The sequence below is a fragment of the Thermobia domestica genome, chromosome 10 (genome assembly GCF_964235325.1).
Source record: "Thermobia domestica chromosome 10, izTheDome1.hap1.1, whole genome shotgun sequence".
Classification (NCBI taxonomy): Eukaryota; Metazoa; Arthropoda; class Insecta; order Zygentoma; family Lepismatidae; genus Thermobia; species Thermobia domestica.
Genome location: NC_137463.1, coordinates 60,674,965 through 60,747,053, shown reverse-complemented (window position 1 = coordinate 60,747,053; position 72,089 = coordinate 60,674,965). Strand labels below are relative to the sequence as shown.

The 72,089-nt window shown below is 36.1% G+C and overlaps 1 long non-coding RNA gene across 1 annotated transcript; it reads left to right on the top strand.

The window, feature by feature from the left end:
* The first annotated feature begins 22,548 nt into the window (after positions 1–22,548).
* Positions 22,549–48,241, top strand: LOC145661993 (uncharacterized). The gene is made up of 2 exons (XR_014126929.1): positions 22,549–22,650; positions 47,949–48,241. It is a non-coding gene; the product is annotated as an uncharacterized LOC145661993 (long non-coding RNA).
* The last annotated feature ends 23,848 nt before the right edge of the window (positions 48,242–72,089 follow it).

The following is a 72,089-nucleotide window of genomic DNA, read 5'->3' as shown; positions in this document are numbered from 1 at the left end:
TGTAATGAACACGCAAGTAACTTTTTATTTTTATTTTTTGTAATACCTTATGTGAGTGAAGAAAGACAACAAATGAATTTGTCAGTAAGTTTTTTTTTTTTTTTTTTGAGAAAAGAGAAATAATGGTTATAAAGATGTTACCTACCAAACATTCCTTGAGAACCATCAATGTCTATAAATACTTTCCTGAACCAATCACGAATTCAGATAAGACAGGGATTAATTTGCTTTTAAAGTTGAAGGAAAAGTCCATTAAAAAGTTACTACATTTTTATGACTTACTTTAAAATCTTTTTTTTTTCAACTTTTTCCAAATAACTGTAATTTATCTTTTATCTTTTCTTTTTATCTTTCTTTTTTTTATACACGTAATATCCTAGTCAACACAAAAATACTCAGAATTGTTAAATTTTCCTAAAATTAAATAGAAATCACTTTATGAGGATATAATAACTAAAAAAGATGAAATCTTTTAGCAAGAACTTATAATTAGTAGAAAATAACGGAGAGTAAATAAGTTGCTTCTACTCTGACAATAAGATGTGGAATTAAAACATGTAAATGAAGTGTTTCAAAAACAATACTACCATACTGGAAGTATGTCCATTTGGGAGTACTGCCAAATTTCATAATACTAGATTTTTCTTCCTTTCAAAGATTGAATGAAGTTTGATCCACATCGGTTGAGTTCCGTTTCTTTTTCCAAAAATGTGACTCAAAATTTACTCGCCAATAGCTTGGGAACCGAAAGTCTAAATAACATTTCATACACTTAAGTCAAGTTCCACCACCATGCCAAGTTTGATTCCGATCGGATAAGTTTCCTGTAGTAGAGAAGGTGGGCATTTTTTTTTTTTTTTTTTTAATAAATGACAAAGTGACCAAACGTGCGGTAATTGAATACCTGCTGAAAAACAGATACCTATAAGGACATAATGGAAACATTAGAGAAAGATACTCCATTTTATATTGGATGACGGGATTCAAAAGGGGAACACCTGTGTACAAGATATACTTTGCAGTGGAAAGCCATCAGTAGCCACTACGGAGGAAAACATCACAACAATCCAGGATTTCGTCATGGCAGACAGACAAATGACAAAACATTTCATCGCTGAAATGGTAGAGATGTTCCAGGAACGAACTAGAAACATTCTATCAGTTGTCCTGACCATCAACAGGGTGTCAGGTAAGTGGGTCCCGAAAATGTTAAAAGACACAGCCATGTTATGCATGCTCCAAACTTGACCCTCACTGAAACATATCCTGTGGCATTTCTAGAATGTTTTGTGACCATGAATGATGTATGAGTCCACCAGTTTCATCCAGAGTCCAACATGCAATCAAGATGGTAGAAACACCCCCCTCCCTCATTCCCACCCAACCAAAATTTAAAGTTAGTCCCATCAGGTGGAGAACTGATATTCTCTGCTTTTTAGGATGCGAGGTGTGTCATACCGACTGATTACATTAGAAAGCACGAAACAGTAAAAGGTTCGTATTAAGCCACCCAATTTAAGCGTTTGAGGTAGATCATCAAGGCAAAATGTCGTTGAATGTTGCAGAAGTATGTCCCTCGCACAGATCTGCCATGGCAATGTCTGTCGCTCAGTTCTATGGCTTCGAACTAATTTCCCACCTTCCATATTCGCCAAATTCGGCTCCCTCAGGTTTTAATGTTTCCAATGCTCAAGAAATGCTACGCTGGAATCTCTTTCCATCAGTTAATAGTCTTATGTCACCACCATTATGATCTTTAGGTTAATGGAGATGGGAAAATGATTTGTAGAATAAGTGGAGGTAAAGGGACAATCCCGAGAAAACCCACGCACACGATGTTGTCCCTCCACAAACCCACGTACGAAGTGACCGAATCAGGAACCACCACCATCCCAAGTTTGATCCACATCGGTTGAGTTCCGTTTCTTTTTCCAAAAATGTGACTCAAAATTTACTCGCCAATAGCTTGGGAACCGAAAGTCTAAATAACATTTCATACACTTAAGTCAAGTTCCACCACCATGCCAAGTTTGATTCCGATCGGATAAGTTTCCTGTGTGACTTTTGTGTATTTATTTATTTATTTTGTGTGTTCGTTTCAGGGTGGATTGATTTAAATCAGTCTGATTTAAATCAAGATTTAAATCACTTGATTTTTTAAATAAAAATCGTTGATTTAAATCAAATTCCGAAATAAATTAATTTAAAGTGAAAATAAGTAAAATCCCGTTTCTGTTCTGTTATTTCGATTATGGAAGTTAATAATCATAATACAATGAGACTCAAATGTACAGTATAGTATGAAAACAAGTGTCATGCAGAGGATGATTAGGGAAAATCCCGTTTTGAACAGGTAAGGGAGCAATCCTGCTTTCTTCTTTTCGTAACATTGGGTTTGGGTTTTAAAATCGTTAACTATTTCAACGGGGAAATCACCATCGACATTTAAGACGAAATTTTTTTTTCTGCGTGTCTGTGTTTTTTTGTTCCCAGATAATAGGGCGTATTTAGAGGGGTCCTATCCCCTCCCTCCCCCCAAAAAAATTTTGTTAATTTTATAATTTTAGGCGAAATTTATGTATTTCATGCCGCAAGCTAGTTCTGAGTTTTTAAAAATAGGCACCTGCCAAATATCAGTAACTTTTGTGAAAAAAGTGTCATTTTGATAAACGTTGTTGTCCTTTTTCCTTAATTCTTAGCCTTTTAAATGATATCACCTATTTTTAGGTGATAAGGTAGAATCTTCATTATTCGATTAAAAAAGTACCAATAAGGCTTTTTACTTCGTTTTCTTCAAGACTAGAGGCATTTTAGAACACGTTACATATGCTTTCACGCCTTTCTGCGTTGAGGCATAGTGATGACGTCATAAGTTTCAAGATATTTTTTGTTAAGCATATTATTATTATTTTTTGGCAGGTTACATTTTGCATTCAGAAGACTGAAATTTTGCACACTCGTTCAGTGCATCCCTTAATAATTTTCAGATCTCTGCGTGGAAACAGCGGGGTCCAGAGGGGCAAACATGTTTTTAAAAAGGATATTTTTAACAAAAATAGCTTTTTTCGTGATTTTCCCGCCTTAGATGGAGGCATATGAATGGTACCGTTTGAAAGGCTGTTCTATTCTGAAGAAAATGATGTACGTACTATGCTCCTAGGATAAATAGGGATGTCTCTGGAAACTGTTACCTGAGATCCTGTTTTATACGGAAATCTGGGGTATTTAGGGAATATTATTTTTCGTAGGCTTAGAATACTTTTGCACCTACAAGACTGAAATTTTGCACATTTACTCAGTGCACCCCTCAGTATTTTTCAGATTTGTTTCAGATCTCTGCCTTAAAACAGGCGAAGGGGTCCACAGAGTTAAAAAAAATAAAATAAAATAAAATAAAATAAAATAAAATAAAATAAAATAAAATAAAATAAAAAAATATAAAAAATTGAAAAATATATTTTTAACAGAAAATTCCTTTTTTCGTGGCTTACCCGCCCCAGATACTAGATGGAAACTTTTGAAGGGTACCGTTTGAAAATTTGTTTTATTCTGAAGAGAATAATGTACAAATCATGATCCTAGGATAAATAGGGATGTCTGAGGAAATTTTTATATTACATCCGGGTCATCTGGGGCATTATGGGAATGTTCTTAGCTCACTGTTAAATAATTTCCTCACCCTTACCCCTCAAGATAGAAGCTTGATATTTTGTACACACATTTAGTACACCCTTAGTATTTCCCAGTTGATTTTGAGATCTGTGCGTTGATACAGGGGAATCCAGAGGGGATCAAAATTTTTTTTAAAAAAAAAGTAAAAAGAAATGCCGATTACTCGCAAAATTTCCCGCTTCAGGGACATGATAGAGAAATGTGAATGTTACCGCTTCAAAAGCTGTTTTATTCTAAAGAGAGTGATGTATGTACCATGATCCTAGGATAAATAGGGATGATGCTGTAGCTGCTTGACTGAAAGTCTATAATTTACCTTTAAAAAGAGCCATAATTTAAAAGGGTTAAGAAACATTGCTTGGGATTGATATAGGTTAACGACTGGAGATAATTCAAAATTCAACCCCAATACTTTCACTTAAATGGCATAATTAGCATTTAATACTAATTCCTAATGCTTTTTCTTCAGTTCGCGACTTGTATTATACGAGGAGAAAGATTTGATTTAAATAAAAAAAAACTCGATTTAAATCAAAAAAATCAACAAAAATGTTTTTTTTTTTTTAAATCATGATTTTTTTCTACCCTGGTTCGTTTTGATTTTGAAAGTATGATTCAATATTTAACCGGCCATAACTCGAAAACCGAAAAGATGCCCAACATAATATTTCTTGCGCTTATATAGTAGGTCAAACCCTACCACCATGCGTGGTTTAACCCAGTTGGATTCGCCAGTTGAACTAGTGCTGTAGTAGTGCTATTCAGCCGGTTTGCTAGAACCGGTTGATAAAATATTTCCAGTTCGCAGAACCGTTTGTTATACCCAGTCACAGATTAACAGTAAATTTTACCCAGTTACATCCAGGAACAGTAAATTTTAGTTTAACTATCCTTGTTTTTAGAAATTCATACAGCTTTAGGATTAAACATGTGATCCCTCAGAACAAGGTACAAACGTTTCTTCTTTAATGTCAAATGCTCAGATATCAAGAATGGGTGCACATGGGCAGGCCCGCAACTAGGGTTTCTGTCACCCGGGGCAAACACACAATTCGCCCCCCCCCCCAGGTTTGGTCGAAAAGTATCACTTACTTATGGATTGCAACTGTAAATAACATTCTTAACGAAACCAGTTATATCGATTTTTAGGTACTTTAATCAAACTTACTTTAACCACAAAAATATATTACATTCGTTATGTGCTAACAAGTTTTAAGAATAATTTTGTACATACATTTTGTTTTAATGTTGTATGAAGAAATCAAAACAAAATGAACTAGAAAATATCTGCCACATTATACAGTTATTAATTGAAATAACACATTTAGTTTTAATAACCCGAAGAATAATTATGAACATACGCTTTCATATTAAAATAAGAAACTAATACAAAATAAACTTGAAAATATCTGGTATATTATAAATAGAGCAACCCAAAAGCATAAAAAGCATAATAGCAATTTAGACATATGGTGGGTACCTTGAACATGGGTGTGGTTGTCTAAGGGTCCAGAAGAAACTAATTTTAAAGAATAATAAAGCATAATTTTAGAAAATAAAGCATAATTTAAAGTATATAGCATAATTCTTGGAAATTCTATTTAACTGCAAGTTTAACATATACTATATTAATATTTTTTAAAAAATATTTACAGTGCAAAATCATTGAGAACATAACAATGCAACAATGAAAAGCTTATTTTTATTTCTGTAAATTTTTCAGTGTAATCCTTTGATGTGGAGAAAAGAAGAAAAGAAAAGAAGAAAACTTTCCATCAACAATTAAGCACACAAGAACTCCACACTATATTGTTATGTGTACCTCTCGAACTTGAGCACTTTCTGTACATTTTGTGCACCTTTCTGTATACTTTCTCTTTCTGTATATATGCACCTCTAAGGTGCACACAAGTGATAGAAAAAACTGATTCGAGCAAAGCATATCTCTTTACAGTGCATTAACTAGAAAGTTCATTAAATATGAAAGAAATTGCTTCATAAAATATTAATAAATAGATCAAGATATTTAGATTATTTAATGTATAGTAAATATTATACATTATACACGATTAATGTAAAACAATGATTGAAATTAACAATAAAACATAATAAAGCATAAGTTGGACTGATAGATAACAATTCAAAATGCCTCGAAAAGCTCTCAAGCAAAACTAATAGATAAAACTTCATACAGCCTTCACTCCCAAAATCCCTTGGTAGGCGTACAAGAAACAATTAAATACACCGAGGCGTGTAAATTATCTTTTCCGCCACAAAACTGCCCTCTAGTTTAAAAACATTACAGCAATTGCGTAACATTACAGGGGGCGCGTCTGAGCTAAACTCTTCAACCACCAGCAAGCAACAAAAATCGGTAACTTTTCGCCCCCGCCCCTATTGATAACAGCGTTTTAAACTTCAGAGCTGTTCTCAATGGAATTATAGAGCTTCTTCGTGGCTAAGCGGTTAGCGTACGCGCCTTTGGCGTGGGAGACTCGGGTTCGATTCCTGGCGGGAGCTCATGTGGTTCGGATTCCACGTTAATCAGTAGGTTCACGTCTCATATAGCCTTGCTGCTGAAAGGGACGTTAAACTCAAAATCAACTCAACTCAATGGAATTATACAGACAAACAGCTCCTTGTGGTAGGAAAAGGAAAGGGGGGCGGATTCTCTGTGGTCGCCCAAGGGAACAAATGCATGCAATATTAGGTTTTTAATGTATGACATTACACCTATTTAGATGAGACTCTCTCTCTCTCTCTCTAAAAGAGGTCCCATGGAAAAGGCCAAGTAAACTTTTGATTTCTTTTAACCTCTAGAATAAGTTCCTCAAGGGAAAGGGTGCGATTTTTAAAACAATTGATACACTATCTTCTTTCTGGCGCCCCCTCCAACCAAACGCCCGGGGCACGTGCCCCCTCTGCCCCCCCTAGTTGCGGCCCTGCACATGGGATCACACGAGTGTACTGGTGAGGGTTATTTGTATTTGACCATAGCAATACTTGTTGACCCATTACAGGATAAAGGTCTTTTTAATACTTTTTGAGAACCATCAAAGTTGGATAAGTCGTTTCCAAGATATTCGTAGTGCTACTTAATTTCATCACATCACCTTGTATTAGAATGCTGCTTACGTCACCACTTGTCACTTGTGGTATCCAGTAAAAATTTTGCTTTTGTCTACCTTGTATGGTTTGCTTCCTAACAGAGTTATATCTATCCATTTACTCCCCCCCCTCACTCAATATATGTATGTATTACACAGAACCGATTGTTAAAAAAATTAGACTAACACCACTGCGTTTACCAAACACTGTTAGAGTCATCAGATCTAGGAGGCTTAGGTGATCAGGTCATGCAGCCAGAATGGAAGAAAGTAGGAATGATTTCAAAGTCTTAACTGGAAGTTCAACAGAAAAACGACCATTAGGAAGACCTAGGTGCAGATAGGAGGACAATATTAAGATGAATCTCACAAAAATTGGAATACAAAGTAGAAACTGGATCCAATTGGCTAAGGATAGAAGTTAGTGGAGAACTTTTGTGAACGCGGCATTGAACCTCTGGGTTTCATTGGCCATAAAGTGTGATTACTGTTTGCTAGTGATATGAACCTAAGTTCTTTATATTTTCAATTTACAAAGAAAAGGGAATCAGGTTTTCAAACCGAAAGATTTTGGGATTTTTAAAAATTCATAGCCATTTTTTTCTTGTATTAGCTTACCTTTTTTCATTCCTCCATCTTACAGATTTTTTAAAACACGTTTATCTATTCTTGTTGCCTAATAATTGAATTACCTGTACACACGAAGAGAGGCATGAAATTTAACTTCACGTCTTTGTAGTTTCTTTAGAATCAATTTCCTTTTATGTTTGGAAGCAACAACATCTTTACTTTCAAGCTTTTACTAGCAAATTCAGTTCGTAAACTAGCTGTGTTACCTCTTTCCGTGTTGTTTTTAATGTTTTCTTTCTCACACACCCCCATAGCTTGTCCTCCTAACTTACTCTTAACTCTCTAAATTGCATCCGGAATAGAGAAAGGGGTGAAAATTGCCCCTTTCCTCTATCCTTGGCTGTTGTTACTCATTTAGCAGAATGGGGTGAGAAAGATATAGGGTTAGAGGGGTTGAGTTGACTTGCAATCTTCGTTGCACCCGTTCGAGGGTAATAAGCTGTATATTGCTTTTGGAAGCCGGTGGTGGTAGGGAATATAGAATGAATAAATGTTACATGCTTCTGCTACTAACCTGCACAAGCTTGAAATTACAACTCTATAACTTAGTTGCGTACTTTCTCTCCCTTAGCTGCCCCAATCTACTCTACGTGATTCCGTTTATTTTGTTTCTAGTTAGGAAGTGAGAATAGAATGTAGTTATTACGTAAACAATGCGTTGCCTCAGGGGTGTGGCCACGAAGGTTTCGTTAGGTGGGTGCACACGTATTTAACACGTATCAAACAAGAGAGCAAAATTCTGTCATACTGATTTCTAAAGTAACCTTACACCAAGGGAGGGCACCAATACTAGAAGCTATTACGTCTGTGTACAGTAGTATTAAACGGGTATTACTCTATACCCGAAAATACGATAAGTAATTGTAAAATAATTCCACGTACGTATATTTTCAGAAAAAAAAAAAAATGACAAAACTAGATTGTTTTTATAAGAGAAAGAGTACTGATGAAGTGTAAAATGAAAATGTTCATGCTACATCAGGGCTAGATTAACACATCTGGAGGCCCGGGCTGTATTAGGCTGACTTCACCTAATACATTTGTGTGAAAGTACAGCAGGAAAGTTAAAGGGAAAATGTTTCATATTTTGGGTAATATTTTATTTGATGATGGTGATGATTGTATCTTCATGATTCTTTCTAAATAGCCAGTTGAGATTTTGAATCAGAAAATGAAATTTTTGAGTTTTACGTCCCATGGTTATGCCGGTTAGGCTAAAGGAAACGGTGATGATGAGTAATGAATGAAATGGTGGAATGAAGAAAGTGGGAGGAAACGGGAGAACCCCGAGAAAACCCACACACACGGTGTTTGTCCACCACAAAGTTCACTTGGAGGGATCTGGGATTGAACCCAGAACCCCAGGCACCAGAGGTGAACGCTCTACCACTGAGCCAACGCAGCCTCAGATTTTGATCAGAGTGGAGGCCTTTATCTACATGGAGGCCGGGGTTATAGCCCCCCTAAGCCCCTCCCTTATTCCGGCCCTGTGCTACGTCAATCATTTGACCTGCTAAACAAGTATAGTTTTATTAAGGAAGTGTACAAATGTATGTTGAGTTGGGGTTTTTTGGGGGTAAGGGTGGGGATCCGAACCCGGTGAACTCCAGTGGATGCTCCCTAGTCCAAAGTAAGAGGATTTCGTGTCGAAACTGGATGTAGCAAATAATGGGTTCCGGTTGCAATAGAAAAATCCGGGACATTTTTGTTAATGCCAATATGTTATATATATATATATATATATATATATATATATATATATATATATATATATATATATATATATATACAGTGTTGATTAATTCGTGTGTCAATTTCATTTGTCCACTGTGCAAAAGTGGTATGAGGTAAAGCCGTGGAATTTGGTGTAACTTTAGACGAAGGACATAAGTTTTGTTTCGCCATAGAAGCTTGTCACTTGTAGTGAAGGTTGAAGAGATATAGGGTCAAAGATCAAATTTTGATTTTTTCCTTATGGGATTTCAATGTTAAATTCTGAAAGAGCCTGAAAATACGTAAATCGATGTGACAACAAAGAAAAAGCTGTATGGCATGATTCTATGTCGCAAGCCAACTAAATATGCGTCAATTAAGTGCCAAGGTCAGAGGTCACTGTCAGATCAAGGTCACAGGTCACCTTGAGAACCCATTTGACATGATGAGGTACGGACATTGCGTTGTTTTCAGAGTATTCAAATGGGTTCTCAAGATGACCTGTGACCTTGATCTGACAGTGACCTCTGACCTTGGCACTTAATTGACGCATATTTAGTTGGCTTGCGACATAGATCATGCCATACAGCTTTTTCTTTGTTATCACATCGATTTACGTATTTTCAGGCTCTTTCAGAATTTAACATTGAAATCTCATAAGGAAAAAATCAAAATTTGATCTTTGACCTATATCTCTTCAACCTTCAGTACAAGTGACAAGCTTCTATGGCGAAACAAAATTTATGTCCTTCGTCTAAAGTTACACCAAATTCCACGGCTTTACCTCATACCACTTTTGCACAGTGGACAAATGAAATTGACACACGAATTAATCAACACTCTGTATATATATATATATATATATATATATATACAGGGGCGGATCCAGGATATGATCAAGGGAGGGGCTGAACCATATTTTGCCGTTTCAATCTAAAGCAGGATTGAAGCCCATTTTATCCAGTGTATATCTGAGCGTCAAGGGGGGGGGGGCTATAGCCCCTATAGCCCTCCCCTTGGATCCACCACTGTATATATATATATATATATATATATATATATATATATATATATATATATATATATATATATAGATAGATAGATAGATAGATAGATAGATAGATATAGATATAGATATACATAAAATTCTCGTGATAAATTATCAATTGAACCACACATAATGAAAATTCATAGTGCACGTTTTTCCAAATTCTAATATAAGATTTATTATCACCCGCCACTTAAATTCAAACAAATTTACACTGCATAAATAACAGTATGCATAAAATGAATATTTTGATTTGTAGTAGGTACCAAATAATAATAATAATAATAATAATAATAATAATAATAATAATAATAATAATAATAATAATAATAATAATAATAATAATACTGCAGAAATCGGTTTGAGAATTTTAATCTCAAAATTTGTTATTACGCAGTCAAATGTGGTGGTCTAATTTCTCAAGTAGTTCAATTTTCTCTCAAAAATTGTTTCTGCTGAAATTTGTAGACTCTACATTAAAAAAAAAAAAGAATTATAGAAAGACAAAATTTAACTAGCTGTGAAACAGTGAAATTTAACTGCAAGTCATTGCAAAATTCGTTTTGCAGAGAGCATTGCATTCTTCTGTATGGTAAAAGCGCTAGAAGTTGTTAAATAACTTTGCGACTAGAAAATAAATTTCTCCGTCTGACCGGGACAAACACGAAACCTGCCGGGACAGTAGCAGGACCCCTCAAAACCGGGACTGTCCCGTTCAAACCGGGACGTATGGCAAGCCTAGAAAGAAGGTCCGCGGTGGAACCTGTTTTCGAGGCTCTGAATCCGTAAAAATAATCTCCCTACATGTTTACCGTTTCCACTCAAAGATAACTAAAATGAAACTGAAATGGTATACATTTGCTCAGTTTCCGATTTCTTCATAGAACTTATTCTTGCAATGCTGAATCCTTTATATATACAGTTTCTCGCGTGCCCACATATTCATAGATGGTCGCATTGTATTAATGTGGGATCATAGCAGAGGACAACCTTGTAGTAGTGTGAGTAGAGTGTATGCGTGTACACCATCCTTTTCATTACAGAGTATGATTCTTCTCCATGTTCGATGTGAAATTCTCCTTAAGATTGCTGGTATGATGGTAGTAAATGTACGTCGAACAGCATCCTTAAAATCTTCCACTGTCTCGTAATGTCCGGCAGCAACCTTTTGTGTTATGAGCTCCATCATGCATTGTAGCAAGGTGACGGATCAGGACTGTGGAATGGCCACTCCAAAGGTGCGGCAAAGAGACACAACCGCGTCGAATCAAATCATCACGAAATACCTCACTGAGATATTCTATAACGGCAATAGCATAATGGGCTGGCGCTTCATCCTGCTGAAAACATACACGACCGAGCAGTCCCGGATCTTGCGTATATAGTACAACGACTCACCAAAGGTAGTCGTCAACCTGGTTCGGCTAATGATATAAGTAAATCTTGAGTGGTAGTAATTGTTTACACATAAAAATATCTTCAATAATTATATACACTATTATTCTCACCTTTTCTATCGAAATTACAAGTCGATGATCGGTATTAAATGGTTTATTAGTTGATACTCTTTTAACGTATTTTCACTCAAACTGTCTTGCAAACATACATGTTGATTAGGTATCAATAAACAACTACATAGCAACCAATTATACAATAATGCATATTTCTTTACATATATTAAAAACATTCTTCTTTTGTTATTTTAAATTAACATTATATCAAGTATATTGTTTGAGTATGAGCACTTTCTGCCCAAGGTACAGGTAATTATTAAACGATACAAAGTATCTCGTTGTAATAGAATAAACCAATCACGTAACATGGTGAGAGATACGCAATGTGATTCACAGCACCGTCAAAGAAATATGAACCGACGAAGTGGGTTGCAGACATTTCAGCCCAGATCGTGGCATGTGATGGGTTAAGTTCAAGTTCTTCATAAAAAATGTGGGTTTTCTTTACTCTACAAATGAACGTTCCTGGTTTTAGCTCAACGATATATTGCACACCCATCCACAAGTCTGCCAACGTTTCTGCATATCATTACAAACGAAAGTTTAAATCAATTCAGCTACAAATCCTTCTTCAAATGCTTTTGTAATGTCTCGTATGGAAAACCCAATTCCTGTGATCATTTACGAATGGGCTGTTTTCTTTTGCCGAATGTTCGACAGATTTTCACCGTTTTTAAGAATGTTACTCTTCCTAACACCAAAAACAAAAGCTTTATTTGAGAAATTAATAATAGTAACAAAATATTTTCTTAATTATAATTTGCAATTAAATATTATGAAGGTAACCAAGAAAGTTCTGTCGCTTTTGTAGAGGTTTGTGTTCAATTGGCCCTCACACCATTTGTTGAATGCGAATAGAGATAGGGCGAAGATCTGTTTTTGGTATGGGTATATCCAACATACTACCTGGTTGTGGCAGTTCAGTTACACCATGAACTTGCGTAAGAATAGAGTGAACATGGGACACCCCAAAGCGTCGTAAGGACGTGTATGCTGAACGAATTCAAACTGGGCTCTAACGCCGCTGCAGCGGGGCGTAAGATATGTCAGGCCTTTGGTGGGGGTGTCGTGACTACGCGGACGGTGGTTTAATAAGTTTAAGGACGATGACGAAACACTTGAAGACGTACCACGTGCCGGACGACCAACACATGTACAAAATAAAGATCTTCAGGCAGAAATTGAGGCGAACAGTCGCCTGACATGTAAGGAACTGGGACTACAATTCAGTGTGAGTGGAGAAACCATACGTCAACACCTGCATCAACTTGGGAACTACAAGTTGGGTCGATGGGTCCTCCATGATTTGACTTCGGGTCAGAAGGCAACGCGAACAGACGCCTGTGTTTCTTTGCCGTCTCGTCTGAAGGAGACATTTCTGGATGCGGGTTTGACATGTGATAAGAAGTGGGTCATGCACGAAGCTCCACGGCGCCGTCGTAATTGGTTAGCGTCCCATAAACCGGTTCTAAAACAGCCGGAACTAGCACTGCAACAGAAGAAAGTCCTCCTGTGTGTTTGGCGGTCTGCTCGCGGCATCGTGCATCGGAACTGCTACCAGCTAGTCAGGGCATCAATGCAAATGTGTACTTTCACCAGTTGAGCAGTTTTCAAGAAAAATGCAAAATTCTGGAGCAATCACTTCTGAATTGCAAAGGGATTCTCCTACTACAGGCCAACGCTAGGCACCACGTGCCTAAAATGACCCAGGACACCATTATACGCCTTTGGTGGGAAACACTATTGCATCCGCCTACTCCCCGGACATTGCACCGTCCGATTATCACCTGTTCCATTCATTGGACAATCATCTTAGAGGACGTCAGTTCAAATCGCTAGTAAAGGTACATTTTGCACTTGATATCTTCTTTGCTTCACGACTCAGCAAGTTCTACAGCGATGGAATCCAGAATTATTCACTAGAAGTAAATCTCAGTTTTATAAAATTAAATGACACAAAAGGGAAACTAAAAAGAATGCTCTCAATAACCAGCAGGTAGACTACTCAAATTGACATTCGAGTAAAACAATGCGCATTTGATTATATTCAAATTGGCAACGTGCGGAAAGTGTGGAATGTCTACCATTGCAGAGTGAGAGAAATGAGCCACTATAATTGGCTGAAAGTGCTGTTGCTATAGAAATAGTTCTTCGTGCCTGATTGTTGCGACCACGTACAAGAAGAAAAACAAAGAAATGCAACTGTCAGAAGGGACAAGTTGTATCAAATGGACTGTACTAGGGTAAATATATAAAAGATGTTTTGGTAAACACAATTAGTTAAAAATACACGTAACAAACTTGTTAAACATTAATTTGAGGAACGTCATACGAAACAAGAGTGGCATTTGGGACCGGTAATAGGGGGAAATTGATCTGCCCTCTGAGTTTGAGAAACAGATTTTAATAAATTGTATATTAATATGCTAATACAAGCGTGAAACTTGTCCCCACCCTCACGGAAAATGTGAAATGATGCTACTAATAAGAAAGTAAATGATAACATAGTTAATTAGTTACTTGTTAACGCAGTGTATAATTACAATAAAGATTCGATTAAAAAAAAGATTCAATGAATGATGATTTTTCCCATAATACAAAAAGAAAAGCTTACTAGTGTTTGTGTCCTTATAATAAATATCTGACAAGTGTTTCTACGTCACTTAATTCGTAATAATAAAAAATAACGCTTACAGATGTCGCTACTTGCAGTATCGCTTGTCTGTCTGACGCTGATAGATGTCACTAGCTGCGCTATCTGGTGTTAAATTGCACAGAGAAAAAAGACGTATGTGACACATAAAAACGTAGGTTAAATACGTAAATCCTGTAGTTTTTGGACTTAACGTACGATTATATATTTCATCCCATAGCACACGTATAGCTGAAAACGCATGTTTAATAATGCTTTCCGTATAAGTGTTCCATCTATACGTCGGTATGCAAGAAAGAATTGTATATAGGCGGTAAGGGTCTCACATACAGATGGACGTATATAACATATAGCTGACGTATATAACATAATTATACAATGTGCTATTCGAAAGACTCAGACATCCTGCAGCGCCATGATGTAACATCTAAGCGGAGAAAGGGCAGTACTTATGTAGCATATGGTTAATGTATTCTTCACACAGATTTCCGTAGTAAACATATGTATTCCGTATATTTCTACAATATACCGCTCTCCGGATTTTCCTCAGTGTGTGTGTGTGTGTTGCTAATTTACCGATTTAAAACTACGTGAAGATTAAAGCAATCAAGGCACACCAAGCATACGAAACTAAGTCTGTAGCCACGAGGAAGGCAAAACTTTTGCTCCTTCGTATCCTTACGTGAATTCTTTTACTTTTTACTTCAAACACTGATCTCAAAAATAAGCTCTAGTATATATACGCATATCTACTCTATATGTACTCTCCGTTCCTGATTTCGCTGTATTTGGTTCAGCCCACATTCTGTTCCTTATTGTTGCTTATTTTTATTTCATTTCCTCGTTTATCCCTTCTCTACTTCTATCCCAGCTTCCATTTTCTCTCTCTTTTTTTTCCACCCTCTATTTTTGTTCAAATTTGTTCTTGTTGCTTCATTTCTCTTTCTTTCTTTCTTTCTTTCTTCTGCCCTACCATAGTTTAGTGCAATGAAGGAAATTTATCTCGTTTTGTAGAGAAAACCCCAGTCCACGCCCCCAAGCACAATAGTCCTGAAATTGAATTGCGCAAGGGAGTCCTCGACAGAGCACGAAGAGAAACGGCTAACAAGAAAGAAACAAAAAAGGAAGAAAAAATAAAAAAAGAGAGAAATAGAATCATAAAATACATACGCCAGCAGAAAAGAAACTAAACAATGCAATTCAGGAAATCACACTTCTTTTCATTTATTGTGAGCAAGGATAAAATTGGTAAAGACTTCGGTAAAAGGTATAAGCCTATGTAAAAGCTTGGACCCCCAGAAATATCAAGATATATTTTAAAATGTTAACAGAGTTGAGTAAATTCGCCATCTTTTTATTTTTGCGCATGTTTAATAACGGGCCAGTAACGGTACGATGTTGCCGGTTGTAAGTTCCTTCACTAAATCTACAGTGGTTAATGTTCCATATTTACATTACGAAACAAAGAGGAAAAATACATCACTGTACAGTTATTCAAGCGCATTATCCAATCTGAGAGTATAAAATACCTAGTATACCGTGAAATATACAGTATACTGGTGTCAATTACCCAATTCTTTGGGTTAAAATAAGAAAAAAACAGTAATGTGTTCCGTCAGTCAGTCACTTTTTACTATTACTAAAGCTCTCTCTGATATTGGTCATTTTCGATCAATTTTATATATCTTTTCCCTCCCCTTCCCCTAGGTTGTAGGCTAAATTTGGATTTAAACGGCATTGGAAGTGTTACTGTTTGTCTCGGCGAACCCAAAAACTATGTAGTCGACACTAATATCGGTCGTGTCCTATCATTTTTATATATCTTCCCTTTCCCATGTAGCGGGGCTGAATTTGGATTCAAACGACATCGGAAGTATCATTGCTGATCTCAGGGCTCCGAAAGCTATGGATTCTGTACAATTATCGGTCATTTCGATCATTTTTATAGAATCTATATCTCCTCCTCCCCTTCCTCCAAGTTGCGGAGCTGAATTTGGATTTAAACGGTTATCAAAAGTGTCACTGTTCATCTTAGTGACTCCGAAAACTATGGATTCGACACTAACATCGGTCAAATTCGATCATTTTTAAATATCTTCCCCTCCTCCTCCCCGAAATTACACCGTCAAAGCGGAACGATTAAAACCTTCCCAGGCTAGAACTTCATGTATGTGAAATTTTTGATTGAAATCGGTCGAGTGGTTCAAGAGTTATGAAGTGACAAACATAGTCAATATTATATATATATATATATATATATATATATATATATATATATATATATATATATATCACAGCAAATTCAGTCTTTTTAGTTTAAAAACCACAACTTTGAATCTAAATTTCAAGCTGCTCCAGTTTTAGTTCGTTACTTCCGAAATCCATTAAATTGATATCGTTAAAGAAGAGGGATAAGTGAGATTTTTTTTCTTAGTTTTCAGTTTAATTAACTGGAATTTTAATGATCATTTTACTTATTTCTTTCTCAAGTCTGGATAAATGAACTTTTATAAAATGAAATTGTATTATATATAAGTTTGGTATTTCCTAGGTACCTAAATTAAATCTGGTTATCAACTAGGCTCTACTAAAATTATTAATTCATATAACAAAGTTTAATTTTCTCGAACAAAGTAAAAATTAAATAGTTTTGAGGAAGAAATCGTGAAATCAAATTTTCAAAATTCTCGTTCATTTGTAAGAAAACAGAGAATTAGTTCCCCCAATGATCTAAAATAATAACAACTTCAGGCACAAGGAATCAACACCATTAAGTTTAGTTTGTACCGAAGCATTTATACACTAGAACATTGAACCAGATTTGATAACCCAGTAGTAAAACATTTGTCCCCACTGTGAGAAGTATCTGGTTTGATTCCCAGTCATTGAGTTCCGTAGTGAATAACATCGTATCTGTAAGTTCTCTCGAAGTTTTCCGTCTACAGTATTTCCAAATTCTCATTTCACCATTAACTTGTATAAATAATTCTTTAGCGTAAAAAGCATACTAGTGAGACGTTACAATACAGATATTATCTAATTTAATTTGTTCCGGTGCAACGACATTGCGCAAATTTTTCTAAAGATTAGATCGTTGATAATCTAAGTAATTTATGTCTTATTAACGAGGAGCAGAAAGTGCTGAAATTGCGCAAATTTCCGCCGCGACGTTGCCAACAACAGGATTTAAGGAATTGTGTGAAATTTTGCATCGAAATGAAATGTATAAAGCTATTCCTTTATGAGATATATTTTATTGCATTCTAATATTTACAAAGCAACATACTTATTTACAGAAAATTTCATTTTACAGTTTGAATGCTTGAAATTTAAATCCTACAGCTTTTAAAAATGTCATACGTGCCTTCTCATAGTTTCTCTGCGAATTCCTGAACTCAGCATACTTCCTCATGACAAACTCGCTCCTTTTGACTTCTGCTGGTCTTTGGGCCTTTGAAATTCCTTTTAATATGGACGTTATTTTTGGCCAATATCATGGGAACGGTAATTCATAGAGAGACGATATTGGTCTTAATCAATACCTAAGAGGATGGTAAACACTTTGGTAGCAATATTAATTGGTGGCCATTGGCCAAACCAGAACTCTTTAAGTTCGTTGAAAACCGCGGCGAGACACAACATTCGACATGCTGCTTTAGAATTCTAACTGCATGTAGGAGGTACACGTAGATATAAGTTGCTGCATCACTCAAGGGGGCGAGCTTTCTTGCCAAGGGGCCCTATTTATCTCTAATACACTGACCACTCATTCTTGTAACAATTTATACGATAATACCTAGGTAATATATAACAAATGTTTCTCACAGCACCTAAGAACAACTAAGACGCAAATGCAAATCTAAGTATCATTTATAGAAAGGTGAAAGGATAGTTATTAAGATATGTGGTAGACACACCTGAAATATGTATACAAGTGCTTGTTTCTGATTGGCCAAAACTGGAAGATATAGACAAATCTTTATTTCTGATTGGTCGAACGTCTGTTCACGATATTTCAAGAGAACTTCTAGAAATATTTATATATATTGTTTATTTTATATATGTTTGTTTTCCTTACAGTATTTCAAAACTATTTGCTTTCAATAACTATATTCTTACAGTTTTAATCTTACAGTTAGATATGATACGGAAAATGAATGACTGGGACACATTCCCCAGTCACCCTCTCTAACGACGCCATTGCACACATATAATATAGATGACTGAAAATGCTATTGTTATCCATTACTTTGTATTTTTTTTTTTTTTTTTTGTTAAAACGACTTGCATTTTGGTGACTGTTTTTATTAGTCGATATACTTATGGTAATGATGGCAACGTTGCACAAGATTTTTTTCGCAATTTCCAATTTTGTTGCCTGCTCATTAAGGCTTTATCTGTGTCAACAGATAAGCGTGGGAAAATTTGCGCAATGTCGGTGCACCCAATTTGTTCCGAAACACTAAGCACAGGTTCCTCCGAGGGAATTTATTTCAGGAGGGATCCAAAAATTTACGGAGATCCAAATTCAATACCTAATATGAGGATAAATTATATTAAAATTTGTAAAATCAACCTGAAAATTAGACTAAATTTACAGAAATGTCGGGATTTCATGAGGGTTCGAAAGTACAGGACCCCTACTCTGCGTACGCCCCTGTAAGTGATATCTAAACCTTATTAGTTCTATATCGAAAACCCGAATACCAACTCAACGGTACCAAAATATTGATCTCATGCCGAATTATTGCAAGATGTCGAATAGTGAACGATATTGAAATACGGATGCTTCTCTACTGTTGAATTTATCATTTGATATTTTATAACAGTACACTTATGATACGACAATGAAAACAATAATAAAATAACACACTAGATCATGCCTGCTTGGTGAATTAAAATTTACTTGGGAGCGAGTTACGGAGGAATTTGCGAGATAACGAAGACTTCTTAATTTACATCACACCAAGGCTACCTAGTAAAGTAAAGTAAACATACTGTAGGGTCTAATTTTATTCTGATAGCGTACGCGCCTTTAAAGTTAAAGATCTGGATTCTATTTTTGGTGGGACTTCATGTAATTTGGATCCCACCTTAGCTGTATGTCCATGTATCACATTTTCTATAATCTAGCTGTTGAAGGGATGCTCAACTCACAAGAACAACAACAACAATCTTGTTCTATGTTAAGTGAAAACATACAGTTTATATATATATATATATATATATATATATATATATATATATATATATATATATATATATATATATATATTTCTTTTTAGTCATGCCAACAATTGGAGTGAAAACCATCCACGGACTTCTGTAATTCTAATAGTTTAACATAAAGATTAATATATATTCTCATTTCACAGAGTGCACTTGCAATTACATACGATATTTGGAAGTAGTATTTCCTATATGCTAGTAGAAGTTCCTGTAAGTAACAACTAACATATTTTATAAGAACCTGGTAATACCAGCTTATGGTGGCAGTTGAAAACGCCTACTTTCCTATAAACTTTAATTAGCCTATATGCAGTAAGTTTGATTTCGTTCCTTGTACAGAAATTACAGAATTCTTATTTCTTAAATGTTTACTTACAAATTCGTGACTAGAGCTATAAAAAACCAAATATTTCGCAAAAACACAAGATCACACACCTATAAAATTCATGTGATTGGAAGTCACATACAAGGCTGACGGCAATTGAAAGAAAATTTCGCTAGTGTCATTTATAATGCACCTTTCTTTATATTTTAGTTTTTTTAGACTGAACTAATAAATTAATTATTGAAATTTGTCATAAAACAGCTTTTAATTTTTAAAGATATACCTTGTAAATTTATCATGAAAGATAGTATTGCCAATTACCAACTGTATTTCAGTATAAAGTTTACCTCAATTTTATAGTTCTTTTGGTTAATATTTAACGATTTTTGAGTACTTGCTATCCTGTTCGGTTCAAATTCAATTCAGTTAAGATCACTGTACCCATCTCCGTAATCACTTTATCATCTTCTTGTAGGCAAAGGTCTTTATATTAGAATTAGAATTTACACAGCGCGTACTTCCCACACGGGTGACATAAACATTAAACTTTTGCTTGTTTTAAATACATTTTGCTTTCGCTTCTATTTGGTGAAGGTTTGCATTGTTTGTTGAACTTAACGTATTCAATTGTACGTTGTTTGTTTAATCTATCTTGACACCAAATACCTTCCTTAAAGTTTTGTTTTCGAAAAGATTCCTTCTTTTCTGTGAAGTAGAGATGGAATTTGGAATTCATATAATACGATATATCTAAGTAAAAATTATAATTTTAGAGATTTTGCTTTTGAATTCTTTCATCACAAAACAAAAAAATCCCATCCATACAATACGATATATAAAATCATGATATGAGAGATTTTACTTTTGAATTCTTTCATTGAAAAAAAAAAATTGGCATCCATACAATACGATACATAGAATCATGATTTTAATGTTTCTACTTTTGAATTTTTTCATTACAAATAAAAAAAAATGGCTCCATGCAATAGTATCATGATTTTAGAGATTTTGCTTTCGAATTGTTTCGTTACAAAACAAAAAAAAAATGGCATCCATACAATAAGATACATAAAATCATGATTTTAGAGATTTTACTTTTAATTTTTTTTCATTACGAAACAAAAAATCCTGATTTTAGAGATTTTGCAATAGTATCATGATTTTAGAGATTTTGCTTTCGAATTGTTTCATTACAAAACAAAAAAAAATGGCATCCATACAATAAGATACATAAAATCATGATTTTAGAGATTTTACTTTTAATTTTTTTTCATTACGAAACAAAAAATCCCATCCATACAATACGATACATAAAATCATGATAAGAGATATTTTACTTTTGAATTCTTTCATTGCAAAAAAAAAAAAAAAAGGCATCATACAATACGATACATAGAATCATGATTTTAATGGTTCTACTTTTGATTTTTTTTCATTACAAATCAAAAAATTGGCATCCATGCAATAGTATGATTTTGGAGATTTTGCTTTCGAATTGTTTCATTATAAAACAAAAAAAATAGCATCCATACAATAAGATATATAGAATCAAGATTTTAGAGATTTTACTTTTTATTTTTCTCATTACAAAACAAAAAAATGGCATCCATACAATATGATACATAAAATCATGATTTTTAGAGATTTTACTTTTAATTTTTTTTCATTACGAAACAAAAAATCCCATCCATACAATACGATACATAAAATCATGATAAGAGATATTTTACTTTTGAATTCTTTCATTGCAAAAAAAAAAAAAAAAGGCATCTATACAATACGATACATAGAATCATGATTTTAATGGTTCTACTTTTGATTTTTTTTCATTACAAATCAAAAAATTGGCATCCATGCAATAGTATGATTTTGGCGATTTTGCTTTCGAATTGTTTCATTATAAAACAAAAAAAATAGCATCCATACAATAAGATATATAGAATCAAGATTTTAGAGATTTTACTTTTTATTTTTCTCATTACAAAACAAAAAAATGGCATCCATACAATATGATACATAAAATCATGATTTTTAGAGATTTTACTTTTGAGTTATTTTATTACAAAACAACAACAACAAAAAAAATGGCATCCATACAATATGATACATAGAATCATGATTTTAGAGGTTTTACTTTAGAATTCTTTCATTATAAAACAAAAAACTGGCATCCATACAATACGACACATAGAATCATGAGTTTAGAGGTTTCACTTTTGATTTTTTTTCATTACAAATCAAAAAATTGGCATCCATGCAATAGCATAATGGTGTTAGAGATTTTGCTTTTGAATTGTTTCATTGTAAAACAAAAAATAAAAAAACAATGCATCCATACAATACGATACATAAAATAATGATTTTAGAGATTTTACCTTTGAATTTTTTCATTACAAAACAAACAAAAAAAAAAAGGCATCCATACAATATGATACATAAAATCATTATTTTTAGAGATTTTACTTTTGAGTTCTTTCATTACAATACAAAAAGTGTAGATATAGAGATGAAAGTAAATAAAAGAAAAAGATACGAAAATATAAATTGATTAGTCTTGAGCTTTCCTTATATTTTCAATACGTACCATTTTTCTTTCTTTCTTTCTACTTTTCTTAGTCTTCACAAATTTGCTTCCTTTGCATGTAAAGTTAGTCTTCTATCTTTTCAGTGTCAGATGCAGAAGAGAATGTGGAGTCTTATGGTGGTAGGAAAGGACAGAGAAAGAACCATATATGATAAAGGACACTACTGGAGCAAAGGTGAGATAAAGGAGTGTATATAACGGAAAAGAAGAAAATATGAGAAGACTCGACTCTTTTTCCAGCGAACATATTGTCTTGAGGAAGAGCGAGACTGAAAGAATGATAGTTGCTTTTTTTTTTCATAAAATTTTACGTATACGAATATAATCAATACTAGTAAATTCTTCTTTTCGATATCCCTATTTCTTTCTCAATATCATCTTCAACTGTTTTGGTATTGATTTTTCTTATTTTGAAGATGGTGTGAGAGGAGGGCGAGAGACGAGTGGGAAACAGGTGCTCTTACTTTCGTCTTCCCTTCAGCCATATAAAAGTAATGACATGTCACCTTGAAATGATTGAAAAGTTTCTAGAAGCGTGTGTGATTTCCCGTACTCTCGCTCTTTCTTTTGTACATACCTACATCCAAGCTCATATCGAGATCCACCATAACAAAACACATTTTCACTCTCACGTGGATGCAACGTGATTGAGAACAATGTGAATATACTTCGTATGTAACAGTATTATTAGACTAAGATAAGAGTACGGACAGATATGAAATAGAATTTTATATCAAAACAAGTTTAGTTTCGTTTCATATGTGTAACTTCCAAACTGTGGATATTCAATAAAATTTTAAATCTTATTGTGTGCTGAAACGAGAAATGGTAAAAATGAAAGCAGAAATTGTGACGTCATATTTATATCTATCTATATTTAAGAAGAAACTTCATAAAATTATATCTATTCTCTTTCCCGTACTGCTTTGCATTCTGATACTTGCCAAAAGATGGGCGGGCAGAGTCAATATATCAATTATACTCAGGGCAGAGTCGATCTATAAATCACCTCATACTTAGGGCAGAGTTAGCCTATAAGACATTCTGTACTTAGGGCAAAGTCTATCTGAGTCCTCCCCTACTTAGTACAGAGTCGATATATAAGACTGCTAATACTTATGACAAAGTCGATCTATAATGCTTTCCATACTTAAAGCAAAGTCAATCAACAAGACTTCTCATACTTAAGACAGAGTCAATCTATAAAATTTCTTATACTTAGAACATACTCGATTTATATGGCTTCCTATACTTAAGGCAAAGTCAATCAACAAGACTTCCAATACTTAAGACAGAATCAATCAACAAAGACTTCCAATATTTAAGACTTCTTATACTTAGTACATAGTTGATGTATATGGCTTCCCATACTTATGGTAGTGTAGATCTATAAGACTTCTCATACTTAGTACACGGTCACTCTATAAGAATGCCCATACCTAGTACAGGGTCGATATATAAAGATTTTCCCCTATAGAACAGTGTCAATACATAAGATTTCTCATACTTAAGGAAGAGTCGATCTATAATGTTCCCTATTTTAAAGCAAAGTCGATCTACAGTATAAGACTTCCTTTCTTAAGACAGAGTTGACCAATAATATATCTCGTACTTAGGGAAGAGCAAATCCACAATATTTTTCCACACAGAGTAGAGCCGATTTATAGGATTTGTCCTACTTAGGGCAGAATCGATCTTTAAAATTTGCTCTACTTAGGGTAGAGTCGACCTATGAGTCTTCCTGTACGTAAGGCAGAGCCGATCTATAAGATTTTCCATACCTAGGGCAGAGTCGATCTGTAAGGCTTCCCATCTTAAGTCAAAGTCGATCTATAAGACTATCCCTTCTTAAGACAGAGTTTACTTATAAGATATTTCATACTTAGAGAAGAGTAAATCTACAATATTTTCCACACTTGGAGTAGAGTCGATTTATAAGACCTCTCCTACTTAGGGCATAGTCAATCTATAAGATTTCCTCAACTTAAAGCAAACACGATATATCTATAAGACTTACTTTACTTAGGGCAGAGTCGATCTATAAAGCTCCCATACTTATGCATGGCAGTTTGAAAGTCTAAAATGACAATTATTTTATTAAATATCAATCATACATATTCAGCCTCCCTGCGAAAACATTTTTTTGAATCACGGACTTTGCAATTGTTTAACCTAAGTTTACTTAATTTGAGATTAACGCTACGAAAGCCAAAGACGTTGTTAACTTCTGTAGACCTCTAAGGAGAAGAGGGAATACAATCATTGAAGATCTCATTCTAAAGAAAGAGGCTGGTTAGCGCTAGAAACGAAGTGACATGAATTATTGAGCCTAAGTATTTAAATGTCATTATATAACTACATTAGTATGCAGTTTTTATAAGGAGACAAAATTTAAGATGTACTTATTGGCGCTAAAATAAGCTGCACTTTTTGTCTTAATTTCATATGTGATAAGCTACAGTTGGACTTCAGTTCGCGAGCTTATAAAAATGAGCTTTTTATATAATTACGTCAAAAATGTGTGTGCTGCTTATAATGATTTCTTACTAGTAGTATGCCCTAAACCGTTACTAATATATGCATAACTGTTAGGGGTGTTTGTGTCGCCGTTAGAAGAAAATATGCAATGATAAGATATAATTTGTTGCTTAACAGTGTACTTTTTTTGCACATACAGTGTAGAAATAAATAAATAATCTCTTCCAGCAAACTTAAAAAACTCAAACTTCATAAAAAATCATTTAATGTTTGGACAATGTTTTAGTTAAACAGAAATTAAGCAGCCAGTGGGCTTGAACAGCTCCAACGCCATCTGTTAGCGATCGGCTAAACTACGTCCAGTCTAGCGACGAACAAATTGTCAATGCGTTACGTCGCTCTAACAGGCGTGTCAGTCTTTTATTCACGTGACTCCATGCGACTCCCCAGTTTGCCTCATGACGTTGGATGGACGCAAAAATTGAGGTGCAGCGGCCGGGAATCGAGCCCTTAACCCAATGATAAGCGTACAACACTTTAATCACTCTGTAAGTTAACTGATTAACCAGAAGCTTAGTTTCACTATTTATCATTATTTACTTCATTTCACTATTTTTCATTAACCTTATAAAGAAAGAGATCCAGCACAGGAACATCGAGGATAGTTAAAATTACAACGGACGGGAATCGAACCCGAGACCACATACATGTAAGATGCAGAGCAGAGCGAGATGTAGCGTACAGAGGAGCTGATATCTAAAAGAGGCATAAATATTATAAGTTGTTGTTGGTCTTTTGCAAGATATTAAATACCATTTCCAGCAGAAACTTCAGATATATTACACTGAATGGAAATATGCTGTGTTTTTGAAGCTGAAAATTAGACTTCATTAAAGAGAATCATACACAGCACAAAATAAATAAATAGGGGAGGTCCTGTATATTTGAGTATTGCCTTTTCCGTTCTTAATTTTAAATGTGCCTTAGTTTCGGGTGAGCACGATCGTAAGCAATAAATTAACCGTAATGTAGTTTAGCTCCCTCTTCCACTCAATGCTACGTAGAAGACATTCACATGTGCATGCATTTTTGTTCAAATTGCATTACTTGAAAAAAAAAAAAAAAAAAACAATATATGTGAAAGTTGCTCTAAATTTGGCGTAAAGTTAAGTTGAGCTTTTGTCTCGCGTCCTTGTAAAATACAGAGGTGATGAAAGACAGATCTTACCATTAACGTGGGACCTTAATTAACCTGTGCAGTTGGCGAGATAACAGATCATCATGTTAGATCAACTCTCACAGTACAGGAAGGCTGTTCTCCACCGAACTATTTCACCTCCAAAAGAATTTGAGAATTAGGATAGAAATTAGATTTCTGGGCCTTCGGCACCAATAGCCATGTTAGCTCGTCACGTATGAGGGATGACATTCCTTAATGATCATAGTATCCAAGGAAAGAGAAGGAACGAAGCGGTCTGGGACCATGTTAGGTTGAGGTCTGCACGGCTTAAGGCCGACCCGGCACGGTCTACAAAGCATATATCACTTCGGGCCCGGGCAGTAAATTTTCAAATATACAACCATATTTCTCGGGTTTTTTCGGACCTAACTTTGTAAATATACCGTAAGATATTTATTGGATCGTTCTTTCTAGAGAACTTTTAAAGCACAACTGCAAAATTGAATGTCTAATTGCTGTAAATAAAAATGCAATTTTGCGTTCTCTAATTTGGGCTCATTTCGGGTTCATTTGATTATGACACGAGCTCGGGCCAGGCTCGGGGATAAACACTAAAAGATACTTGGGATTCGGATCAGGCCTCACATCATAAATTCACAGGTCGGGCCGGGCTTGGGTTAAAATTTCCGGCCGTGCAGACCTCTATATTACTTGCCATCCTGCATTTGCCTAGTATGAATGAGGAAACCAAGGATGGCTGGCCTGGAAAAGCTTTTCACACTTTTCCAACCGAGTGTCCTCATCGAGAGTCGAACCCAGGACCGCTCGCACCAAACACGAAAGCGTTAGCCGCTACACTACGCGGGAGAACTGGATTAAAGGACCACGCAACAGGTTCCAACTCTTAAATTTGGACTTTATATCAGTTGAAAGAGAAAAAAAAAAGGGCCTTACTCCAAAGACGAAAGATGATCAATTGATGAAAGGTAACGTTTAACTATCTATTACCTTGTTTTAATGTAAGTATATATTAGAGAAGGGAGGGACATTTCTTTCCACTTTATACTAGTATGTATAATAATCTCGAACTCTGAGGACTTACATTTTCCCCCCTTTTTCTAACATTTACGGAGCCAATGCTTATCTCCACTGATCCGTTGTCATAATCTATATGAAAAGTCTTTCTCTCCTTCATTTTTCTTTTTTCTACTTGGTTAAAAGGCTTCTTAACTTGTCAGCCGAATACCCTTCATCAATTGATGGATGGCGTTTGTATGCCATGCCATGCGGCGTAGAAAGAAAGAAAGAATAGTGAGTGGGTGAGTCCTTAAAGAAAGAAAGGGATGCGCGGAAAAGTGGTGCAAAGTAAGGCGGAGAGATAGGCGGACTTAAGAAGATGAAAAAAAATGGAGCCCTTTTAAGATGATGATGGTGATGATGATAGCTAGGACAAAAGAGATGAGTTGGGTGGTGGTGGGTTTTTCTGTGTACATATCACTAATGAGATGGGTTTTAACCTACCAGACACTAGGGCTCTCAGAGTCAACCTCATTTCGTAAGCAAAGTCAACCGAGGTTGATCTTTCTGTGTCGTGTGTTCCAAAACGTACGTGTTGTGGGTGAGCGAAGAGAGAAGAAGAGGAAGAAGAAAATGATTGAAAGAAAAGATGTAACTTAAAAGATACCGAAGAAGGATACTATAAATTGGGATGAATATTTTAAAGAACGTTAAATTGACGTTAGTAATAACGAATAGAAACGTACTGATTGACGAACTTTATGATTATCAATAATTTTCTTCACGTGCTGGAAATTATAAGCTTCGTTTCCAGTTAAACTCTTTGGTTTTGGTCTCCTAGAGGATATAGAAATTACCCTTTAATACCGTTATTCAATTCTAGCCCTATTCTCTCTCCTCTTCAGAGCCGAATTAATGAGGGGGGGCTTAGGGATGCTATAGACACGGGCCACCAGCTGGTCAGGGGCCTCCAATCTCAACCAAATCTCAACTGACTTGGTCTATCTAAAAAGAATAATAAAGATAAAATCATCATCATAAAATAAAATAGGACCTAATATATAAAACATATTTCCTTAACTTTCCTACTGTACTTTCACAGAAATGTATTAGGCGAAGTCAGCAGGGGCCACATACAAATGGTGATCAGAAAAATGGAAACACCTGTAGTTGGCAACTCGTCGGATGTATGGGTTGGCAGTGGTGTCGTTGCGCCCGCAGCGCCGGACCGCTGGTGGTGGTGTGTTAGGTCGGTCTCCATACTACGTCAGGCGCAGTGGAACAGCAGTGTCCAGTGGCTGCAGCAGACTGTGGTAGTGTAAAATGGAAGACATCTCAGATTTTCAAAGAGGGCAAATTGTTCATGCGCGGTTATGTGAAGTGAGTGTGACGGCAGTGGCTACTGTGTTAGGTGTGTCGCGTGGGACAGTGTCGAAGGTGATGACGGCCTACACAGCACACGGGAGAACCACATTGGGGAAGCGGAACAGTGGGCGGAAGAAAATCATGAGTGACAGGTCACGCCGGGTATTAAAGCGCATTGTCACGCAGAACCGTCGTGCCACTGCGGAGCAAGTGACGGAGGAACTCAATCAGCACATCCGCCACCCTGTTTCGACAATCACAGTCCGCCGCGAATTACATGACATGAACTTACGGGGTCGTGTTGTACGGGCCAAACCGCTCATCAGGGACCATAACGCTTTCGCACGCCGCAAATGGTGCCGCGACCATGCAACTTGGAGCGTTGAGAACTGGAAACGTGTGATATGGTCGGATGAGTCATCCTTCACCCTATTCCCAACCACGGGCCGTGTTTATGTGTGGAGAACGCACAAAGAAGCTTATGATCTGCAGTGTCTCCGCCCAACTGTGAAACATGACGGCGGCTCGGTGATGCTGTGGGCCGCCATATCATGGCTTTCATTGAGTCTTGTGGTCACACTTAGCGAACGAATCACTGCCAACGATTATGTCGCAATTTTAGGAGACCACTTGCATCCAATGGTCAGGATGTTGTTCCCGGACAATGACGCCATCTTCCAGGATGATAATGCACCCATTCACAAACTGGCGTTGTTGCAGCGTGGTTTGAGGAACATCGGGATGAAGTTCAACACCTCCCCTGGCCCGCCCAATCCCCAGATCTCAACATAATTGAACATCTGTGGTCCGTCTTGGAAACACGATTCCGGCGACGATTTCCACCTCCATCCTCTCACACAGAACTGTCCGATGAACTGCACGAGGAATGGTGTAAAATTCCACTTGCTACCATTCACGACCTCTATGCCTCCATCCCACGTCACATCAAGGCTGTTCTGAAGGCGAAAAGTGGCCCGCCACCATATTAATCGGGTAAGTTGCAATTTCGTTCAGGTGTTTCCATTTTTCTGATCACCATCTGTATGTTTTTTAGCCTCGGGAGATAATCCAGATGAGATAATCCCGTCCTGTTTCTCTTACTTTCAGCTTATATTCTATCACATTTCCCACTTTGTAACTTTTCCCCAGAGCCCTCAATCAGCAGAGTGTATGAATGAGACGAGGGGGCAAACCATATTAATAATCAAACCTGGACTTCCAGAATGAAAGGAGATAACATTAAGTATGTAATTTAAATACAAGAAGGAGCCACGGTAGTTCAATGATAGAGAGCTTCCCTCTGGTTCGTCGGGTCTCTAGTTCGATCCCCGGTCAAGTAAGTTTGTGGTGGAAAAAATTGTGTCCGTGGGTTTTCTCGGGGTCTACCGTTTCCTCCCACTTTCTCATTCCACCAATAACTCTATCATCATTCACTTGCTTTAACCATTCGTCTTCCTTAGCCTAAAAAAGTGCATAATCTTGGAATGTTAAACTGAAATATTTTAAGCACTTAGAAAATTCACGGAGATCTATTAGCATAACATTGTCCTACTGATATAACACAGCTCGCATTCATTACTCTTCGCTTATCTATTGGCTAGCGAGCGTGCCTTTGCTGCACATTTAATTCTTGGTTTGATTCCAAGGTGGGAGACCCTTGAAAATTTTGCACGTATTTCAGTGGATTCAGTGGATTCCGTCTTAAAGCAAAGGTGTACGTTTCGTATTGCCTCGGTACCGAAATGGAGAGAGTCAATTGAGTCTAGAAAAAACGAATGAGAAGATGTTAGAAATTTTAAAGGAGGAAAGAACAGTTTTGGATATTATTGAGAAGACGGAGAGAAACTGGTTGGAACATTGGTTAAGAAGGAACTGTATCATGAGGGACGTGCTAGAGGTTATGGTGGCTGGAAAGCGAGGTCGAAGGCGAAGCAGGCTACAATTGATAGATGATAACAAAACAGAAAAATCGTGAAGATGAAGAGGTTAGCTGAAGATCGTGGAACATGACACCTTCTCAGTTGCGACAAGTGACCTGCCAATCAAGAAAATAGCCTGCCAATAATGGTAGAATACCTATGATGATAATGGTGTCACGTATTTTATTCATAAACACTATTTTATTGAGATTAGACCTTAATAATACTGCAAATTAAAAGAGAATTAAATTTACATAATATTTCCTCCACTGGATTTTCTTAACTGAAAATTAGCAGTTACAGCTTTGTTGATTTTATTGCTAACAGTAAGAAAGGTTACGATGATGATGCTTGTGGAAAATTCGCTGATCCGTACATAGTTTAAGAGAAATGCTGAGGGTTGTTGTTTTTATTAATAGCGAACCTACTTGTATAATTACGTTAGGAGAAAGGATGTAGGTCAAGGCTTCGCAATAAAATATTTTCAGCATATTAGTACACTCGTACAGTGGAAGCGTGGATAAATGATTAGCTCTTATGTCACATCCACGGTTTTGAATCCCGTGACCGGCAACCCTAACCCAGTTTTTATCATGGTTTATTCGGATGAGTGTTAGAATGGTATCGTTAAAAGTGATGAGTGCCACTAAATATAGCTTTCACATTCTTTCTTTCAAATATGTTTCGTATAAAGCCCTGTAATGTTATTTTTTTAAATAGCTAAAAATGATCTCATTGTCATATAAGGTTTCGCTTTTTTAAGTATGCTTTTTTAAACTTTCAAGTCTTGCCTTATCTGTCTACGGGAATGCAAGTTGTACTATCCCGTTACTTAAGTGGCACTATTCATCCAGTAGATTGCCTCTTTATAGCTGAAGAGCTAAAAATCGTACATTCTCTACATTTGGTCTCAGGTTCGACTCTCGGTGGGGGAGTTGCTTTAGATACCAATCCAAGATGAAGATCCTACTCTACATCTTAGGTCTTGTTTCACACCACCTCGGCGCTGAAAGATCTTTAAACTCCAATTAATTCAGCCTCTATAAAACCTTCCTGTTTACAAAACTATATACATATTAAACAAGAATTTTATGAATGATAAAAAAAATGGATCAAAAGATTGCGATCTTGACCAAGAATTTTAGGAGTGATCCAAAAAAATTGTATTAAAAAATTGGTCAGGGACTACAATTTTTTTTCAACGGCCCCTAAATCGAGTTATTATATTTTCTACGGAATAAGCACATCATTCTGAGTTAAGTGATAGTTTGGGTTTGGTTATAGACCCTACTATATGTAGCTCTCCAGATATAAGGCGTAGCCCTACAAGAAAATTTTTGATTGAAATATATTGGATCTTTTGATGAAAAGAAGCAACTAAAAACTAGGGATTTAAGAGTCTTCATCCCGGCAAAATTAAAATACCGCTAATTTTGCGTGAGGTACCGTTATCACAAGTCACCTAGTGGCTTTCCGTTTTCAGCTGTTTAGAAACGCGAAAATAAATGCCGATTTTCAAAATAGCTCGAAATCGAAAGCAGATAAGTGAATCGTGATAACGGTTTCTCATGTAAAATAATATTGTCTAGGGCGCTCTTGTTCCACATTTCGATTATCTTTTATCTATTTGAAGATATCACATAATTACTGTAAAATTAGTGGTATTTTAATTTCGCCGGAGATTAGAATTAGAATTCATAGGTATAGAATATAACAAGTGTCAGTATCATGGGTGAAGAGTGGCGCACCCACGGAGGGTTCACCGGATCCGGTCACCCCGCCTTGGAAAATTTCCTAACTCAACATACATTTGTACACATTCTTAATAAAGCTATATTGTTTAACAGGGAAATGATTGGTGTAACATGATAATTAGATCTTACACATCATATGTACTTTTTCTCTTATAAAAATAACCTAGATTTATCATCTTTTCCCTGATAATATAGATAGAAGTATTTTACAGTTACTTATCGTCTTTTCGGGTAGAGAATAATACCCATTCAATATTACTTAGACGTAGTTGCTTGTAGTATTGGAACTCTCGAAACTTGGACCCTCCCAACAAAAATTTCTGGGATCGCGTTTGCGTGCAGACCATGTGAAGAAGTTTGACTTATATGGCGTGATATTTTCTCAATAAAATATTGAAGTCAGATGTGGCAGTAGATTTGTCTCTCTTTTGATTTTTGTGGAGAGATTTGAGTGGAGATTAAATATATTTTTGGCACTCTTAAATGATTGCAGAAAGCCGCTTCTCTTATATCTGATTCCCCCCTTTTTTTTTCACTTTAGCAATCAACGTTAAACCCGGATTTTGTTGTTTTCTGCTACTTTCTGTTTGAATAGAGGGTTATGAGGAAAAAATTGTATTTATTTTAGAAAGCTAAATCAATCCAAACAAACTGCTTCTCTCTGTTCTTATTTTATCCCTTATTTAAGTCAATATTGAAATTGTGTTGAACTAAATTTACAGTTTTAGTAGAGTTAATATTATTATATGGAGATTTAATATTATTTTTGTCTCTCTTAACCCTTTGGGAATTCTATGGTACAATTTGTACCATACGGTTGTTTGTTTCATGGTACATTGCGTTATGACTCTTCTATTTGAGCTTTTTCGTCCAGTTTTCTTTTGTTTTTCAAGTCCAGAGGCATTGTAGAAAACCTTACGTATCGTTTCACACCTTCCTGTGTCCAGACATAGGAGGTGATGACGTCATAATTTTAAAATATATATTTTCTCTTATTAAGCCTATGTTCATTATTTTTTGGCGGGCTTATTTTTGCACGTAGAAGATTGAAATTTTGCACAAACATTCAGTCCACCGAGTAGTATTTACCAGATTTCTGCGTTAAAACAGGGGGATCCAGAGAGGCAAATGTTGAAAAAAGGGTTATTTAGACCAAAAAATCCCTTTCTTCGGGATTTTCCCGCCTTGCATATATGATGGAGACACGTGAGTCTTACCGCCTGAAAGGCAGTTCTATTCTGAAGAGAATGATGGGCGGATTATAATCCTAGGGTAATTAGGGATGTCTCAGGAAATTTTTTACCTGAGATCATGGTCTTTTGCGGTAATTCGGGGCATTGTGGGAATTCTTGATAAAATTTCTCTCGCCCTTACTATTCAAGATAGGAACTTGAAATTTGATACACACATTTAGTCTATCAAGTACTATTTATCAGATTTCTTTTGAGATCTCTACGTTCACACAGGGCCGCTCCAGAGAGGCCCAAAGTGTGAAAAAAATTTCCCCCCGAAATTTTCCCTTTGACATCACTTTTCCCTTTCCTGGTATAAGATATGGGCATGCAAGTGATACCATTTGAAAGCCAGCTCCATTTTAAAGAGAATGAGGTATGAACCATGATCCTAGGATAAATAGTGACGATGCAGTAGCTGCTTGACTGAAAGTCTAAAAAATACCCCAAAAAACTCTAATCCCGAAAGGGTTAAGCGATTGCCAGAAAACCGTTTCTCGCAATCTATTACCGTTTTCACTCTATAGTGGCCTGGTTCATTTCTTCCAATTCCAGTGCGTAGATCACTTCTATCAACGAACTCGATATCTATTTCATGACCCTCTTTCTCCTGGTCAAAATTTGATACTGTAATCCATCAATCAGTTTTTAAGAGTTTTGTCTCCTCGTCGGAAACACAAATAAACATATCTTTGTCTTAAGTACAGACGGACACACTGACAGACAGGGTAAATATATGAAGGCGTTTTGGTTCGTGAAAAAAAGAACACCTTAAAACCTGAGTAATGTTTCTTTGTGGTCAAGTAGCTTACACGCCTTGTATACGGCTGACTGAGGATTGAACCTAAGGGTAAAACCCAAAGCAGGAAGATATAACTTTAACAGTAGGGTCCGTCTGATATAGCTTCGGTGCTGAAAATAAATTATAAATTGCAGTCAAGGAACCAAAGAACCATGTCATTATGAATTGTATTAAGCAAGTATTGCTTCATTATTTCACAGATATTCTTGGATGGAAGTACCTTTGATTTCTTTTAGATCCTGGACACATACTTTAGAAGCAAGTTAGAAATGGAATCGTGTTTTCGAAAGCAATCACGAAATTTAATTATCAAGCAATGACTCCTAGCTTAATATTCTATAATTAAATATCCCTTTATTTGAAGGTATATTCAATAATGTAAAGAGTTGTGAAGGAAAACTGTCCTTCCAATATCAATGTAAAATCAATACCAACAGTGACTGCATTACATTTACAAAATCGACATAAAATCTGAAGACATAAAATCGTATGGCATTAAGACAATGGTAGAGCGCTCACCTCTGGTGCGAAGGGTCCCTGGTTATATTGCAAGCTATGTCAGGTAGGTTTACCAGATATTTTACCATTTCTTTGAACAATCTTATGCTACCAACTCTATCATAATTCGGGCCACTGTGGCTCAGTGGTAAAGCGTTCACTTCTTGTGTTTGGGGTCCTTGGTTCAATTCCAGCTCGTGCCACGTGGACTTTGTGGTGGACGAACACCGTGTGCGTGGGTTTTCTCCGGGTTCTCCCGTTTCCTCCCACTTTCTTCATTACACCATTTCATTCATTTTTCATCATCACCATCTCCTTTAGCCTACCCAGCATAAGCATGGGACATAAAACTTATAGATTTCATTTTATTTTTCTATCATAATTATTCAAATTATCCATCTCCTTTAGGCTCAAGAGCAAAACCATAACATATAAAACTAGACATTTCATTTCTTTTCATCTTCCATTTCAGTTCTTTCTACTGATTAAAGGGTCTGCGTTCCTGTAATATCTAGTTTGTGTCACTAAAACTCTTACGTACGAGCGACTTTTGGTAATGTTTTTTTGGGGGAACCGGAATTTTTTTGCTGATGATTTTTGGGTGCGACAAAGCTATTATCTTTAGTTAAAATAATTTACAGGAGACTCTTTTAGAAAGATGAAGAAATGATAGGAAAATACAAATGAATTTTGTCTCCAAAAATGGGCGCAAAAATTTGTCTAAGTGCAACTTTCGTTGTTTACATAGAGTTGAAGCTTTGCGACAGACTCTTTCAAGTAAAATTTGTTCTTAAAGTACGATACCTAGTTTCTTACTTTGTGTGTTGAATCGACCTCAATTTGCTAATCATACATTGAATGTAATCTCCATTTCAACATCAATTGATCAATACATTACAGCTTAGTAGAACAATTGGTGTATAATGCATATACAGACAAAAAACAGCAATTCAGCAGACAATATCACACAGTATTTAGATTTCTAACACAGTTCTACTTTACGGAAAAGACGGTGAAAAATGGTGAAAAAGTACATCGCATTATTCAGTTGTCTCAGCGTTTTAACAATACAAGTAAGTATTCTTTTTAAAATATAGAACAAAGACTTAATATTATTTTTAGATTATTTTTGAAACGATTGGTTGGTTGATTTGGAATTCAGCGTTCCGTTAAGCACCGAGGCTATATGAAACATAGACCTAAAGATTAACATGAATTCGAACTACATGAACTCCCACCGAGAAACGATTCCGGGTCTCCCACGACGAAGATGCGTATGTTAATCATATGGCCACGAAAACGTTCTACTTTGGAAAAGAGTTACAATTAATCCTCAAGAAATATGTGTATAGACTTTGTTCTTTGCATCGTCATTTCTTCTATTTTTCGCATACAGTAGGCATTTCTTAGATAGAAAATTAATTTGTTATGTATTTTACTTCATTTGTAATAATCTTTGGAAATTTGTCGTACTTATTTTGCTGCAAAGACAGGAATTACAAAATCATGCACAAAAAGTGGGTGAATAGTGATAAGCAAATTACTTAAAAGAGATTTCATTTTTCCCATTATTGGCAGTGGCGGATCCAGTCCGAGATCGGGAGTTTTTTGAGTGACAAAAGTAATTTTATTTTTGTTAAGAGTAGAAAATATAGGCGTTTATAAGAGTAGGTTGTAATCGTTGAGAAAATAATAAAGCACTAGCAAAAAAAAAAAAAAAAAAAAAAAAAAAAAAAAGGAAGAAAAGAGATGTGGGACAGTTTTAGGTTGATTTGTAAAATGTAGTAAAGTTGGGGTTGATTCAAGAACAGATTTATTGACGTTTGAGTTTGATAGACTTGTTGTTAATTGTAAAGTATGATGGTAAGAGAGAATTTTGAGTGTACCAGTTGAGAAACAATAAAAGAGTAACAGAAGTTTACGAGTATATTGGATCGTGTTGTTAGTATTCTAGGGGTTAGAATTTTGGAAGATCAACCTAAAGGAGTTTTTTGAAAGTGAACTGAATTTAACCTAACAAATTAGGGGAATAGAACTTAACCTAAGAGACTTGGCGGAACTAAACATAGGAAGTTTTTTACTAACAATTTTTTTTTTTTAGAAGTTTATTGTAAACGTTGCCGATTAATCTTTATTGGATTTTTTTTAAAACATTAGATACAGTTCCAGTTGCAATTTTTCTGTTATGCAATGTGTAAACTGTTATGCAATGCGGACTTAAGGTTCACAATGTCAACGTCCAACCCAATCATAATATTCACCGGGAAAGAGTTAAAAAGTTGGAAACTCCTGCAGGACCCATGAAAACTTGTAAACTCATGTATCATAGTCTGGGCTCTGGCTGCCTCTTCCCAGTTCTCACCTTCTAGATCCGCCACTGATTATTGGGTGGGCTTTAGAACGTTACGTCGTCTTTTATTGAGTCAGCAGGGGCGTAGCGTTCATGCATAGGCTCTGATCCTGAAGGGGCCGAGGGTCTTGAGCCCCGAAAGTTAGCTTGGACTTACCAGGGTCTGGATATTTTTACTGAGGTCTTCACTTGACTATTTGGAAAGGAAACACGTAGACTAACTGAACGACCTTCCAAAGCTATGCAGAAATTGACGCCGCTACACAAGTTGTGAAAGCGCAGCACCACCTGAATAAACGTTCGTTTTAGTCTATGCGTCACGTTAATTTTAATATTCGTCATAAGCAGTCACAAAAATATAGTAGTAACCTGTGCTATCACTTGCCTACCTGGAGCTAATCGATGTTTCTTCCAAAGCTACCGAATGTTAAAGTGCGGAGACAATTTGCCAATTTAAAACTACTCTAGTAACTTAATTGCAATTAATTGCAATTCGTCACCTCTGGTGCTTGGGGTCCCGGGTTCGATCCCAGCCCCCGCCAAGTGAACTTTGTGGTGGACACACACCGTGCTCGTGGGTTTTCTCGGGGTTCTCCCGTTTCCTCCTACTTTCTTCATTCCACCATTTCACTCATCTCTCATCATCACCGTCTCCTTTAGCCTAACCGGCATAACCATGGGACGTAAAACTTAAAAGATTTCATTTCATTTAATTGCAATTCAAAAACTACATTGTTTTAATTTAATTGTTTCAAAATAGGGCAAGAACATTAACCATATTTAGATTTAAACGTTAATATTTGTATAACCGCATGTTTGGCCATCTAATAACCTGATTACATGTACTTCGTAAGGCATGGTTTAATACTACAACCAGTCTCATTTTGTTCATGGATGCAGGACAGAAAATAACAATTAATATATGCTATTCTTTGGGCTCGAACATATTTTAATGTGTCGCTGTTTAATGATGATGGGTCAAGAGACTCGGGGCGGAAGAACTAGTTAAAGTGGTTGTAAAGGTTGAACTATCGCCTATAGATGGCAGCACGTTATCCCTATTATTCAGATGGTTCATTCCCGTTGTGCCTACTTCCCGTTCTGCCTACAGACCCTCCAGCACTTTAAAGAAAATATTTTTAATTATCTTATCTCTAGGCAGAACGGTAATTCCCGTTGTGCCTACTTCCCGTTGTGCCTACTCTTTCGAGACGGGGAATTATGTGCAGGGAGGAATTTTTGTAGGGAATATTTCTTTAGTATTTCTAAAAGCTTCTGTAAAAACAACCACCACCTCTACAAGTTTCATCATACATGGAAAATTGGTTGACTCAGTTGCAAGAATGTTAGACATTGTATGTGAAACAAACATTAAAAAAAAAAAAAAAAAAAAAAAAAAAGATCTAATATCAAGCAATTTCAGAACAAAATTTTATTTGGGTTTCCAGTAGTTTACCTCCAGCATGCTAAGACTTGCAGTACTAAAAAATGCCACAGTTCACATCCCCAAGACATGTCTGGCCAACTATTAAACAAACAACGCAAGAGGATGCATAAGGCGGCCTTTAAAAAGAGTGTTTGTCTCCATCATATCTCTTTCCTCGAATTGATTGATTCAGTTGCCAGTAACCCGTTTGACATTGTATCTGAAACGAACACGAAACAGACTTACTTCGGGCTAATATCAATTCATTTCACAACCGAATTTTAATCGGTTTTCCAGTAGTTTATCTCCAGCATACTAAGGCTTGCAGTACTAAAAAGTGCCACAATTCACATCCTCAAGACATGTTCGGCCATACATTAAACAAACAATGCAAGAGGATGCATAAGGCGGCCCTTTTGAAAAAAAAAGAGCCTTTGTCTTTTACATCACTGCTCCTTCTTTGGCATTACCTTAACAGGTAATTTGTCTTCTAACACGATTCTATACTACATGCAATGTTACATATACTTATATTGTCAATGTAAATACTACATATCGTCAATGTTAATACCATATATCGTTAATATAGCCAATATATTTAAAACATCTCACCATCACTGTTCTAAATGCAAACAGTATGCAACTGCATCTGTGTAAGCCACCAAGTCTATTACATGTGATTCCAGACGTGCCTTCAATGATTTTATTTTTTGTTCAATTCGCTTATATTTCAGCTTTGGTTCCTTCGGCTTTTTTCCTACCTCCAACATCAGCATACACTCACTCTGTTCTTGCTGCAACAGCTGTACAAATGTAAAAATATTTGGATGTTCTCTTGTCAGTTTTCTGTTTAATTTAGAGTGCCAGCCCTCTACAACATTATTTGTTCTTCCCTCAACATTATCATATTGGTTCCATATATCTCTGGAAAAGAGAGAAACATTAATTACATAAAACAAATCAAAGCTTGACAATAGACATTCAACAACGATTGGAAGTTGCATGTTAACGTCTGTCGTAGATAACGTTAAGGATAACGTCTGTTGTTTGTTGTTAGTAACACGGTAAATTTATAAGTATTCAGTTTTGTAATCATTACACTAGTATAGAGTTAATTTCAGATCTCTGGTATGAGCAGATTAAAATTTCGTATTGGCATGCAGATCTCAGAAATGATTTTTTATGGAATGAGAATAATAATTACGCTTACCACACTCCATTAAAGACACTATGCACCATTTCATATCCAGACACTTCTGAGCTCACAATTGTAGAACACATAGGCAATACAACAATGACAAACGAAACTAATGGAAAAACATAAAGGACTAAAATGACCGAATGAGTAGGCCTATATATGAAATACTAATCACTGCTAACGTAGATTTCGTTTCCCAAACGAAAACCACATATATTTGAAAAAAAAAAAAAATCAAACGAAAAACAGATAGTGAAATAGCGTAGAAAATAAGGTAACTACTATATCGTACTTACTTTGTGAAAATGGCGTCTGCATCGTCCAGCCATGTTTCGACTAAATAGTCATGAAACTTCTCTGCGTTTTGTACTTCCGGGGCATTTTCCTGGAGATGCAGGAACATGTCACCCACTTGCTCCACTGGCACAAGTGGTAGTGCAGCAGCACGTCTTATCCACTTCCTGACCTCTTTGTCTTCTTCATAAAAAGTGGACAACCCCAATGACTGAACTTTCCTCCATAAACATTGGGTGTAATGGAAGAAACACCCACGAATGGCTGCATCCGGAAAAACACCAGTAACGGCATTGATTACCGCTCTTTCAAAGTCTATAATCACTGTAGTAGGATTAAAGGAAAGACCATTTGCAGAAGCCGCATCTTTAATGAGAAGCAGCATCCTACGATAGTCTTCCTCTTTCTTAGAAGGCAATAAACAAAATAGAAACGGAAAAGTCTGCCCCAAATATGAAATACGTGTTCGGCGTTTTGTTGGTGATGAGTTTGCTTAGATAATCACGCTTCTCTACCCAATCGGATTACTCACGACGGTGAGAATGAAAACTCTGAGAAATTCGCAAAGAAGGCTCCTTCTGAATTTCCATTACATTTCACAGAATATTTTTACCGTAAAATAATCGAAATTAAAATGCTATTTGTGTGGTCACATACAGAATAAAATCACAGATATTTACGATTATTAGGAAGGCTGGAACCACGTGTAATAGGCTTGATGGCTTACATAGATGTGGTTGCATACTGTTTACATTTTGAACAACGATTATGAGATCTTTATTTAAATTACATTGGGTATATTGACGATATGTGGTATTTAGTATTTACATTGACAGTATAAATGAAATGAAATGAAATTTTTAAGTTTTACGTCCTACGGTAATGCTGGCTAGGCTAAAGGAGACGGTGATGATGAGAAATGAATGAAATAGTGGAAAGTAGGAGAAAACGGTAGAACACCGAGAAAACCAACGCACACGGTGTTTGTCCACCACAAAGCTCACCTGGCTCGAGCTGGGATCGAACCATGGACCCCATGCACCAGAGGTGAACGCTCTACCCCTGAGCCATTGCGGTCCCATTTTTTTCTTTTTTTACAATATAAGTACGACATATTGCGTGTAATACAGAATCATGTATAGAGGACAAAGCACCTGATCATATATAGAGGTGATGCCGGAAAAAGATCTGTGATGTAGAAGACAAAGGCTTTTTTTAGAAAAAGAAAAGAGACCGAATTATGCATCTTCTTGCATTGTTTGTTTAATATATGGCCAAATATATTTTGAGGATGTGAACTGTAGCACCTATTACGTACTGCGAGCCTTAGAATGTTGGAGATGAACTACTGGAAAACTGAATAAAATTTTGTTGTGAAATGACTTGATATTAGACCGAAATAAGTTTATTTTCTTGTAACTGAATCAATTAATTTTCCATTTCTCTGTAAGTATTAAAAAAACACATCTCTACTAAAGTAGACGTGAATAACGCTGCTAATAACAAAACTGTACCTAGTCATTTTTTCTGAGAAGAGCAAGTAAGATAACATTTAAAATATATGATGAAATTTAAAGGAATAGTTATTCTTCTTACAGAATCTATTAGAATTACTAAAGAAAAAATCCCTAGAAAAGATCCCTCCCTGCACAGAATTCCCCGTCTCGAAAGAGTAGGCAGAACGGGAAGTAGGCACAACGGGAATTACCGTTCTGCCTACAGATAAGATCATTAAAAATATTTTCTACAAAGTGCTGGAGGGCCTGTAGGCATAACGGGAAGTAGGCACAACGTGAAGACACCATTCAGATGTATTTCGAATGGAGTGACAATAGTCAAAAGTAATTCAATCAAATTCAAGAGATCAATTTTTAAACTTCGACCAAAAACAAATTAAATCATTAATCCACCAAGAATAATCCGTGATACTGTTTATAATCTTGAAGCATTTTGTTTTAGAATGAAAGTACATGTTCCAAAAATGAAATTGTCAACAAAGGATCGAAACAAAATATCAAAGATCTGGACAAAATGTTCTCTGATTAGTGATCCACTTTGTTTTCAGTAAAAGACTAAATATTGGCTTTTTAAAATTCGATTGGATTGTCGTTAAATGTTGTCACTCCCCACAAAAAGTACGTTAGAAATATAAGGAAACCGTTCTGTCATCTATTAGCGATAGTGGAGTCTTCACCGGCACCTTAAAAATAATGTAGAATAATAAGAATAACACATATACCATGACAATTATTTAAGAATATTGCAGAATATTAAAGATAATGCATTAAATGTTCAGAACAATTTAATGGCACTTTTAATAATTCGCTGGTACAGTCCGCAGAAAAAGAAAAAAAACTGCAACATGAGCATATAAGTTTATTGTGAAACGACGAAGTCTTTTGTTCCAAAATAGTGTGCAGGGAAGGACGTAGAGGTTTCTCCTGGCGTGATTCGTGCCCCTTAGGCGTTATGTTGATTCCCTGCGCTGTTAGGCGTAGCTTCACAATAAACTTATATGCTCATGTTGCAGATTTTTTTGCTGCGGACTGTACACGCGCTTTTACGCTTGACTGCTTGAAGGTGAAGTTTTTATCTGTATAATTTCTCGGAGATATAACAAGAAAGGTATTGTTGTAAAAGGGGGAAAAATAAGGGATAATGATATTACTTGTAAAAAATGAAGATTTTTAGTTTAACGCCGCATGTTTATGTCCATTAGGCTAAAGGAGACCGAACGTTACTTGAAGTTTAGCCTTGAAACCAGACCCGTATCCACGGGGTAGACTAGGGTGCCGGATCCCCTTAAAATCTTCACGGTATTCTTGCAAATGAACTATAACATGGTGATAAACTATAATAATATGGTGGATCTTTCCCCCCCGTACATTTTTGGGCTGGCTACGGGCCTGCTTGAAACAGAGTCATATGATTTGTAAGAGGGTGGCAATACATCATCTCTATTCTTTTGAACGGCAACAGAAAGGAAGCAGACCCATAACCAGTGGGAAGCTGGGGGGCCGAGCTCCCTACACTTTTGGTAACCCCTCCAGACTTCAATACAAAATGCTATTTATTAATACAAAAAACGCGATTTCGATATTTCTAAGAGGATTTTTAATGACTTGGCCCCCTAACATATCCATGCCCCCAAACCTCTGTTGTGGCTGTTTTTGGACCTCAAAGGAAGGAGTTTTATTTATTTTTTTAAAATCATTGTTATCGGTATCGGTGGTGGTTATGCACAAATGAACGTTGATGCTTCCTCTCTTCTTCCCTTTTCCTCTGTGTATTTAGGAAGTTTTTGCTTCTCGCATTATTCTGCTTCGAACGAGAGTTGATTTTCGGTAACAAAGAATGTATGTTTTTGAGAAGCTGGTTTGTGTTATTTGTATAAATAAATGTTAATGATTTAGGTAATTTTGGATGTTTTACATGGTAATATCAGAAAAATAAAAGTGCTGTATTTGGGTTCAATTCTCTGACAATATTACTTCGAAAGCAATTGTGTTGTTCCTTCCCTCATCCGAAATACACAAAGATCTCGAAGGATTTGATACAGATGAAGGGAAAGTTGATGAAGACTTTGGTTCGGACAGCGAAAGCTCTCGCAGTAAGGAAGGGACTTTATGTTTACCAGATATTTTACCACTTCCTGCAACATCCTCAGGCCACCAACCCTATCATAATTCGGGCCATGGTATCTCAGTGGTAGAGCGTTCACCTCTTGTGCTTGGGGTCCTTGGTTCGATCCTAGCTCGCGCCATGTGGACTTTGTGGTGGACAAACAACGTGCGTGGGTTTTCTCGGGGTTCTCCCGTTTCCTACCACTTTCTTTATTCCACCACTTTCATTACTCATCATCACCGTCTCCTTTAGCCTAACCTGCATAACCGTAGGACGTAAAACTCAAAGATTTCATTTCATTTTTCGTACAAGTAGCGCTTAAGAAATAGGAAGTGTATGTTTTATGTATATTTTGTTTGATTTAGCCATGTTCTGTGAAATTTTGTATTGTCAAACAGGATAGGAGAATATTTATATCCTTCATAGTAGTATGTATAAGAGGTATCGCAGTGAAATTTGGCACACACATTACCTATATGCCGTAGTATTTTTTTAAAGTACATTGTTTGAGTCTTGAAATTTTAGCTGGAGCCGTTCCATGATTGCGTAAAATTTCCGAAAAGGGATTTTGTTCGGGGAGACGTTTCTCGAATTATTCCAAATTTTCATTTCTACTTACATTTAGCATGCATGCACAATTTTGCTTGTACTTCATGAATACTGTGTAAATATTTCATTAACAACCTTGCAGCACAATGCAAGATTTCTCTTTGGATGATTAAAAGAAAAATGCTTAAAAATAAAGAGTGATTAAACGATGTAGTATCTATTTAGCCGTTCCTTTCTCGGTTTGTGTTCAAGGCCTGGAGTCTCTCCACTTAGATAATTCAATGCACAGTAACCAATTTTGAACTTCCCAGAGATTTTCTTAAATAGAATTTTCAGAAGAATTGAGTTTCTAAAAAAGAAGAAAGGAAAGAAAAGAAAAAAGAAATTCAAATATTTTTGTCATATTTCATGATTATTTCTTTAATAATTAATCATATACCTAGGTAATAACTATGACAAGCAATTTGTCTTGAGAAACTCCAAATGGAGTAGAGTTTTCTTGTGGAATGTTCATTTTTAAATGATACCTTTTATCGTAAATGTCTCTAACGATTTTGTTTGTATCCGATTCGTATAACAGAGGTTTCCTATCTTCTACAAGGTTCGTTACGTATCTACTTTTAAGCTTTCTTAATGGTTAGATCTCCAGTAACTCACCTCAAGGTACAGCATTAATTGAAAGTGACTTTCTTTCATATGCCTCATTTTCATTCCCCCAAAAGTTTCAATGACGGATTTTGCGTCATGACGTCCTCGTGAGCTCCTCTGTCATAAGTAAACATTTCATTTATGTCTGTAAATGAACACAATTAAGTTTTCGTCATGTTTTAGAGAAGTTTTATGGCACAGAAATGTTTCATTTCGATGATTTTCTGGAAAATATATCTATTGATTTCCTTGGTATTTTATGAAAAAATATATCACTCACCCTAGAATACGCTGTTCTAATCCACTTCTTTCTAAATGACCCCTGTAAACTCTTCAGAAATGCCATCTCCCAAAATAAATAAATAATAAACTTCCTTGATGGTTTGAGCTTTCAACCTTCCCAATTTTGCTTCTGGTTGCAGCCTTCAACCTTCTCACTTCCACCTCGGGTTACACCCTTTAACCTTCCCACTTTCGCCTAGGGTTACAGCCTTTAACCTTCCCACTTTCACCTCGCGTTGCACCCTTCAACTTTTCACTTCCGTCTCGGGTTACAGCCTTCAACCTTCTCACTTCCACCTCGGGTTACAGCCTTTAACCTTCTCACTTTCACCTCGCGTTGCACCCTTCAATTTTTCACTTCCGTCTCGGGTTACAGCCTTCAACCTTCTCACTTCCACCTCGGGTTACAGCCTTTAACCTTCTCACTTTCGCCTCGCGTTGCACCCTTCAACTTTTCACTTCCGTCTCGGGTTACAGCCTTCAACCTTCTCACTTCCACCTCGGGTTACAACCTTTAACCTTCTCACTTTCGCCTCGCGTTGCACCCTTCAATTTTTCACTTCCGTCTCGGGTTACAGCCTTCAACCTTCTCACTTCCACCTCGGGTTACAACCTTTAACCTTCTCACTTTCGCCTCGCGTTGCACCCTTCAACTTTTCACTTCCGTCTCGGGTTACAGCCTTCAACCTTCTCACTTCCACCTCGGGTTACAGCCTTTAACCTTCTCACTTTCGCCTCGCGTTGCACCCTTCAATTTTTCACTTCCGTCTCGGGTTACAGCCTTCAACCTTCCCACTTCTGCCTTGGGTTACAGCCTTCAACCTTCCCAATTCTGCCTTGGTTTATAGTCTTCAACCTTCCCACTTCTGCCTTGGGTTATAGCCTTCAACTTTGATCAACAGCCTTGATCAATGTGTGTTAGTCTTGTAAAACATTTGTAGGCTGTGGCGTGGTTCTGTAATGCAGGTCTCTTGGAGAAAAATAGTGCCTTAACCATGATAGTTCACCTTACATGTTGTTCTGTACACCATTAAACGAACCAAATTCAAGTCCTGGTTGTGGTTCAGATTCCACGTTAATAAGTAAATAATGTTCTCCATAACCTCGGTGTTGAATAACCTCGAACTTACAATACAAAACCTAAAATACAAAAACAAAAATAACATATCATTTGTTTCTGGTTCAAAATGTTTCAACTAATTTTCATCGACTTTCTTAAAATCAATAAACCACTTTGATGATATGAAGTGCGAACGTGAAATAAAAGCAAGGATAAGAATGGCGAAAGAAGCCAGGAAGAAAAGACCATTTTGTGGGACGTTGAATGTAGAGTTGAGAAAAGGACTCATAAAATGATTCATGTGGAGTATTGTACTGTATGGGTCAGAAACATGGACATTACGCAAAAATGATGGAAAATGACTCGAAGTTTTCTAAATGTGGTTGTGGAAAACAATGAAGAAAATTAGCTGGGTCGGGCGGTAAACGAATTAGAGAGTGTTTGGAATGGTGGAGGAGAAAAGAACAGTTTTAGAAATTATTGAAAAGAGGGAGAGAAACTCGTTGGGACATGGGCTAAGAAGGAACTCAATCATGAAAGACGTGTTAGAGGGTATGGCGGCAGGAAAGAGAGGAAGGAAGTAAAGGAGACTACATTTAATGGACGATATGAAAACAGAAAAATCGTGCGTGAAGACGAAGAGGTTAGCGGAAGACCGTGGGGCATGGAAAGTTTCTCAGTTGCGGCAAGTGACCTGTCAAAATGGCAGAATACGACGATGATTTTGTTTCATGAACTTTTTTTTAGGACTTTCCCCTGTATTAAACTATCTATTTAAAAAAAAGAAAATTTATATTACACACATGAAATTGAAGATAAGAATATCTAAATTTTAGAGAAAAAGTCTTTGTTTCGATATCTGATGAGAATTCTGTTACTATAGTGCTGCCAAAATGTCTTGATCCGTGGCAAAAATGCGAACTAAAGCTCACACCCACGCGTTGAGCCAATAAGGGTTGAGCTGTTGCTAAGCGAGAGAGTGGATGACGAATGGGAGTGGAATTCCTTCAGCCGATAGCAACGCTTGGAACAGAACGCTAGGTGTCAAGTCAATGTGGTATATCTTTAGCTAGTTCTACCAGATGTTGGCAATAAAGCGAGCAGTATTCATTAGTATTCTTTAAAATTAAACAAATTATATAGGGACGAACATACACAAATTATTCCTCATCAATACATAAAAATAAAATGCAAAGTTGACATGTCCCTTAATCTATTAACATTGGTTATGTGTTAGTTTTTTTCTTATTTAGGTTAATATAATATAGATAATAGAAAGTAGTAAATTTTAAAGAGTATAAGTACTCTTAGATGTATTCCTGGTTAGTATATATCACAAACGAAGTAACTATCTCTTCTTGTACTTCGCAATTCTTATATGACCATGACAAACAATGGTAACATCGAATCTAATCTGTCTGTACGGATAACTTTTTAAAGTTCAAGACAGACATAAGTAACTAATGATTTTATCAATTTAATTAATGAAAAGATTTTCTCTTGGTTTTCTCTTTAGTTTGAAATATGTACTTTGTTGTATACGAGTAATAAACATTCCTTCTATTTTTTTGATACGTTCAGAATTTACCTTATGGCCCTTCCGTGAAAAGCTGAAATACGGTGATAGAAGCCGATGTTATGACACGCAATTTACAACTTTAGAATCTGGCATGCAGAATATTGCTGTCGGCTATGTATATTATGGAGTTTATAAGTTAAAATTTTAAATAATTATGAGTGTTTGCTACTGAAATGTTATTTTATTAAGATGTTGTTATTTTATCTTTGACATTTCAGGTCAGTTTTGGAAAGTTGCTGGAATTTGAGTTGTCTTTGGGTGGTAGAAGTCTGGCATCACCTACGGAAACTCCTGAGAGACCTCTTCTAGCAATGTTTCCACTTCTTTCAGCTATTAAACAGCCTCAGCCTCTACTGCCAGAGTCACCTGTTTCTGTCTGGGAAAATTTTTTGAATAAATTATCTCCATTAGTCTCTTCATTGCTGATTTCACCGGAACGCCGTACTTTACCGGAGATACGGTAGCTTTCACAATTATCTTCAAGACCAGAAGATTATGAGTTATGTGTTTAAAAAAATAGAATGTGTGTAAGAAACATTAATGAGCTCATTAGATAGATAGAATGAATATAAACTTGCCAGAAAATGTAAATATTGTAAATAAATAATAAAATATAATCTTTGGAAATCCATGACTTGTTAGACCTTTCTCCTATTATTATTGGGCGAGAGCCATTATGCATTTTACAATTATTAAAATTTAGACTTTTTAAATAATAATAATTATTATTATTTCCCGCTCCTCATCTAGTATTTTTAATCCAAGTGAGTGGATTGGGCTAAGGTAACGAGATCGTTCACGTCAATTACATTCACCAACCACTAATTTAGAGTACAGAAATGGGACTGCTGATGTTTCCCAAAACATTACAGTGAAACCTTTCTAAAGCGGACAGCCATGGAGAATCAAAAATTGTCCGCTATAGAGAGGTGTCCGCCTTAGAGAGGTTTCAATATTTTATAACGTAAATTAGTAAACAAGGTAATATACAATTAGAAAACAAATATTTTTGCATAAATCATATATTTACAAATATTACAAAAATGCCTGAATTATCCTCCGCCACCCAATACTCTATGTTCGTGGCACAACATGGAAATAAGATGGTATAGTTCTCTGCTCTTTACACTTGCTACTACTTACTACATTTTCGGTATGTTGTTTTAATTTGTCAGTTAATTGCAGTCCAGTAGTGTCTTTTTTGAGACAATATGTGTACCCGCGGGCCCAACATACCAAACTTGTCTTCTGCTTGCTTACAGATTCCAGCGGAACAGTACCATAACGTGTCATTCCAAATGGTGGGTAACTGTCAATCATTTTTCTGTCTAAAACAGTTTGGGTGGGAGTGGGATGCAAGCAAAGGACATGAGAGTGTTGTTAAACAGAGACGCTTCGTCTGGGTTGCTGAGCAGCCAGTTGAAAGGCAAAATGTCACAATGCTTCCTTGATGACACATGTATGAATTACTAAAAATTTATTTTTACTGCACTTTCCAACTTGTTTCTAGAAAAAATGTCCGTAATACGGAGGCAAATAATACCTATAAAAGACAGGAAGGACTGTCCGTGTCCGTACTAGAGAGTGTCGGCTTTAGAGAGGTTTGTCAATATGTTTTTTCCTACTACAGTGTTTGGGGATTACAAAATATGTCCATTACGGGGGGTTTCCGTTTTATAGAGGTGTCCGTTGGTAGAGGTTTCATTGTAATTTGAAATTTTGTGTTCAAATTTTTGATCGGAGGAGTTTTTTTTTAATACTTTGCTCGTTTTTCTTTCTTTAGCACGTATAGAATCAGTGATAATTTTTGGATTTTCCCTGGAGGGGACTCGGAATAAATAGAGGATGAAACTTGTAATGCGAAAATACTGGTGACTCTGGTTAAATCCCTACTGAGAAATACTGTGGTTATTATTATTATTATTATTATTATTATTATTATTATTATTATTATTATTATTATTATTATTATTATTATTATTATTATTATTATTATTATTATTGCTCTGGGAGCAACATTTATCCCAGGCTACCCTTAAAATCACTGTTTAGAATTATTCCTTTACACGGCATACCTATAGTTTGAATAAATGAAAGATTCGTAATTGTACAGGGTGGACCAAAAGTAGGTATACACTCCCATACTGATCAAATCATTGCTTTTTATATCATTTCTTATTGTTATCCATCAGGTAGACTTAGTTTCTCTATTATTTGTTCTTAATATCCTTTTACTTATACCTTGAGCTCGGAACAGCCGAAGCAAATAAATACATAAACTAGAATGTTATACTTGATTAATGCAGAGCTGTATATCTACTTTTGGGTCACCCTGTATATATATTAGACTCCAAGGTTACATTTTCACTCGGTAGAAATTAATATCGAGATCATTATTGTTAACAGATCAGTCTATAAATACATTTTTTAACTCCAGTGACAGGTTACTTTAATAAAATAAAAAAAAAAAATAATAGTACACTGAAAACACTTCATAAGATACAACCATACATTAAAATACTCATTGTATTTGAATATATTCAACTTGGGTCAAGTGCCAAGGCATTTGGTTACAATTGAATTTGAGTTTAGCGTCCCTGTCAGTAGCGAGGCTACAGTATATGATACAACGATAACGTTGTATATAGTATTAGCAATCTGTGCCAGCTTATAAAAAGGGATCAGAGGCGAATTATTTGAGCAGTAATATATATAAAGAAAAGGAAGACATACAAAATAATCTCTCGATATCTCTGTATGTCTTTCTTTTCTTTATATATATTACTGCTCAAATAATTCGCCTCTGATCCCTTTTTATAAGCTGGCACAGATTGCTAATACTATATACAACGTCATCGTTGTAATGAGATGTGGGCCTTCAGTTTAACGTGGGATCCGAACCACATGAGATCCTATCAGGAATCGAACCGGAGTCTCCCGCGTCTAAGACATATATGTTAATCATACAGCCACGAGGGAGCTCTGTGTTTGGTTACGACTTTGATCCATGGTGAACTACTTGTCTCCAATACAAACCTGAGTGTGTGTTCGGATTCCACTGCAGCGTGTGGTCCTATCTCATACAGCCTCGGAGCTGAAAAAAACGTTAAAGTGATTGAAAATACACGTAGCAAAGGGGCTGTTTGATGCATATTTCTTAGTGCGTATTATTTTATGCAGCATGATTAATGCATAAAAACATTTTACTTAAAAATACAGTACAATTTAATAAAACTTTGTATTACGTCTTGATTTTACCAAGATCAACTGGAGTGAAAGAGCCAATAACAACAAAGCCTAAACTGCAGCATATCGATGCGTCATATTACGGTATCCATCACTTTGTGATATCGTGCAAGTATTAAAAAAATGAACTAAAATTAGTAATAAACAATGATCGCTGTAATAAACATATTTATTCCTTTCTGCATACACACATTCAACATACGGCCTTTCCTACACTTGGTGTAATATGTGGCTTTTATCTTTAATCTTCTGTGCATAAGTTATCAATTGCTTTGAAGTTTTCTAAAGAATTATAATATATACGGTCCCTAATATATGATTAAAATAAAGCTAACTTTAGCTTTACAGCAAATTATGCAAACTTCTATCATTAAGATGGATCCTGTTATTGAGACACTGAATCCCGTATCAAAAATCATTTCTTGCTATCTCTTAGGATATTATTGTTCTGATAGTTGTCGATAACGTTGCCCACGAGAAGAGAAGTACATTTTCAAAATCGAAATGACACGAGACGAAAAAAACAAACTCTCCAGTTTCGTAAGCAATACTATAGTTCAATCAAGTATTAGATCTCAAACATTGTTTTAGTGTTATGATTCATAGTATAAACATTATAAATTAATAAAGCTAGTGGACGAACCAACGAAGTGCATTTATCGACGTTTAAAGAGACGAAAGTCATTACACAATATTCACCAATAAAATTAAATACAGTTCAAATGTTGCTTACAGGCCGGTAGCCAGCCCATTAAAATGTAGGGGGAGCGTTAGAAGTTAGGGGGCCCCAATCCAACCATATTATAGTTCATCACCATATTATAGTTCATTTTCAAGCCTATTCTGAAAATTTTAGGGGGCCGTTAAAAATTTAGAGGGGCCCGGCCCCCCTAGATCCCCTGGATACGGGCCTGTGCTGCTATATCATACTTCTCGAGTATCTCTCGTGACGTAAGAGTCTGATAACTTCTAGATGAAATAACTAAAGAAATCAGAGTATAGGTCTACATTTTGTACATAATTTACACAAGGGGAGAGCGGTGGCTCAGTGGTACAGCGTTTACCTCTAGTACATGTCCTTGGTTCTATCCCCGACCAAGTAAGGACATCTTGCCCGGGGTTTTCCAGGGGCTCCCGTTTCCTTCCACATCCTCATTCCATCATCATTCACTAGCTTTACCATCGTCTTCCTTAGCCTGCTTAACGGGCATAAATGTGGGCTGGTAAATTAAAAAAAAATCATTTTCATTTTATATATATAATTGACAAAACGAGATGGGGAAATGTTATTTCTCGTCTCATGATCAGAACTACTTGTTCATGGACGGACTAAGGGCATTATCATTCTGTAAGAGTCCCCATGGCATACTTTGGACATCTACAATACATTCAATATAATACATATTGATAATGTAAAAATTACAAAATTGTCTACTAGGCTATACGAGTGGAGCAAATAGTCATTGACAATTTAATTGAAGTTATACTTTAATGTCTGACAGCTGTAGTTCGAATAAAAACAAAGCGTAGGAAATATGATGCAACATACTTGACTCAGCATATGATATGTTGAATACAACATAACTTTAGTTTGTCATGAACCACGCTTTATTGTTCTTTAGAGAATAATAGACTTTGCATCTAACAAGGATAAATGGTAACAGAAAACCAGGAAATACAACAATAAAGGATGCAAGCCCTTTCCACTTGTCTAGTGGCAACTGTCCCTCCAGATCATGGGCGCCAATCCTGGGGGCCGGATCCCCCAAAGCTCATACGGGCTCACCTATTGTATTTATGAATATACAATATTTGGCATAATTTGAATGCAATTTGTCTTAAAATCCTCATATACATATACCTTCTACATCTGGATGCCCCCCCCCCCAATTTACAGAGAAATCGGCGCCCTTGTTCCAGATCAATACTTTCGTTATTTCACATAGGTATATTACCCTACAGCAGGTTATTTATGAGTATTTTTTTAACTCCATGTGATCGGTTTTCTATTCTGTTGTAATTGTGTTATATCCGTATTTCGTGATTAGTACTCTTCTCCTTATTAATGTTCACTGTGTTAGTGTACTTATATTCTTGTATGCAGGGATGCACCCACAAGAGGGTCCACCACGTCCGGACCCCTTCCCCCCAAAAAACTTCTTATCTTAACATACATTTATATGTACACCTTGTCTCAAAAAGGTTGAGCGCATTCTTTATTGGTGTTTTGAGGCAAAAATTTTCTAAGTCCAGCTTCGGGTATCTTCGGGAAAAAGTAAGCCAGGTTCGAACCTCCAAGCCAGCCTTTGCAATCGGGAAAAAGTTTGCAGATTTGTTTTTCTTCTTTTAAATATAATAAGACTTGTTACCAAGTGTTTAAAAAAGCAACATTGATTGAAATACTTAATGATACAATATTTCGAAACCTTTTTTTTTTAATGTCAGCACATGCTTGTTTGTCATTTAGCTCTCCATACGTAATGGAACATTTAAATACGTTAAAGAATCTTTCCATATGTAAAAGAATGCTCAAAGTTAAGAAATATAACATAATTATCGCCTGAGTACTAAAATAAAAGTCAAAGTAGAACAGAAACAGCGTTTGTAATGGATATGAATGTCATAATTATCTTGACATCCGTTATACATCGCTAGAAGCATAGTTCTAGAAGTCCTTGCGTTAGCTCATTGGTAAGCTGTCGGATTTCAAATCTTAAGGTTGAGAGTTCGAATCCCGTCTAGGTTAGTCCTTTTTTTAATATTATATTTTCCGCAATGCATGAAAAATTATATAAAGTAATTACATTAGAATACATAAGTTGTGTATATATAACATAATAATTGCAGAACATAGTAATTATTATGTTTAAAATATAACATCTGAGATAATTTTCACAGTAGGTCGGTATTATATATGAGGATGTAAATACAACTTAAGAAACTCGTTCAATAGCAATAAATAAGTTATGTAGTGTATTTATTTGCATTTATTTGTCATACAGATGTAACTTCTCAATATTCTCATTACAGCATGTCATTTACATTCGTGAAATACAATATATTCCTACGGATATAGAAAGTGTATAAACAGAGTATCCAAAGTCGTATCCTGCTTCAAGACACATAACTTTTCCCGATCCCCTTAACGTCACGGGAAGAAACACAAACTCTCTTTAGAACGGAATGTCGTTACTTAGAGTCTCATTCGAATACGTTGAATATGCTTTTGTATATTCATCTCTCTCTCTCTCTTTCGCTTTGTTTATGTGTGTGTGTGTGTGTGTTGCGGAATATCCCAAGTTGAATACAACATTTGCCAAGTATATGAGCATCATTGTCATCGAATACCAGAAATTGAAAGTCGTGTTTCTTCAGGTTGGGTTTGCGTGTTCATGTTAGCTCACTAGTAGAGTACGGACTTGCCAATAAAGAGGTCTTGAGTTCAAAGCCTACAGCTAATAATCATTCTTTTGTTAGTAGGATTGCACAGAAATCGGATACAAAGAGTGGTTTACTTCTAGAAATATTTTCAGAAGCGTTTAGGTAGCCCTGAAAAGGGCTGTTTTCGGGAGTTAAGGCGGGGACATTAATATTGTGTCCAAGAACCTTCTGAATTTATTACACGCTCCATTCTTCTGGGCATGGAATCTATTACATGGGTGACAAATCTATCTCCTTCCCCTACCTCCAGCCATGCTTCGGAAACAAGACGCCACAGGTCATCCTGAGTTCTTGGTGGATCTGCCTCAGGCCAACTTTCCCTTAGAGTACGCTTCACTTCTGCCCACATATTTTCCATGAGATTGAGGTCTGCTCCACGAGCGGCCAGTCGATTAAATCAATCTCAGGATGCCCTGCGAACCATTCCTGAATCACACGGGAAATATGTATTGGCGACTGGTATTGCTGGAACTGAATTACACCATCAGGCTGAAATACTCGTACAGATAGCACCATGATATTACTGATAATGTCTAAGTACTGAGCATTGTCCAGATGTCCTTCAATTCTATGAAGCTGTCCTGCTCCGCGACTGGAAATCCAACCCCAACATAAAATAGATACATGGCCACTGCGATTGCAAGCAGCCACATATCCATGGTCATATCGGGTGCCTCTCGGACGATACACAAAACGGCGTCCCTCCTTTGATGTTGTGAATATGGATTCATCTGAGAAAACTACGTTTTCCCAATTGAGACCCACATTCGCCTGTGCAAACGCGAGACGGTAAATTTTGTGGTCGTCTGAGAGTTTTTCCTTCACGGCAGCAACACGGCCACGTAACCCAGCATGACGAAGCCTTCGCAGAGCTGTATGCTTTTTACCAGGAAAGAGAGAAACTTCCCTTAGCTGTCTAGACGTCCTTAGTGGGTCTAACCGGGCTTCGTTTACTAATCTCGCATCTTGGGCTTCGGTTGACACATGCGGACGACCAGGAGATCGTAAATTATCAGTCTGACCTGTAGCACCATATTTCCGAATCCATCGCGATTGTAGAGGCGCGAACCAGTCGCGCGAATCCATCGCGAACCAGTCGCTTCTTGTAGAGGCCGGGACACCTACTCGCCTACTAGCTGCAGTTGCAGAATAACCTTCCAACTCCCATAAAGTAATTACTGCTGTACGTCTATCCATAGTTACCAATGTTCTGAGCTGTGAGAAGGAAGCAATAGGTAAAAGATAGTACCTGACGTGTGATTGGTTACTTGCACGACACGCCTATTGTGGGGAACAGCGTTGCCAGATCTAGCATAATGATGCTAGATCTAGCATAATTTGCATGTCTCTAGCATCTAGCATCTTGCTTTTAGCATCCTGCCCAAATCTAGGACAATTTCAGCAAGTTTATCAGAAAGCCGTAAAACCTGGAGATGAGAAAGAAGTTGGCCGTGGGAAGAAAAAGAACGGCAGAAATGTATCTTCTTCCATTGATTCATACAGTCGGTAAACCATACAGGAAGTCTTATTTTCCGAAGTAAGTTCGAAACGTCTTTGGGATTTTTTGTGGCTCCACCCAGGGTTTTCTAATCCTTTAACTCCGAGGCATGGGCGGAGCTATGGGGGCCATTCTCCCCCCAACTTTTTGACAACTTCACCATCTTTATTTCTGACTTCATGATCATATTTATTCCTGAAATGACAGCTCCGAGACCGACCAAAAATCTGCCGCCCCCCCCCTAGCAGACGATTCCCAACTCCCCTTATGCTGCGAAGTAATTTTCTTTCAAAATATGTAAACAAAAACTTTTCATTCATTTATACGATATATACGCCATTGAGTCTGGCAACGACTGCATTAATTTAGCAGAGTTAAAATTTTGGTGCGTGAAGTATTGCATTCTTGCTCTCTGTGTATTTTAAGTTACGTTATCGTATCTCAACTTCCTTTTTTAAACTCCTGAATTAGTAATTATGAGGATCTAGCATAATTTGACCGAATCTAGCATAAGTTCGATCAGGTTTTGGAATAATTCCGAGCTGTGAGTCTGGCAACGCTGGTGGGGAACGACTTGGTCAACGACTCGCGAAAGAAATCTGAAAATGGTGTGACGTAATAATAATATCAAAAACAGTTTTTATAAAGGAATATTAATACATACGAAAAGCTGTTTAAAGAATGAATTGTTATACTGACTTTACACGTATAAAAACATATACCATATACCCAACAGATTGAGCGATATGATGATAGCTGTTTTGAGACAAACTCTTTCGAAGTCCAACTTCGGGTATCTTCGGAAAACAGTAAACTAAAGCTGCTGGTTCGAACCTCCAAAGCCAACCTTAGTAATCGGGAAACGATGTACAGATATGTTTTTCCTTCTGTTAAATATAATAAGACATGTTGAAATGGTATTAAGTGTAGAAAAAAGTAACATTGAAATACTTAATGATACAATATTTCGAGACTATGTATTCACACTCTCGTTTCGTCATTGTGATTTCCATACGGAAAAGAGCATTTACGTATGAGCTCAGTTATATTTCAGAAGCAGCTTCCGAAAAGCGGTCATGTTAGCTCAGTGGTACACCACCGAGCGTTTAAATCGTGAGTTCGATACCCGTTCAGGTGAAATTCTTTTATGATATTCTACTTTCCTCAATGCATGAAAATTATGTAAAATAGATACATTCATCAGTTGTATATATCAGTTGAATATATATATTCATATCATCAGTTGTATATATCAGTTGAATATATATATTCATATCATTTCACGACATAAGTAATTCTTATCTTTAAAATATAACATCTGAGGTATTGACAGAACGTCGGTGTGTTATGTGTGAATATTGAATACAAATTTAAAAAATCGAGTAATAGCAATAAATAAGTTATGTAATGTATTTACTTGCAGCTACTTTCATCGCAGATAACTTCTCAATATTCGCATTACAGCATTTAGGTAGAGCATATCGAAAATCGGATCGTGGTCCAAGACAAAAAACTAGCTAGCCCCAAACTGTCACGTAAGAAATTCGCGAATCGCAAAAGTAAAGTGAAGAGATTGAGAGCGGTAATTCCTTAATCGCTCTCTCTCACTCTCTCTTATCTGCATTTATACACATAAAAGTGTATGTATGTATGTTCCAACATAACTCATTTATGCCTAGGGCAGGGTTTCTCAACCTGGGAGTCGCGGCCCCTAGGGGATCGCGAAGATAGGCGGAAGAGATAAATATAGTTAGAATCTAATACCAGAAATTATTTTTAAATATTATTTTTAATTTTGTTCTGATAGGCATACTTTTGTTTTTTATACACACTGTAAAGAACAATAAAAAATAAGTCTACTGAACATTTTCAAAGGATGTAGAATTCGTGTTACTATTCGGTTCAAAGTCTTGTCGTCGCGAATTCTGTCGAGAAATTTGAAGCTTAAAATATACAAAACGATAATCATGCCTGTTGTTCTGTATGGTTGCGAAACATGGTCGCTTACTTTGAGGGAAGAACATAGACTGAAAGTATTTGAGAACAAGATCCTTAGACGAATATTTGGACCCAAGAGGAACGGGAATGGGGAATGGCGGAAACTTCATAACGAGGAACTACATAATTTATACGGTTTACCCAACATTGTTAGGGTCGTCAAGTCTAGAAGGCTTAGGTGGGCAGGTCATGTAGCTAGAATGGAAGAAAGTAGAAACGCTTTCAAAATCTTGACTGGAAGACCAATCGGAAAACGACCATTAGGAAGACCTAGGCGCAGATGGGAGGACAATATTAAGATGGATTTCGCTGAGATACGAATACAAAGTAGAAACTGGATCCAATTGGCTAAGGATAGAAGTCAGTGTAGAGCTTTTGTGAACGCGGCATTGAACCTCCGGGTTCCATAGGCCATAGAGTTAGTTAGTTAGTAGAGTTGTTTAAAAATGAATTTAAATCAAAGAGGTATGATATAAAACTAATGAGAACTGTATATAGAAATACTAGAAAAATACACATGCAACAAAACCTGCACATTGAAATACAATTAAAATTAAAACCTAATGAGACACCTAAGCATGGTGTAATTTCACTAGTTCAGCAATGTCCGGTTCAATCTTCATGACGAACATTATCAAGCCATTTTCAACTGATAAGCGATTTCTTATCTTTGTTTTAATGTTTACCATAAAAAACACACTTTCGCACAAGTACGATATAGCAAATGAAATTATTACTTTTAAAGCAGCAATCCCCAGACCAGGATATTCTTCTCTCCTCATCAGGCAGAACTTGTCCAAGTCTTCGTTACAAAAAACCAGTTGCAAAGACTTGTCGCATGATCATTCTATTATTTGGTCAAGAAGTTGTGGGCTTAGATCGGATACGTTAATGGCCTCTTCAATGAAGGAGTTTAACATCCATCTTGAACCAGCACCTTCGTCGTTGGGAATATAGATATTACAGTTACTGTATCCACTGTCAGTGCCGGGCGCCGAAAAAAGGGGCCACACATTTCGGAGGAAGTGTGTTACTCATGTTAGGAAAGTGCATGTGCACATGTGTAAAATAGCAGGAAAAACGTAATAAAATGTGCTCAAAATTAAGGAAAGGTAGGGTTTATTTTGAAAATGTTATTGAGCCTCGTGCCAACCATGGTGGCGCTTCGTAGCTAGTCTGTCGACGTCACTCATATATACGGTGACATCGTACTATACTCTCGCCCCGGGCGCTGATTTTCCATGGCACTGTTCACTATAAACAAAAAAATGGATTCTACTATTATAGAAATAGGTATGTTAAAAATCCCACACAAGCTTATTATAAAATAAATTATAAAAGGGCCGCTGGCAAGAGCGTGTGATAAAAGGGGATCGTGATAGGAATTAGATTGAGAACCACTGGCCTAGAGTAATTTTAACCACATTTCTTATAGTTTCGAAAAGAGTGCTGTCGGGTTACCTATGGTGAATGGGAGGGGGATACATATAAAAGATTGGTAGAAAATGATCGATATTAGATTCATAGTTTTCGGGGTCGCTTAGATAAATAGTGAGACTTTCAATTTCGCTTAACTCCGATTAAGCTGTCATTAGTAGGGATGGGCACGAACGACTTTTCTTTGAAACTCGACTCAACTCGAAACAGACATCTTTGAGGTCTACTCTTGGACTCGGCGCGAAAAATATCTTCCAACTCGACTCGGATTAGAGTCAAGTCGAACCAAAACGAGCAAAATCCTGTTGTGTAGTCCTACCTGGACAATACATAGACAATAATTATTCTATCATCAATTATACTACTATTACTACAAATAATAATAATAATAATAATAATAATAATAATAATAATAATAATAATAATAATAATAATAATAATAATAATAATAATAACAATAACAATAACAATAATAATAATAATAATAATAATAATAATAATAATAATAATAATTATTATTATTATTATTATTATTATTATTATTATTATTATTATTATTATTATTATTATTATTATTATTATTATTATTATTATTATTATTATGACAACACCGTGTACAAACATGAACAATAGATGGCTAGTAAAGGAATACTAAAAGCTAGTTGACTGCCGACGTCGGTAGTCATGAACTCTACAAGGCAAAGACATCGTTCATTACTCTAAGCTGTAAGCGTCGGTGGACTACAGATGGTCAACTATTGACCTCTCGCCAGAAATTGGTGGCCCCGCAGCGACGATCCGTGGTGGCCCAAGTTCCATTTTGAAAACTTTACTACCAGCAGCAGAGACGCGATGAAACGCCAAAGAACCACAAAATTACTCTCCCAAAATATGTCAAAATGCCTATATGTGTGATTTGTTTATATTTAGGTGAATCAAAAAACACAAAACAAATACCCGGGGTGGACGCAAACTATCAATATTACGATTACTAGGCACGTGTTCTTCTGACTTCCCCACGGAAACGATCATAAAAAGCTTGGTTGTTGAAGGATAAATCATTGACGTCTTAATTTAGCCAATCAGACAAACCCCTACATCTCGAGTTCTAGAAGGTGATACCGTGAACCGTTTCAGATTTATTGCTTCCTGGTGGAGTACTATCCATGAGCAAAATTTGAGCATAATAGCCGACATCATCTTCGGTGCCTCTTTTCTTTAGTACAATTTTAACCAGAGATGGTGTGGGTCAATGAAAATTTGATCCACGACCCACCATGACCCACTATCACCCACCACCCAAATGCCCCATTGGCCCACTCTGATCCATCAACCATCGTGATCCACTCTGACCCACCACCAACTATGAACCACTCTGAACCATTGTGACCAACTCCGACCCACCAAAACCCATCGACATCAACTCTGACCGATGGCCCACGTCCTCCTCTCCATTGGCTAAAGAGGTTACACTTGTAATAAAACAAGACTGTAAAATTATCACTTATCGGAGTTTGAATTTCTACCGTTAATGGCTCAAGCACCTCTCTGTTACAATACTGGTGGGTCTGACCTTTACGATATATAATGGCAAAGTGTTTCTCATCTTCCAAATTAAAATGAATTTAAATTTATCATATATAATTATTTCTTTATTGCCTTACAGACACATTTCAGTAGAAAATAGGGTGAAATTTGAAAGTTTCAAATCAAGGAAAAGTAGACCAACGTAAAAAAAAAAAAAAAAAAAAAACAGAGAGAGAGAGAGAGAGAGAGAAACTAATTTTCTATATAATTAAGCATGCCGTACTAATTGAAAATGCCCATGTAATTAAGTTTAGAATACAAATTTTATGGCCATTTTTCTCTAACTTTATGGCTTGATTGCCTTATGCTCGGAACGCTCCATATATTAAACACCAGCTTCAGCAATTATAAATAGAAAGCAGTGGGTATAAAATTCCAAAAGAACTTTAATTTGCATTACTCAATTTGTTTCTCAACTAATATCAATCGTTTTCGATTATTTTTACAAATCAACCCACTACCAATTTCCAATATATAGAAAATGCACCCCGTCCCCCCGCTCATAAAAGATAATTTTAAAAAATGCCAGGACATATTCTCTTTATTTTTAATAAAGAGTTATATGCTGAATTTCAGCTCTCAGTTGAACGGCTTGTGAGATACTCAATTTTTTGCTCATGTGGTTCGGATTCCACGTTAATCAGTAGGTCCACGTCTCATATAGCCTCGCTGCTGAAAGGGACGCTAAACTAAACTCAACTCAACTCAATTTTTAGCAAAAATTCGGACTTCTACTCCCCCTAAGGATATGTATTATAATGAAAGTGACACGCGTATGATAACTTCCCAGTTGGGATTGGAGCCTGATTATATACCAAACGTCAATTTATTTGACTTTGCAATTTGACCGTGATGATTACGCAGACATAGTTACTTTCAATTTTTTATGATACATATCCTAATTTCATATGTTACAGATGATTCAAAAATACTTTTTCAAGCAGTTAGCTCCTCTAGAATCTCACAGGCTGCATCCCAAAATCCAACTCCTACTATCCTATGACAATCCAAAAGTGACTGAACTGTTTTTATTAGGAACAAATGACAAAAGAAAAATGGAGATCTTGAAAGTAAAATGTAGGAAAGCTCTGTGCCCCCAATAACTACATATTTCTCCGCCCCTTCATCCCGAACTTAAAAATAAAACTTAATTCGAATATGGTTAATTAGTGAATTTATTACAGTTAAATTCCACTCACTACATGCTACAGCTACAACTATGTAACAAAAAATAACAACTGTGAAACATGTTCTGAATTACTATTAGATTTCTTACGCTATTATTAAACATATTAGAATAGTAAAAGAGGATTGTTCGTGAAATAGTATATTTGCTCTTGATTTATAACTTTTTCATACGGAAAAAAATAAAATATTATTCAAGTTTTAAACTTTGCACTCTGCAAATATGTTGCCCTCTAGGCAATGGGACTAATGTGAAATGTGGACTATTGTGGACTAATGGGAAATGCTGCACTGTTAGCGGCGCTGAAAACTTACGATTCGATTCTAATATCGAATGATTTCGATAACTTTATGTCGCTACGTAACCACCCTGGGTGCTAATGGGAGCTTAGTTGGACTTGAATTGAAAGTAGAACCATTCACCTAAGCGACCACGAAACTATGGATTCGATACTAATATCGACCCGTTTCTAGCATTTTTGATATGTATCCCGACAGTACTCTTTTTCCAGACTGTAAGAAATATAGTTAAAATTGCTCTAGATATATCAGAATTATGTTGAAATACACACATAAATCCACTTTTATATTCTGTATAAATAGAGAGTGAGCGAGCGAGCGAACGAGAGAGGGCAACTGAAGGCATCACCACTTCCACATTGCAAAAGCATATATCAGGAATTGAATTGAAAATCTATGTAAAGACTTTCTGCTGTGGCATGCTTCATAAGGACAATTCCAGTCTGCTCACGTGATCTTTGGGGTTCATGAATTTTTTTGTGAGCGTTCCGACTTTGGATTCTCTGTTTATACCTTCTGTTTATGCATCGAATAACTTTTCAAGAACATAAATGACATTCTGTATTATGAATGTTGAGAATTACCCTCTATATGACAAATAGCTGCAAATAAATACACTACATGATTTATTTATTGCTATTGAACGAGTTTCTTAAGTTGTATTTACATCCTCATATATAATACCGACCTACTGTGAAAATTATCTCAGATGTTATTTTAAACATAATAATTACTATGTTCTGCAATGATTATGTTATATATACACAACTTATGTATTCTAATGTAATTATTTTATATAATTTTTCATGCATTGCGGAAAATATAATTTTAAAAAAAGGATCAACCTAAACGGGATTCGAACTCAAAACCTTATGATTTGAAATCCGACAGCTTACCAATTTTTTTTTTTTTTTTTTTTTTTTTTTAAACATCTTTATTTCCCAAGGTCACTTACATACCTGAAAGAAATTGGTCGTGTAGACATAAGACATAGACGGTAAATACAAGTATAACGTTGGCACATACACAGTGCTTTAAGAACAATAAAAATCACAGCATCATCTTACCTTTTTTGAACTTGCCAAAGTAGACAACAACGTTTAAAAGAGAGACAATATTATACAAGGATTTAGAGGTACTACAAATAAGATCTTACAGATATTACACTAGTCAAATCATGTTAAAATGAGGCAGTCAGAAAGTTTGCGAAAGTCTTGTGGAAAGGTACCATACCAAAAGTTTTCCACCTGGTGCGTTTTAAGAATTCATGATAATCCGTGACACTTATGTGACTGCGACTGGAATCAATATAGTATAAGGTGTGTCCTATTAGCCAAGTAACAGCATTATTGCGGGTTGGAGGGTACCAATGATAATCGGGTAAGGTAATAATATCAGGCGTAAAATGGTGTGGAGATGTCCGACATACGATAGCAAGGAGAGCACATAGTTTTAACCACACAGACTTTACTATCTGGCAAGAGGTGTATCTGTGGAGAATGGTGTCGGGGTGTCCACAATGGGAACACGCATTACGTGGTAGGCGATGGATGTCGAACAAACGTTGATTAGTAGCATGAATATCATGCACAACACTATACCATAAACTACGTACACAAGTCGGAAGAAACTTTCTATGAATATTAAACCAAATGCGATTCCAGTGACAACTATTATGGTTCTGCTGTACTCGTATCGTAGTTGTAGTAAAGGTCATTTTTAAAAAATACAGATAAAGACCACGAGAACAGATTTCTCTTATCTCATCATGTTGAGGTAGATAACTCCAGGCTAGGACGAATTTATATACATATAAGGGTGCGTGTTGAAGGAAAGGAACATTGGGTGGATTTGGAGCAGGTAATGCGGGCGTCCAACATTGTAGCCATTGTTGTGTATGACTATGGTCCAAATGGTACAATTTATAGCTACGTAATAAAAATAATATTTTACACTTGAGTTGTACATCGATTAAAGCAAGGCCACCATTGTCTACTGGTAACACCATTACTACCTGTGGAACTCGGAAGAAAAAGCCGCACCAAATAAACCAGCCAATGATCGATTGCACTTTTTTGGCACAGATGTCAGGAAGTGGCCATACCTGTGCTGTATACCATAATTGAGAACATATATAAGTATTTACATACCATACTCGCTGGATTAAATTCAGCTGTCGATGACGATTTTGGAGAACAACTGTCCTGATTTTATTAATTATTGGCGCCCAGACTGCCTCAGAGTCTGGATCAAGATTACTCGTAAAAGTAACACCTAAAATTTTTAGTTTCGTCACAATTTCTGAGTGACAGATAGTTAACCCTTTATTGACCGTAGCCCAATTATTAAAGGTTAAACTTTTCGTTTTATTGACATTAATACTTGCTCCACTAGCATTACAATAGCTATTTAAGCACTTATGCACATAGTTGACCTGAGCAACAGTGGTACAACTGATTGAGACATCATCAGCAAAAGCAAAACAAACAATATTTTGAAAATCATGTAAATGTGAGACTGGAAAACAGGACAAATTTTGCAATAAAGGTTCAAGAACTAAGCCAAATAACAACATTGACAATGGACATCCTTGGCGGATACCTCGCTTGATAGATATGGGTGAGCTAAAGTAACCATTGATGTGAAGCTGGGATTTTGCATTGTGATATAAATTTTTAATATTAGCAATAAAGCGTGAGTCAAAACCAAATGCTTGTAATACAGCGTAAAGATAGTTATGCTCAACAAAATCAAAAGCATGTTTGAAATCTATAGAAGTGACACAGGCAGGAAGCTGTTGCACTTGAAAATATCCCATGATGTCTCGTAGGCTACACAGGGCATAATAAATATTACGTTCTTTTGATAGCGCCGCTTGCTTACCACTTAAAAGTTTCTCGAGAACTTTTTCCATGCGTACTTTATATACCTTAGATAATAATTTGACATCAGTATTTAACAGCGTAATGGGTCTAAAATTAGAAATATGAGCTGGGGCTCCTTTTTTTGGAACTAAAATAATGATACCCTCATTTTGCATAACATTGCCAGATTGAAACATATCATTAAGTACAGCAGTGAAAGTATCTCCTACCACATCCCAATACTGTTTATAGAAGAGAAAAATGAGACCATCCTTTCCAGGACTGCTACAATGCTTGGTAGTAGTTAACACATCATAAATCTCTTGTTTAGTAATCGGGGCTAACAATGGCGCATTGTCAGCCTCTGTTAATTTACAAGATATATTGGAAAAGAAAGTGGGCCATGTCTGAGTAGCAACTGGATGCGATTCAAATAGTTGTTCATAATGCCGTGTTAAACTGGACATAATGTCAGGTAATGCAGTGACAACTTGGCCATTTTCTAATACAAGATGTTCCATAAAATTAGTTCTCCTTCTATTATGTTGCCGCATGAGGTGGAAAAACGTAACTCGTTCATTGGACAACAATAATTGGGAATCGAATGATTTAGTGATAGTCTGTAAATAGTCGTTTTCTAATCGAATTAATTTTGCTCTTATTTTGTTAATATGCATATACGTGTGCGCAGAGGGAGGCTGTTGCCACAACCAATGAGCTAGCACAAGGACTTCTAAAACTATGCTTCTAGCGATGTATAACGGACCTCAAGATAATTATGACATTCATATCCATTACAAACGCTGTTTCTGTTCTACTTTGACTTTTATTTTAGTACTCAGGCGATAATTATGTTATATTTCTTAACTTTTAGCATTCTTTTACATATGGAAAGATTCTTTAACATATTTAAATATTCCATTACGTATGGAGAGCTAAATGACAAACAAGCATGTGCTGACATTAAAATAAAAAAGGTTTCGAAATATTGTATCATTAAGTATTTCAATCAATGTTGCTTTTTTAAACACTTGGTAACAAGTCTTATTATATTTAAAAGAAGAAAAACACATCTGCAAACTTTTTCCCGATTGCAAAGGCTGGCTTGGAGGTTCGAACCTGGCTTACTTTTTCCCGAAGATACCCGAAGCTGGACTTAGAAAATTTTTGCCTCAAAACACCAATAAAGAATGCGCTCAACCTTTTTGAGACAAGGTGTACAATTTCTCAATGAAACTATATTTGTATAACAGGGAAATGGTTGATGCAGCATGAAAATTTGATCTTACACTTCATCTGTACTCTTTCTGTTATAAAAATCAATCTAGTTCTTTATTTTTTGTTGTGAAAATATCAGTAGAAGTATACAGAAGAATTACTTGTCTTTTCGGGTGCACAATAATACTCGTTCAATACTACATGGACGTAGTGTCTTGTAGTATTTTAATCCCCCTTAAAAAGTCTGGGCCCCTCCCAACAAAAACTTCTGGGTGCGCCTTCTTGTATGTATATTTGATGTAATATTTTGAAAGTTAACAAACTATCTTTAAAACTTAAAAAAAAAAAAAAAAAAGAGTCGCTAGTGCACGCACTTTTGGTGCAAAAGGTTTCGGCCTTGATTCCTAATGAGAGATCATTAAAATTTAAATACATTTATGTGGTTCGGATTTCACTTTAAACTGTGGGTCCAAGTCTGATGCAGGATCTGTACTGAAAGGGACGTTAAAAATTTCAATCCAAGCATACAACTAAATATGAACTGCAAAGTATACCGTAGGCCTATACTTGAAATTAACAAAAGTCAAATAAACGTTTGTCACCAGGACTGAGCTACCCTGCCTCTACCAGCTTGACGACGGTCTTCATATGATAGAGCTACCCATGATTCATGAATTCATAGCAGCACAGTGATTGGAGGACCATGGACTTCCTGACTCGTAGACCGGAACTCATCAGATCCGTGACCTAGGAAACCAGGTGACTTGGTCTAATTGGTGACATGGATGAACTTGTGACAGACCAAACCCGGGGGATCACGAAACAACAGCACACACACATACGTGTGGAGATCCTTGAATCTGCTTGCGAAGTTCTAATAAAAACTAATTACCACCAGTTTCTATTGAATCAGCACAGTGGCTAAGTGGTAGAGCATTTACTTCTAGTATGTGTGGTTACTGGTTCGATACCTGGTCAAGTAAGTTTGTGGTGGACAACATCGTACACGTGGTTTTTCTAGGGGTAGGTCTACTTCCATTTTCTCATTCCACCAATTCTTCCCCCATCATTTACTTGCTTTAATCATCGTCTCCCTTAACATAATCATGTGACTTTAAACTAAAATATTTCATTTTTTTTCCCGTCTGAATCAACCTTGGATCAGATCCGTGAATTCTTATTGTTGTTCTTCTTCTATGCATTGCATTCGTCTTGAAATATAAACTTCTGTGAAGCATATGAGAGAAAATTTCGGTTCAGTTCACAATTTTACCCTAGATACAGGTTCAATTTCTGGTAGGAGTGCGTATGGTCCAGATTTCAAGTTAAGCTGTAAGCCCGCACCTTTATGAAATGTTCAACAAGACGACAAACTCGAAAAAACTTAAGCTAAATATGTGTTAAGAAATAATGTTACATTGGTAATCGAATATGAGACTAATTCGATCTCACGTATTGGGTATCATTATTCTAATAGGAAATGATGCAATAATGCTATAAAGCTGGTAATCTTGACTGTTTTCGGGTTAGACTAGTTCTCCTTTTCTCGCTTCTCAGATTCAGTCTGGTTCGGTATCTCAGATATACCCAGACATCCAGTTAAACTCGGTGACCCTTGCCTTAGCTGCCATAAATCTATGTAAGTAAAAATGAGTAAAACTATGTTATGGATAACTCCTCCTAGAACGATGCACAGATTTTGATTATTTCTAGTATATGAGTGAACCTTGATTTAACTTAGGTTTTCGTCGTCAATTACATTGAAATGCGTATTGTAAGAGGAGGAAGCAGAAAGGGCATAATTTATGCGAAAAATTTAGTATCTCGAAGATGAAATTCGGTATATAAACTCCTCAGACAAATAAACGGACACGTGTGCCAGCTTTTCCAAAAAATCCTGTATTAAGGAGAAAAAGAAGGTATATATATAATTACAAATAATAAAGAGGGATTTTTATAAATGAGACTTACAACTAAAGATGCATTTCAAAAAATGTTATCCATAATACCAACTCAAATTATCTTTAAACTTTGTCATAGACAATTATGGACAGAAGATACATTACACTAATTCTTTTGTTTGAAATGTAAAATCTAGAGACTAGGCTATTCATAATTGAGAAGAGCGAATAAGTACATCTTCCTCATCTTTGGAAGTAGCATGAGAAATATCATACAGCTAACAAAACTTAAATAGTTTACAAAATTTTCAGTCCAAAATGTTCATAATTTCTGGTTCATTTCAAATAAAAAAATTTCTTCCATTTTAGAAGAAGGGAAGGAACTTAAAATGCTAACTGCATTACCTCGCTGAATTGCTAGACTAATGCGTTGAAATAAAAATTGTGCACTTCTTGGATCTTCTGTCTTCAGATTTAATTCCAATCCGATTTCCTTTAGGAATTCCCTAGCTTTAGGAATATATATTACCGTCACATTCAAATCGACGTTATCTGTTATTTGTGGCGTCATCACGGGGAAAACGGCTGATCCATTAGTATTAATTTTTACAACATACAGTAGTTAGTGCCTACCTCAAACTTCAAAAACATATACCAAAAATAGATTACGTTATGAGTTTTTATCATTATACTTCTATTGAGATGCATAATCTAAGAGGGAAAGGAAGTGGTGCCATTTCAGATTTTGCCAGAAGGGTGGAGAAGATTGTCTACCGACATAGGTATGACGTTACAATTTATTTAAAAAACTATGTTTCTAGAACTCAGGCTGGGGAATTCCCCAATCCCGCCCCAAATCACGTAGTGGGGGCAAGGCATTAATATATTTTCCATAATCATTTCCTACCCGTTCTAACAATGGGCGTTTAAGTTAGTAATATCAATTATATTACTAGAAAAAACAATGAACTTGGTTATGTGGTTGGTCGCTGAAGTGGCGTTAAAGCCTGTATTTAAGTATTCACATGAAAACACTGAACATTAAGTGTGAGAAAACTAAATTAAATTTATAAGACATAAATGGTGATAAGGAATAGAAGAAAGACACTACAGGAAATAAAAAAATTCCAATAAACAAAACACGTAGTAATGGTCCTAATAAAACACACTTAACCATTTTTAGATCTCAATTGATAAGTTAAGAGGTTCGACATCTATTGTAAATTCAATTTAACTTAGTATCGTAGTAATATATTTTCTTATATTTTTTTATTTCACTTTAGCATTGCTTATTATAAACAAAGTAGTTTGAAGGGTCCAGTCACCAGTTAATCTAATAGCATGGATGCTGAGAGGTACACTCCCAGTTTACTTGGGCCAACCAGAATCTGGATATATTTGCTTGGAACTTTAGTGTGGTATCTGACATCAATACATACATACCTAAATGGGCTCTATCTAAGTTATACAGAAATCTGCACCGCGGTCTGATAGACTACATTTCCAAATTACATTCGTCTCACATCAGTCTTTACTTCATTTCTTAACGAGCGAAATATTATTTCGTTCAAATTTTTCTACATTGGGATTACGTTACATTGCGCGATTTCAAAATGCTTACTTACATTTATTGGAGTTAAAGTAAAAACCAAATTTGAGAGTACTGGTAATTTTATCATATTGACTCAATTTGTGAACATTAATGAATAAAAATATGTTCACTGATTTCAATTAATACATTGTGTTACAGAAAATATTCCAAGTGGAGAAAAAATTACCAGTGTAAAATGCTCTGTTTGGCACACTTTGAGCACGTCAAATGTGCCTAGGTGATATTACATCAGCCTGAGAAAAAAAAATGTATGTTTACAGAAGAAATTGGACGTTTCTGCATAATTTCTATGTTTCGAAAATTCTTTTCGGTTGTTTTTATTTGGAGTTTACCGTTTCCTTTTAGCACTGTAGATATATGAGACGTGAATCTGAATTTTAATATTGAAATCTGAACTACCGTAATATGTTAAAAATTTCAACGCTCTCCCATTGGGAATCGAATCCAGAAGCCCCAATTACAGAGGTACGTGCTATACTGTAGTAACCGTGACGGCTGGTAAGGCCTAGGTCCTACCCAATCATAGAACTGCTTTCTCTCACGTGTGATGCGTCGCAGGAATTCGGTATGATTTGTAGAGCTGGCTTAAGAGGCCTAATCACTGTGAAATTAAAATACCGCTAATTTTACAGTAATTATGAGATATCTTCAAATAGATAAAATATAATCGAAATGTGGAACAAGATCACCCTAGACAATATTATTTTATATGGGATACCATTATCACAAGTCACCTAGTACCTTTCCGTTTGCAGCCATTTAGAAACGCGAAAATAAATGCCGATTTTCTAAATGACTGAGAAGTGAGTCGTGAGATAATTAAGTCGTGATAACGGTATCTCATGTAAAATAATATGGTCTAGGACGATCTTGTTCCACTTTTCTATTATCTTTTATCTATTTGAAGATATCACATAATTACTGTAAAATTAGCGGTATTTTAATTTATCAGTGATAGGGCTTTTTAAGAACTCACACTTGAGAAAAGTGAAACAACAGAAGTATACCGTTAACGTTGCCAAACTTGGAGGACATGGCAAACGAACAACAACAACAACAACAACAACAACAAAACGCATTTAAAGAGCTTTAACACAAACATAACAATTATTCGAATTAAACAATAACAACAATAATAACAGCAAAAGTATAAAGCAACAACAACAATAACAATAAAACGAAACAGCGGTAATCCGGTAACACTGCACTCACAGGAGATATTTCCCATGTAACTCGGGAGACAACAATGTCAAAAATTCATGGGCGGGGTTGACGACCGGGACATACCCTCGTGTTCTATTGGGTGCTAAAATTAATAAGTCTAGATCAAGCTTCACGACTATTAGCTATCATTATAAACAAGCGAGAAAGGTTGGTCCATCATTTAGACCTGGTTCAAGCGATTCAGAGCTTTCGTCACTTTCCATTGAACTCTATGTTTGAGAAGAAAGGTTTTTCGGTAATTATTTCTCTGTTGGGGCCTGTCATTCCGAACTTGGCCGCCCTACACCCTCACCATCAGCACATGAAGAAATTTTTATCAGGACTGATTCAGTGGTTTGAACTCTATGTAAGAATGAAAGTATTTTATCAGTGCTTATTTCTCTGTGGGGTCGCCGTGGCTCAGTGGTAGAACGTTCACCTCTGGTGCGTGGGATCCTTGGTTCGATCCCAGCTCGCGCCAAGTGAGCTTTGTGGTGGACAAACATCGTGTGCGTAGGTTTTCTCGGGGTTTTCCCACTTTCTTCATTCCACCATTTCATTCATTTCTCATCATACAGTTTCCTTGAACCTAGCCGTCATAAGCGTGAGAAGTACAACTTAAAGATTTCATATTTCTCTAATGATTCCGAATCTGATCGTTATATATTTGTTCACATCATTGGTCAATATTATCTTATAAAATTTGATCACGATGATTGAGTGGTACAAATGTAATGCCTGTCCTGGGGTGCACCCACGGGGAAGGCCCACCAGATCCGAACCCCGCCCCTAAACTTCGTAATTCGACTAACATAATTGTACTTGTTTAACAGAGAAATGATTCATATACCCTAAAGATTTAATTTTAC